This window comes from Petromyzon marinus, unplaced genomic scaffold (assembly GCF_048934315.1).
Source record: "Petromyzon marinus isolate PM22_M1 ecotype Great Lakes invasive population unplaced genomic scaffold, UKy_Petmar_22M1.pri1.0 PM_G_Scaffold_30, whole genome shotgun sequence".
NCBI lineage: Eukaryota > Metazoa > Chordata > Hyperoartia > Petromyzontiformes > Petromyzontidae > Petromyzon > Petromyzon marinus.
Window position 1 is genome coordinate 2,168,243 of NW_027422873.1, and position 72,089 is coordinate 2,240,331.

Genomic DNA, 72,089 nt, shown 5'->3' on the forward strand with positions numbered 1-72,089 from the left:
GCTCAACGACTGCGCGTGTTGGGGGAGGGGCGCACCTCTGGTTGGCTGTCCCGGTCACGTGACGCACTTTAACCAATCCGTGCAACGTACATATTTGGGGAGGGGCGCACCGTCTGGTTGGCTGTCCCGATCACGTGACGCACTTTAACCAATCCGTGCAACGTACATTTGTGGGGTGCGCACCTCTGGTTGGCTGTCCCGGTCACGTGACGCACGTTAACCAATCCGTGCAACTTACATTTTTTGTGAGGGGCGCACCCTCTGGTTGGCTGTCCCGGTCACGTGACGCGCTTTAACCAATCCGTGCAACGTACACGTTTGGTGAGGGGCGCACGCTCTGGGTTGGCTGCTTGGTCCCGGTCACGTGACGCACTTCAACCAATCCGTGCAGCGTTAGCAGCAGTAACGACAGAGCTGGGTGTTTGTATTATGGCTGTTACACATTTCACTTTTGTAGAGTGGCAATGTCGTTAGTGCAAGGCAGAGTTGGTAGTTAATTGTAGTGTAATTATTTTTTACAATTTTGTACAAGTAACATGATAAAGCGTTATCTTTCAGCTAACCAGAGTTTTGATGAGTGTTAAGAGATTCACATTTGTATGCAGCCTCTGGCAAAGAGGCATCTGTGGGGGGCTAATGCCCCCCTCCCCACTACGTGGGGGGGGCTGATCTCCCCCTCTCCCCTCCCCATTACTTGAGGGGGGGCTGATCTCCCCCTCCCCACTACGTGTGGGGGGGGGGGCTGATCTCCCCCCTCCCCACTACGAGGAGGGGGGGGGCTGATCTCCCCCTCCCCACTACGTGTGGGGGGGGGGCTGATCTCCCCCTCCCCGCGAGCGGGTGGGGTGTGACGTCAGTGCCCCCCACTCACGGCTGTTTAAGAGTTAATGATTTATACTAAGCCGTCGTGTCAACAAGGCTGTGCCACAACACGTATTGAGTACAATTCTTAAAGATTGTGTGTCTTGTGTGTGTGCGTTGTTCCTCAAGGCTGGGATTTAGAATGAAACCGTGCGAATTTTCACCGTGTTCATAGTGTCATCTTCATTGGAAGCTTCCTTCATTAACAGAACTTCCCAGCTTGTTGAGAGAAACATCAAATAGTCCACTCAACACAAATACAGTTGTGTAACTTTAATAACGCACGTTGATATTTAGCGCCTGCTAATGATGCCAGGGCTGGGCACACAGGAAGGAGTTTGTGCAACAGCGTTGTGTAACAGTCTGAATGTGTACATCATAGCCTGTCAAAGACTTGGTGGTGGTGATGGTGGTGAGGGTGGTGGTGGTGAGGGTGGTGAGGGTGGTGGTGGTGATGGTGGTGTAGGTGATGATGGTGGTGGTGATGATGATGGTGGTGAGGGTGGTGGTGGTGGTGAGGGTGGTGGTGATGGTGGTGAGGGTGGTGGTGGTGAGGGTGGTGGTGGTGAGGGTGGTGGTGGTGGTGATGGTGGTGAGGGTGATGGTGAGGGTGGTGGTGATGGTGGTGGTGATGGTGGTGAGGGTGGTGAGGGTGGTGGTGGTGAGGGTGGTGGTGGTGATGGTGGTGATGGTGGTGAGGGTGATGGTGGTGGTGATGGTGGTGGTGGTGAGGGTGGTGGTGATGGTGGTGAGGGTGGTGGTGATGGTGGTGGTGAGGGTGGTGGTGATGGTGGTGGTGATGGTGGTGGTGGTGAGGGTGGTGGTAGTGATGGTGGTGATGGTGGTGAGGGTGGTGGTGATGGTGATGGTGGTGATGGTGGTGGTGAGGGTGATGGTGAGGGTGATGGTGGTGATGGTGGTGGTGGTGATGGTGGTGGTGGTGATGGTGGTGGTGAGGGTGGTGGTGATGGTGGTGGTGGTGATGGTGGTGGTGAGGGTGGTAGTAGTGATGATGGTGGTGGTGGTGATGGTGGTGGTGATGGTGGTGGTGAGGGTGGTGGTGGTGATGGTGGTGAGGGTGGTGAGGATGGTGGTGATGGTGGTGGTGGTGAGGGTGGTGGTGATGGTGATGATGATGGTGGTGGTGGTGGTGAGGGTGGTGGTGATGGTGGTGATGGTGATGATGATGGTGGTGGTGGTGATGGTGGTGAGGGTGATGGTGGTGGTGATGATGGTGGTGGTGATGATGATGGTGATGGTGGTGATGATGATGGTGATGATGATGGTGGTGGTGGTGATGGTGGTGATGGTGGTGCTGGCAAGGGGGTTGACAGGCCTCATCAACATCTGGGTCTATGCAGGAGGACCATAAACCCCTCACGCAGACTCTGGGTCATCCTCGCCGCGGCTACAGTCAAAACCACCCAACACAAAGGTGATCACTGCATCATCATCATCATAATTACAACAATAATAATAACAATAATAATAACAATAATAGGGGTGGGGGGGTTCCCTTTTTTTTCTGGCAACAAAACTGAAACCTTTTTACAAGGATTCATGTCGCTACATTAACCACAATACCTGCAGTCAAAATGTAAACAAAACACAAACACTATGATAATATTTACGTGGCATTGTCCTTCAAACTGATTGGTCCACACCTGATGATGATTGCTTCTTGTGTTGCAGTCGAAACGTCGTGAGAATTTTATTGTTTTATATTTTTATTATTTTATTGTTTCCCTTCTACGTGGTGTACACAAACAGTGTGATTAACATGGTGTACACACACAGTGTGATTAACATGGTGTACACACACAGTGTGATTAACATAGGTGTACACACACAGTGTGATTAACATGGTGTACACACAGTGTGATTAACATAGGTGTACACACACACAGTGTGATTAACATAGGGGTACACACACAGTGTGATTAACATAGTGTATACACACAGTGTGATTAACATAGGTGTACACACACAGTGTTGTATACGGCCCTTTTTCCACAATTAATATCCATAAGAATATTTACGGATGCATACACCTAGATTTCTTTTTCCTTTCTTTCGTGACAAACAATATATATATTTTTTTAATGAATCAAACCAGTAAGCCAGAAACACGAAAAACCAGATGTCGGTCATAAACAGACCATTAAAGAATAAAGAAATAATAAAACTCTCAAGGCGAGGATGTAACAGCTATCGGCGAAAATCTCCAGATGAACAAGAGTTTGATGGGCCCCTTAGGAAAGGTCCCTCCGAGGTCAGAACACCAAGAGAGCAGACACCAGACGCCAACAGGGTAAATCGTATACATATTCTTTTCCTTATTTTCCAGTAAAACAACAAAAAAATTAAAAGGCAACAACAAGAATAAGATAAAATTAGCGATCCTAACGCTCACTCCAATTAAGAACAGGCCACCAGACACAACAGTGAATTATTATCCAATGATTAATTCGCTATCAAATGATTTTCACCTTTAATACTTTTACTGTTAAAACAAAGCTTGGAGCAAGAATACCGAGTCACATCAAAGGTTATCGAGAAGGAATGAGACAACGGGCAAACTTGCGAAAGAGTTTAAACAATATTCCAAGCAACCCCGACCACATTTGTCTCTCTCACAGCGGGGAGAAGCAGGAATTGCACCTTATCACAAGGGGCCATCTGGAAAAGCCAGCCGGGTTTGATGAGGAGACACACCCACCCCACACACGGCAACCAGGCAAAGAAAGTTTTAAAGAAAATTGCAAAATAATATTAATAATAACAACGTGTTAACCTTACACGATATTCCATTATAGAACCTTACAGAACCAAGGGATATGGATTCCAACAATCAAGAAACGGACCTCTTAAACTCAGGATGATAATTATTTTTCTTTTTAATAATTCCATCATAACAATTCGAACCTCGGTAAAACCGAGAGGTGTCGGGAGGACGCAGTTACAAACACGAGTCTTGGCGAACATGGGACCAAATGGTATTTGAGCAATATAAGTCAAAAGTATAAAGAGGTGCTCCCGGCCACCTTTGTCTTTCCCTGCAGAACGTGATAAAATGCATACGCTCGGAAGAGCATCTTCACTTGGAAATAAATCAAATACTATGAATCACAAGCAGGATCATAACTGTGTATGATAAGATACCAACTGTGATGTGAAATGTTAAACTTAAAAAAAATCTTAACCATTTCTTTGTGCGTCGGAACGCGTACGGAAAAGGGGGGGGGAACCCGCCCCTCTCTCTGGGTGGAGGGATCAGACAACCAGACGCCACCAAGATGAATCGAGGTGTCTGTTGTCTTGATGTTTATGGCTTGAGGAAAGACCCGAACAGGACCGTGTCATAAATGACACACACACAAACATACACACTGACACACGAACCCCCCCCACCACCGACACACGAACCCCCCCACCGACATACGATCAGATCAAAGATAGCTCCACCTCGTGAGGGGGAGCCGAGAAGGGGAGAGATTTTTGGCATAAAAAGGAGCCGTTTCAGCATTGAAACCAGCTCGTCAGCCCTCGGGGCCAACTCATCAGCCCTCGGGGGCAGCTCAACAGAAGAAGACTCATCTCAACTCAGCTCAACAGAAGAAGACTCATCTCAACTCAGCTCAACAGAAGAAGACTCATCTCAACTCAACTCAGCAGAAGAAAAACTTGACCTGTCGCTCGCGAGCGCAGCGTCAGCTACTACAGCAGCGGAAAGAGCGCGCGCCGGCGTAGCTCATCCAGCAGTGGAGGAAACTGCTGTCAGCGAATCAGCACGGGCGCGTTCGCGCATCTTCAAGGAGAAAGAGCGCGGCCAGCAACGCCAAGCAAGAGCGTGCAGCAGCTCAGCCAGCAGTGGAGAGAAACTGCTATCAGCGAACCAGCACGGGCGCGTTCGCGCGTCTTCAAGGAGAGGAAGCGCGCGCCACCAGCGTGCCATCAGCACCAGCCATCAGCACCAGCGCGCCGCTGCGGGCGTGCTTCTAACGCCGTCTACCAGACGGTCATCTCAGCTACAACAACGCATCTACTCGTTCACCAACGTCCGTCGAGTCCGAACCAACTACTGAAAGAAGAATCAACTGATACGTATGATACACTGCCCCCCACTACACACAAACCAGACGTCTGCTTGACGCAAAGAATCGATTCCGAACATTGGCCTACTCTTTCACCACTCACACCATTCAACACACACACACACGGGTCATTAACAAAGCCTAAAAACCTCAAGCCATTGAACCATCCGTGATTGTGGAAACATCGCAACGACCGAGTGAATAATCTATCGTTTTTAAGAGTGTTCATAATTTTCTCTGTAATGTTGTGCTGGGGCTGTACTTCTAACCGCATAAATTACCAACTGACCCATTAACAAGGATTCATTCTTGGTACCTCACCACGGAGCGCCGCTCGCGGGGTTGAAGAGCGGGTTCAACCGGTTCCCTGTCAGGGGTCTGGCCACAATCAATTAAAAGATTGGCCCGAGATAAGGATCTCAAAAGGAAACATCGCCACCCATTGAGTCGCGTTGAGAAGTTGATTAGGAATACTTGAGTCGTTCGTTAATATTTGTCTTTCTGCATAATCTTGCCGGTATCCACGAATGAAATAACGAATTCAGACGCATATTTGTGCCTCCAAGAATAATACTGGTTGGAGTGCCCTGTCAACGAGTAGCATTGCATAATAATCAGTCATCCTATTGTTAACAACGTGACAATAATTGCATTAAGGGCCGCGCATGATCAGTGACCGAATGCTGTTTTGTGTGACAATTCAAGTAACGAAGCATTGCGGCCATCGAGTGGTGTCGATAAGGCAATTAGAAGTATTCCAGTCGAACGCTTTAAATTCATAATCGTTATGAATCAATGAACGAACATCAACGTGGTACTGTGCTGACGATTTCAAGCATAATAACTTCGCATATCAGAATGTATTAAGGATTGGATACGAATCAAAGACCAAGTGCCGTGTTGTGTAACAATTCAAGCATACGAGTTTGCATATTATAAAGTTAAGGTTTGATAGAATAGTTCGCATGTTTTTAATCTCTCTCTCTCAACAACCGATCGATTGCGTTACGCGTCGGGAATTAACCACAGGTGCCGCTATCGAGGTGAAACAACGCAATCGTGATGGTATCGTGTTAACGCTGTGTTGAAATTCCAAAATCCCGAGATTGAGTTTTTCATATTATCCAAAAATTAAAGTTAGCTAGAAATAAAATTGATTAAAGCAGAAGGTTTGTGTGTGATTCTTCCTGAAATTCTGCATAATATTGTTCTGCGTATGAGATCTGAATCCTGGGGACCTATCATAAGCACACAATCACCACACATAATCCATAACACACATAATTCGTAATGTTCAATCGAGAGTAATCGTATCCTTATCGATAATACGGAATTAAAGAGCAGAGTCGAATCGACTCTCTCTCATTCACGCTCACAACGCCTGCGTCACTGCATACGATTAATTGCGTCATTCCAATTCATAACACAATCCTCGTCACCGAGGCTCGACCTGATAATCCATAACGACCGGCATTATCCTAACCACGCCCACTCGCATAAATTAATACGATTATCTCTCGAATCAGCATAATTTATGCGCATAATTACACCAATTAACATAATTTCGGATAAATTATGCAAATCTCAAATTTCATTTAATTTTCATTATTTTCATCAATTTTCATAACACCTATATATACAACATATTGGGGGCGTCGTCCGGGATCTCTCGCAGACAGTTTATGCTTGAATTAAGGAACAAATCACTGTTGTATTAACCAAGGTTTTATGATCTAACGTTGCCCTGTGACTGTAACGGGTGTAAAGCAAACAAAAAAACGCACTCTGAAGGGAAATTCCAGAGTAGCAGGGTATAACAAAGACAATTGAAGTAAGATTATTTGCTCGAGTCAAACTGACCATATCCTGTGATACAATTGTTTATACGTACTCTGAAGGGAATACCAGAGTCACAGGAGTCGAACTGATGCATTCTGGATACAACTGTTTTGATATGCACTCTGAAGTGAAATTCCAGAGATGCTCGTATTAAGAGTAATTTTTGAGTGGATTGCGGGATATTGGGAACTTGTACCAAAACGGTCAGGCCGATCTGCTACAGAGCAAACAAATCAGGGAGACACATGGAAGGGGAGCTGTATTGATGACATTGGGACACTGCTTATGAACTGGATAAAATGGGAGAAAAGCGAACACGATGTAAAAACATCAGGAATAGCTACGCTGAACTCAGACCCTCTCGCACAGACAGACAAACAGAGATTATGGGATGAGGAAAATTTCGGAAAAGAAACAGGTGGGACTGATAACCCCGAAGTCAGAGTGAGACAGAATATCAAAACTAAATCACCAGGAGATTATGTACTAATAACGCGAGAAAGGGCGGAGCCGAAGCTCCGAGGCAACTCTCCAGGAAAACGCACACCACGCACAGACGGCCGACACAAACATCGCGACAGGCACGACGCACCAGACAAATATAAATCAAACACCCCACAAAAACCACCTAAGTATGAGCCATGGGGAAAACAGGAGTCACCGAGCAAAGTTGACCCACGTTACAGGCGCAAAATACACTACAAAAATCATGTTAAGCAACGCCACCGTGATGTTAATGACTCATCCGAATCTGACTCGGATGACGATGATCAACTTTCCGAATACTCGTTCAGTAGTAACACTCTGAACTTGATGGACAAAGCTCTCGTCAGAATTCCCTATTTTGATCCACACAATAAGAACAGGGACATTCACACTCACATCGCAACGGTAGAAGCAGAAGCAATGATCAGGGGTCTGAGGAAAACGGATGAAAAAGCGAGTTTGCTGAAACGCAGCTTGCATGGACAGTCCATATCATGGGTAAAGTCGCTACCATACGAGGTTCGGAACGATTTTAAAAAGCTGAGCCTGGCAGTGATTCGGAAGTTTGGAGAATATTTAACACTGTCTGAGGGATTTAACTCTGCAAAATCTATGACCCAGTGTGCAGACGAGGATCCTCGGGATTACCTCATGCGATTTAAAAGAGCGTACTATGCGGGCGATGTGGATCAGTATCACGAAGGTGACAAAAGGTTCAAAATTATGTTTTTTGGATCTTTGAGTCCGGAGATTACAGAAATTGTGGGAATGGTCTTGAATCCAGAGACAGCCTCCTTAGACCACATAGTGGATCGGGCACACATGGCTTGGCTGTACCGGGCTAAAAACAATGATTTCACAGCACACAGTGAACGGGACAAGGCAACCAGCCTATCAGACGAAAATAAAAAACATGTGAGGCATTTGATGCACGCAGGCCCACAGTGCAGAAAACAAAAAGCACCCACGGATTACCAACATAATTACATACACGGGTGGTCAAATAACAATTACACGAGACAATGGCACGCAGACCAGGAGCGATCGCAGCATGCAGGGACGCGTATTTGCGAGAATCGCAACGTGTGGAGACCACGAGCAAAGTCAGACCAGTGCTCAATTCCACGGCACACAGACCGAGAGCGTTCGCAGCGTGCAGAGACGCGTATTTGCGACAATCGCCACGGGTGGAAGCAAAGAGCAGGACCATATCTTCACCCAATGCAGCGGCACACAGCCGGCCAAAATTACCCACACAGATGGCGAGATAACAATTACGGTCGACAGTGGCACATAGAGAATGGGCGGCCACGACACACAAAGACACATAATCGCGAGAATCACGGCGTGTATAGGCCAAGAGCAGAATCACGCCGATTCCCCATTCCACGATACACAAGGGGCACACATGGCTTGGCTGTAACAAAGAGGGTGACATGGGCACGTGACAAATCGCTCACACTGGTTGAGAGGAAAATGACAGGGAAAGAGGTGTCCGCTGATCTGAAAAAAAAATCACAGCCCTTGGAAAAAATCAAGCAGGCTGGAGGTTACAAACAGAACCAAGAGGGGAACCATGATTGTGGAAAACTAAATGCGCCATGCACACGCTTTGATGTGGTGGGGAACGCGAGAGTCGCTCCCGTGGTGAACACACCTATTGAACAAGGAAAATTAACCATGAAGCGTGATCTAACAGGAAATGATAACCAACAGGATCGGGAGGAGAAACATGCTTGTTTGGTAAATGGAAACGCGATCAATTGTGTCGCAAAATTGCGTGAGAATACTGTAAAAGTGCCAGGGAAACGCGTTACGGAGACAAAAATCCATGACGGATCGGGGAATGTGTGGAAATCCAGCACACGCAAAAACATGGAATCGAATCGAGGCATGGAATCGAATCGTGGTACGGAGTCAGCAAATCTGCACATGGCTGCGGAGAAGGCAAATGACCCCAACAGTCGAGCACGGAAACTCGTGTTGTGTACTAATCCTGGTGGCGCTCGACATGGCTTCACGCCACATAAACCCACAGGGAAGGCGAGGGATAAAAAAAATTACCGATACGAACCAAGGAACCGTGCTCATTTGGCTAAAGCCATACCGACGATGAACCAAAACGACGATGTGATGATGTTGCATGGAAAGGTCACAGGTTACTCGAAAATACCTGGTCATGAGAAAAATTATTCTGTACTTTTGACCAAACGTGGCAGTAAGGTTGCCAATAACTTGGTAAACATTAAACAAAGAGATGCCAGGAGGGAAACGGTGTACCACCGGGCTCGAAACCGCTATCCAGTGTTTCCCAGGAACTGAAACAAAAATCAAAGCAATAATTGATAAGACCCGATGTAACATGTTGCCTTAATTTTTCTCTTTTTCCTGTTCTTTTATTTTCTTATTTCAAATGTAATCATGCTAAGTTGTGACACGTACGCGCGCGTTGTAAGGAAAAATCACAAACTTGAAGACAATCGATAGTTCATGGTGGAAAAAGGCATTTTTCTTTAATATTAAAAATAACCGGTGGCAGACCACCGATCATTTTTAAAAGGGCGGAATGTTGTATACGGCCCTTTTTCCACAATTAATATCCATAAGAATATTTACGGATGCATACACCTAAATTTCTTTTTCCTTTCTTTCGTGACAAACAATATATATATTTTTTTAATGAATCAAACCAGTAAGCCAGAAACACGAAAAACCAGATGTCGGTCATAAACAGACCATTAAAGAATAAAGAAATAATAAAACTCTCAAGGCGAGGATGTAACAGCTATCGGCGAAAATCTCCAGATGAACAAGAGTTTGATGGGCCCCTTAGGAAAGGTCCCTCCGAGGTCAGAACACCAAGAGAGCAGACACCAGACGCCAACAGGGTAAATCGTATACATATTCTTTTCCTTATTTTCCAGTAAAACAACAAAAAAATTAAAAGGCAACAACAAGAATAAGATAAAATTAGCGATCCTAACGCTCACTCCAATTAAGAACAGGCCACCAGACACAACAGTGAATTATTATCCAATGATTAATTCGCTATCAAATGATTTTCACCTTTAATACTTTTACTGTTAAAACAAAGCTTGGAGCAAGAATACCGAGTCACATCAAAGGTTATCGAGAAGGAATGAGACAACGGGCAAACTTGCGAAAGAGTTTAAACAATATTCTAAGCAACCCCGACCACATTTGTCTCTCTCACAGCGGGGAGAAGCAGGAATTGCACCTTATCACAAGGGGCCATCTGGAAAAGCCAGCCGGGTTTGATGAGGAGACACACCCACCCCACACACGGCAACCAGGCAAAGAAAGTTTTAAAGAAAATTGCAAAATAATATTAATAATAACAACGTGTTAACCTTACACGATATTCCATTATAGAACCTTACAGAACCAAGGGATATGGATTCCAACAATCAAGAAACGGACCTCTTAAACTCAGGATGATAATTATTTTTCTTTTTAATAATTCCATCATAACAATTCGAACCTCGGTAAAACCGAGAGGTGTCGGGAGGACGCAGTTACAAACACGAGTCTTGGCGAACATGGGACCAAATGGTATTTGAGCAATATAAGTCAAAAGTATAAAGAGGTGCTCCCGGCCACCTTTGTCTTTCCCTGCAGAACGTGATAAAATGCATACGCTCGGAAGAGCATCTTCACTTGGAAATAAATCAAATACTATGAATCACAAGCAGGATCATAACTGTGTATGATAAGATACCAACTGTGATGTGAAATGTTAAACTTAAAAAAAATCTTAACCATTTCTTTGTGCGTCGGAACGCGTACGGAAAAGGGGGGGGGAACCCGCCCCTCTCTCTGGGTGGAGGGATCAGACAACCAGACGCCACCAAGATGAATCGAGGTGTCTGTTGTCTTGATGTTTATGGCTTGAGGAAAGACCCGAACAGGACCGTGTCATAAATGACACACACACAAACATACACACTGACACACGAACCCCCCCCACCACCGACACACGAACCCCCCCACCGACATACGATCAGATCAAAGATAGCTCCACCTCGTGAGGGGGAGCCGAGAAGGGGAGAGATTTTTGGCATAAAAAGGAGCCGTTTCAGCATTGAAACCAGCTCGTCAGCCCTCGGGGCCAACTCATCAGCCCTCGGGGGCAGCTCAACAGAAGAAGACTCATCTCAACTCAGCTCAACAGAAGAAGACTCATCTCAACTCAGCTCAACAGAAGAAGACTCATCTCAACTCAACTCAGCAGAAGAAAAACTTGACCTGTCGCTCGCGAGCGCAGCGTCAGCTACTACAGCAGCGGAAAGAGCGCGCGCCGGCGTAGCTCATCCAGCAGTGGAGGAAACTGCTGTCAGCGAATCAGCACGGGCGCGTTCGCGCATCTTCAAGGAGAAAGAGCGCGGCCAGCAACGCCAAGCAAGAGCGTGCAGCAGCTCAGCCAGCAGTGGAGAGAAACTGCTATCAGCGAACCAGCACGGGCGCGTTCGCGCGTCTTCAAGGAGAGGAAGCGCGCGCCACCAGCGTGCCATCAGCACCAGCCATCAGCACCAGCGCGCCGCTGCGGGCGTGCTTCTAACGCCGTCTACCAGACGGTCATCTCAGCTACAACAACGCATCTACTCGTTCACCAACGTCCGTCGAGTCCGAACCAACTACTGAAAGAAGAATCAACTGATACGTATGATACACTGCCCCCCACTACACACAAACCAGACGTCTGCTTGACGCAAAGAATCGATTCCGAACATTGGCCTACTCTTTCACCACTCACACCATTCAACACACACACACACGGGTCATTAACAAAGCCTAAAAACCTCAAGCCATTGAACCATCCGTGATTGTGGAAACATCGCAACGACCGAGTGAATAATCTATCGTTTTTAAGAGTGTTCATAATTTTCTCTGTAATGTTGTGCTGGGGCTGTACTTCTAACCGCATAAATTACCAACTGACCCATTAACAAGGATTCATTCTTGGTACCTCACCACGGAGCGCCGCTCGCGGGGTTGAAGAGCGGGTTCAACCGGTTCCCTGTCAGGGGTCTGGCCACAATCAATTAAAAGATTGGCCCGAGATAAGGATCTCAAAAGGAAACATCGCCACCCATTGAGTCGCGTTGAGAAGTTGATTAGGAATACTTGAGTCGTTCGTTAATATTTGTCTTTCTGCATAATCTTGCCGGTATCCACGAATGAAATAACGAATTCAGACGCATATTTGTGCCTCCAAGAATAATACTGGTTGGAGTGCCCTGTCAACGAGTAGCATTGCATAATAATCAGTCATCCTATTGTTAACAACGTGACAATAATTGCATTAAGGGCCGCGCATGATCAGTGACCGAATGCTGTTTTGTGTGACAATTCAAGTAACGAAGCATTGCGGCCATCGAGTGGTGTCGATAAGGCAATTAGAAGTATTCCAGTCGAACGCTTTAAATTCATAATCGTTATGAATCAATGAACGAACATCAACGTGGTACTGTGCTGACGATTTCAAGCATAATAACTTCGCATATCAGAATGTATTAAGGATTGGGTACGAATCAAAGACCAAGTGCCGTGTTGTGTAACAATTCAAGCATACGAGTTTGCATATTATAAAGTTAAGGTTTGATAGAATAGTTCGCATGTTTTTAATCTCTCTCTCTCAACAACCGATCGATTGCGTTACGCGTCGGGAATTAACCACAGGTGCCGCTATCGAGGTGAAACAACGCAATCGTGATGGTATCGTGTTAACGCTGTGTTGAAATTCCAAAATCCCGAGATTGAGTTTTTCATATTATCCAAAAATTAAAGTTAGCTAGAAATAAAATTGATTAAAGCAGAAGGTTTGTGTGTGATTCTTCCTGAAATTCTGCATAATATTGTTCTGCGTATGAGATCTGAATCCTGGGGACCTATCATAAGCACACAATCACCACACATAATCCATAACACACATAATTCGTAATGTTCAATCGAGAGTAATCGTATCCTTATCGATAATACGGAATTAAAGAGCAGAGTCGAATCGACTCTCTCTCATTCACGCTCACAACGCCTGCGTCACTGCATACGATTAATTGCGTCATTCCAATTCATAACACAATCCTCGTCACCGAGGCTCGACCTGATAATCCATAACGACCGGCATTATCCTAACCACGCCCACTCGCATAAATTAATACGATTATCTCTCGAATCAGCATAATTTATGCGCATAATTACACCAATTAACATAATTTCGGATAAATTATGCAAATCTCAAATTTCATTTAATTTTCATTATTTTCATCAATTTTCATAACACCTATATATACAACATATTGGGGGCGTCGTCCGGGATCTCTCGCAGACAGTTTATGCTTGAATTAAGGAACAAATCACTGTTGTATTAACCAAGGTTTTATGATCTAACGTTGCCCTGTGACTGTAACGGGTGTAAAGCAAACAAAAAAACGCACTCTGAAGGGAAATTCCAGAGTAGCAGGGTATAACAAAGACAATTGAAGTAAGATTATTTGCTCGAGTCAAACTGACCATATCCTGTGATACAATTGTTTATACGTACTCTGAAGGGAATACCAGAGTCACAGGAGTCGAACTGATGCATTCTGGATACAACTGTTTTGATATGCACTCTGAAGTGAAATTCCAGAGATGCTCGTATTAAGAGTAATTTTTGAGTGGATTGCGGGATATTGGGAACTTGTACCAAAACGGTCAGGCCGATCTGCTACAGAGCAAACAAATCAGGGAGACACATGGAAGGGGAGCTGTATTGATGACATTGGGACACTGCTTATGAACTGGATAAAATGGGAGAAAAGCGAACACGATGTAAAAACATCAGGAATAGCTACGCTGAACTCAGACCCTCTCGCACAGACAGACAAACAGAGATTATGGGATGAGGAAAATTTCGGAAAAGAAACAGGTGGGACTGATAACCCCGAAGTCAGAGTGAGACAGAATATCAAAACTAAATCACCAGGAGATTATGTACTAATAACGCGAGAAAGGGCGGAGCCGAAGCTCCGAGGCAACTCTCCAGGAAAACGCACACCACGCACAGACGGCCGACACAAACATCGCGACAGGCACGACGCACCAGACAAATATAAATCAAACACCCCACAAAAACCACCTAAGTATGAGCCATGGGGAAAACAGGAGTCACCGAGCAAAGTTGACCCACGTTACAGGCGCAAAATACACTACAAAAATCATGTTAAGCAACGCCACCGTGATGTTAATGACTCATCCGAATCTGACTCGGATGACGATGATCAACTTTCCGAATACTCGTTCAGTAGTAACACTCTGAACTTGATGGACAAAGCTCTCGTCAGAATTCCCTATTTTGATCCACACAATAAGAACAGGGACATTCACACTCACATCGCAACGGTAGAAGCAGAAGCAATGATCAGGGGTCTGAGGAAAACGGATGAAAAAGCGAGTTTGCTGAAACGCAGCTTGCATGGACAGTCCATATCATGGGTAAAGTCGCTACCATACGAGGTTCGGAACGATTTTAAAAAGCTGAGCCTGGCAGTGATTCGGAAGTTTGGAGAATATTTAACACTGTCTGAGGGATTTAACTCTGCAAAATCTATGACCCAGTGTGCAGACGAGGATCCTCGGGATTACCTCATGCGATTTAAAAGAGCGTACTATGCGGGCGATGTGGATCAGTATCACGAAGGTGACAAAAGGTTCAAAATTATGTTTTTTGGATCTTTGAGTCCGGAGATTACAGAAATTGTGGGAATGGTCTTGAATCCAGAGACAGCCTCCTTAGACCACATAGTGGATCGGGCACACATGGCTTGGCTGTACCGGGCTAAAAACAATGATTTCACAGCACACAGTGAACGGGACAAGGCAACCAGCCTATCAGACGAAAATAAAAAACATGTGAGGCATTTGATGCACGCAGGCCCACAGTGCAGAAAACAAAAAGCACCCACGGATTACCAACATAATTACATACACGGGTGGTCAAATAACAATTACACGAGACAATGGCACGCAGACCAGGAGCGATCGCAGCATGCAGGGACGCGTATTTGCGAGAATTGCAACGTGTGGAGACCACGAGCAAAGTCAGACCAGTGCTCAATTCCACGGCACACAGACCGAGAGCGTTCGCAGCGTGCAGAGACGCGTATTTGCGACAATCGCCACGGGTGGAAGCAAAGAGCAGGACCATATCTTCACCCAATGCAGCGGCACACAGCCGGCCAAAATTACCCACACAGATGGCGAGATAACAATTACGGTCGACAGTGGCACATAGAGAATGGGCGGCCACGACACACAAAGACACATAATCGCGAGAATCACGGCGTGTATAGGCCAAGAGCAGAATCACGCCGATTCCCCATTCCACGATACACAAGGGGCACACATGGCTTGGCTGTAACAAAGAGGGTGACATGGGCACGTGACAAATCGCTCACACTGGTTGAGAGGAAAATGACAGGGAAAGAGGTGTCCGCTGATCTGAAAAAAAAATCACAGCCCTTGGAAAAAATCAAGCAGGCTGGAGGTTACAAACAGAACCAAGAGGGGAACCATGATTGTGGAAAACTAAATGCGCCATGCACACGCTTTGATGTGGTGGGGAACGCGAGAGTCGCTCCCGTGGTGAACACACCTATTGAACAAGGAAAATTAACCATGAAGCGTGATCTAACAGGAAATGATAACCAACAGGATCGGGAGGAGAAACATGCTTGTTTGGTAAATGGAAACGCGATCAATTGTGTCGCAAAATTGCGTGAGAATACTGTAAAAGTGCCAGGGAAACGCGTTACGGAGACAAAAATCCATGACGGATCGGGGAATGTGTGGAAATCCAGCACACGCAAAAACATGGAATCGAATCGAGGCATGGAATCGAATCGTGGTACGGAGTCAGCAAATCTGCACATGGCTGCGGAGAAGGCAAATGACCCCAACAGTCGAGCACGGAAACTCGTGTTGTGTACTAATCCTGGTGGCGCTCGACATGGCTTCACGCCACATAAACCCACAGGGAAGGCGAGGGATAAAAAAAATTACCGATACGAACCAAGGAACCGTGCTCATTTGGCTAAAGCCATACCGACGATGAACCAAAACGACGATGTGATGATGTTGCATGGAAAGGTCACAGGTTACTCGAAAATACCTGGTCATGAGAAAAATTATTCTGTACTTTTGACCAAACGTGGCAGTAAGGTTGCCAATAACTTGGTAAACATTAAACAAAGAGATGCCAGGAGGGAAACGGTGTACCACCGGGCTCGAAACCGCTATCCAGTGTTTCCCAGGAACTGAAACAAAAATCAAAGCAATAATTGATAAGACCCGATGTAACATGTTGCCTTAATTTTTCTCTTTTTCCTGTTCTTTTATTTTCTTATTTCAAATGTAATCATGCTAAGTTGTGACACGTACGCGCGCGTTGTAAGGAAAAATCACAAACTTGAAGACAATCGATAGTTCATGGTGGAAAAAGGCATTTTTCTTTAATATTAAAAATAACCGGTGGCAGACCACCGATCATTTTTAAAAGGGCGGAATGTTGTATACGGCCCTTTTTCCACAATTAATATCCATAAGAATATTTACGGATGCATACACCTAAATTTCTTTTTCCTTTCTTTCGTGACAAACAATATATATATTTTTTTAATGAATCAAACCAGTAAGCCAGAAACACGAAAAACCAGATGTCGGTCATAAACAGACCATTAAAGAATAAAGAAATAATAAAACTCTCAAGGCGAGGATGTAACAGCTATCGGCGAAAATCTCCAGATGAACAAGAGTTTGATGGGCCCCTTAGGAAAGGTCCCTCCGAGGTCAGAACACCAAGAGAGCAGACACCAGACGCCAACAGGGTAAATCGTATACATATTCTTTTCCTTATTTTCCAGTAAAACAACAAAAAAATTAAAAGGCAACAACAAGAATAAGATAAAATTAGCGATCCTAACGCTCACTCCAATTAAGAACAGGCCACCAGACACAACAGTGAATTATTATCCAATGATTAATTCGCTATCAAATGATTTTCACCTTTAATACTTTTACTGTTAAAACAAAGCTTGGAGCAAGAATACCGAGTCACATCAAAGGTTATCGAGAAGGAATGAGACAACGGGCAAACTTGCGAAAGAGTTTAAACAATATTCCAAGCAACCCCGACCACATTTGTCTCTCTCACAGCGGGGAGAAGCAGGAATTGCACCTTATCACAAGGGGCCATCTGGAAAAGCCAGCCGGGTTTGATGAGGAGACACACCCACCCCACACACGGCAACCAGGCAAAGAAAGTTTTAAAGAAAATTGCAAAATAATATTAATAATAACAACGTGTTAACCTTACACGATATTCCATTATAGAACCTTACAGAACCAAGGGATATGGATTCCAACAATCAAGAAACGGACCTCTTAAACTCAGGATGATAATTATTTTTCTTTTTAATAATTCCATCATAACAATTCGAACCTCGGTAAAACCGAGAGGTGTCGGGAGGACGCAGTTACAAACACGAGTCTTGGCGAACATGGGACCAAATGGTATTTGAGCAATATAAGTCAAAAGTATAAAGAGGTGCTCCCGGCCACCTTTGTCTTTCCCTGCAGAACGTGATAAAATGCATACGCTCGGAAGAGCATCTTCACTTGGAAATAAATCAAATACTATGAATCACAAGCAGGATCATAACTGTGTATGATAAGATACCAACTGTGATGTGAAATGTTAAACTTAAAAAAAATCTTAACCATTTCTTTGTGCGTCGGAACGCGTACGGAAAAGGGGGGGGGAACCCGCCCCTCTCTCTGGGTGGAGGGATCAGACAACCAGACGCCACCAAGATGAATCGAGGTGTCTGTTGTCTTGATGTTTATGGCTTGAGGAAAGACCCGAACAGGACCGTGTCATAAATGACACACACACAAACATACACACTGACACACGAACCCCCCCCACCACCGACACACGAACCCCCCCACCGACATACGATCAGATCAAAGATAGCTCCACCTCGTGAGGGGTAGCCGAGAAGGGGAGAGATTTTTGGCATAAAAAGGAGCCGTTTCAGCATTGAAACCAGCTCGTCAGCCCTCGGGGCCAACTCATCAGCCCTCGGGGGCAGCTCAACAGAAGAAGACTCATCTCAACTCAGCTCAACAGAAGAAGACTCATCTCAACTCAGCTCAACAGAAGAAGACTCATCTCAACTCAACTCAGCAGAAGAAAAACTTGACCTGTCGCTCGCGAGCGCAGCGTCAGCTACTACAGCAGTGGAAAGAGCGCGCGCCGGCGTAGCTCATCCAGCAGTGGAGGAAACTGCTGTCAGCGAATCAGCACGGGCGCGTTCGCGCATCTTCAAGGAGAAAGAGCGCGGCCAGCAACGCCAAGCAAGAGCGTGCAGCAGCTCAGCCAGCAGTGGAGAGAAACTGCTATCAGCGAACCAGCACGGGCGCGTTCGCGCGTCTTCAAGGAGAGGAAGCGCGCGCCACCAGCGTGCCATCAGCACCAGCCATCAGCACCAGCGCGCCGCTGCGGGCGTGCTTCTAACGCCGTCTACCAGACGGTCATCTCAGCTACAACAACGCATCTACTCGTTCACCAACGTCCATCGAGTCCGAACCAACTACTGAAAGAAGAATCAACTGATACGTATGATACACTGCCCCCCACTACACACAAACCAGACGTCTGCTTGACGCAAAGAATCGATTCCGAACATTGGCCTACTCTTTCACCACTCACACCATTCAACACACACACACGGGTCATTAACAAAGCCTAAAAACCTCAAGCCATTGAACCATCCGTGATTGTGGAAACATCGCAACGACCGAGTGAATAATCTATCGTTTTTAAGAGTGTTCATAATTTTCTCTGTAATGTTGTGCTGGGGCTGTACTTCTAACCGCATAAATTACCAACTGACCCATTAACAAGGATTCATTCTTGGTACCTCACCACGGAGCGCCGCTCGCGGGGTTGAAGAGCGGGTTCAACCGGTTCCCTGTCAGGGGTCTGGCCACAATCAATTAAAAGATTGGCCCGAGATAAGGATCTCAAAAGGAAACATCGCCACCCATTGAGTCGCGTTGAGAAGTTGATTAGGAATACTTGAGTCGTTCGTTAATATTTGTCTTTCTGCATAATCTTGCCGGTATCCACGAATGAAATAACGAATTCAGACGCATATTTGTGCCTCCAAGAATAATACTGGTTGGAGTGCCCTGTCAACGAGTAGCATTGCATAATAATCAGTCATCCTATTGTTAACAACGTGACAATAATTGCATTAAGGGCCGCGCATGATCAGTGACCGAATGCTGTTTTGTGTGACAATTCAAGTAACGAAGCATTGCGGCCATCGAGTGGTGTCGATAAGGCAATTAGAAGTATTCCAGTCGAACGCTTTAAATTCATAATCGTTATGAATCAATGAACGAACATCAACGTGGTACTGTGCTGACGATTTCAAGCATAATAACTTCGCATATCAGAATGTATTAAGGATTGGATACGAATCAAAGACCAAGTGCCGTGTTGTGTAACAATTCAAGCATACGAGTTTGCATATTATAAAGTTAAGGTTTGATAGAATAGTTCGCATGTTTTTAATCTCTCTCTCTCAACAACCGATCGATTGCGTTACGCGTCGGGAATTAACCACAGGTGCCGCTATCGAGGTGAAACAACGCAATCGTGATGGTATCGTGTTAACGCTGTGTTGAAATTCCAAAATCCCGAGATTGAGTTTTTCATATTATCCAAAAATTAAAGTTAGCTAGAAATAAAATTGATTAAAGCAGAAGGTTTGTGTGTGATTCTTCCTGAAATTCTGCATAATATTGTTCTGCGTATGAGATCTGAATCCTGGGGACCTATCATAAGCACACAATCACCACACATAATCCATAACACACATAATTCGTAATGTTCAATCGAGAGTAATCGTATCCTTATCGATAATACGGAATTAAAGAGCAGAGTCGAATCGACTCTCTCTCATTCACGCTCACAACGCCTGCGTCACTGCATACGATTAATTGCGTCATTCCAATTCATAACACAATCCTCGTCACCGAGGCTCGACCTGATAATCCATAACGACCGGCATTATCCTAACCACGCCCACTCGCATAAATTAATACGATTATCTCTCGAATCAGCATAATTTATGCGCATAATTACACCAATTAACATAATTTCGGATAAATTATGCAAATCTCAAATTTCATTTAATTTTCATTATTTTCATCAATTTTCATAACACCTATATATACAACAACAGTGTGATTAACATAGGTGTACACAGACACACAGTGTTACTATTATGATAGGCTCATCTTGCCTTAGCAGTAGCGTGACATCAGACGCTGAGTTTGTATTGTGTTTTTCTCAAGCAGCTTTGATTTAGCCCAGCTAATTGACCCCGCGGTGTGAAAGTGGTAACTCTACATGTGTGGCTTGCCAGAGGCAGTCTTCACTGCAGTGAGCATTGGTGATGATACCACACTGATGAGTCTGATCAATGACTAAATGGGCCTAGAGTTACCCATCTCTGTATTGGTGATGATACCACACTGATGAGTCTGATCAATGACTACATGGGCCTAGTTACCCATCTCTGTATTGGTGATGATACCACACTGATGAGTCTGATCAATCACTAAATGGGCTTAGAGTTAACCATCTCTGTATTGGTGATAATACCACACTGATGAGTCTGATCAATGACTACATGGGCCTAGAGTTACCCATCTCTGTATTGGTGATGATACCACACTGATGAGTCTGATCAATGACTAAATGGGCCTAGAGTTACCCATCTCTGTATTGGTGATGATACCACACTGATGAGTCTGATCAATGACTACATGGGCCTAGTTACCCATCTCTGTATTGGTGATGATACCACACTGATGAGTCTGATCAATCACTAAATGGGCTTAGAGTTAACCATCTCTGTATTGGTGATAATACCACACTGATGAGTCTGATCAATGACTACATGGGCCTAGAGTTACCCATCTCTGTATTGGTGATGATACCACACTGATGAGTCTGATCAATGACTAAATGGGCCTAGAGTTACCCATCTCTGTATTGGTGATGATACCACACTGATGAGTCTGATCAATGACTAAATGGACCTAGAGTTACCCATCTCTGTATTGGTGATGATACCACACTGATGAGTCTGATCAATGACTACATGGGCCTAGAGTTACCCATCTCTGTATTGGTGATGATACCACACTGATGAGTCTGATCAATGACTAAATGGGCCTAGTTACCCATCTCTGTATTGGTGATGATACCACACTGATGAGTCTGATCAATCACTAAATGGGCTTAGAGTTACCCATCTCTGTATTGGTGATAATACCACACTGATGAGTCTGATCAATGACTACATGGGCCTAGAGTTACCCATCTCTGTATTGGTGATGATACCACACTGATGAATCTGATCAATCACTAAATGGGCTTAGAGTTACCCATCTCTGTATTGGTGATGATACCATACTGATGAGTCTGATCAATGACTACATGGGCCTAGAGTTACCCATCTCTGTATTGGTGATGATACCACACTGATGAGTCTGATCAATGACTACATGGGCCTAGTTACCCATCTCTGTATTGGTGATGATACCACACTGATGAGTCTGATCAATCACTAAATGGGCTTAGAGTTAACCATCTCTGTATTGGTGATAATACCACACTGATGAGTCTGATCAATGACTACATGGGCCTAGAGTTACCCATCTCTGTATTGGTGATGATACCACACTGATGAGTCTGATCAATGACTAAATGGGCCTAGAGTTACCCATCTCTGTATTGGTGATGATACCACACTGATGAGTCTGATCAATGACTACATGGGCCTAGAGTTACCCATCTCTGTATTGGTGATGATACCACACTGATGAGTCTGATCAATGACTACATGGGCCTAGTTACCCATCTCTGTATTGGTGATGATACCACACTGATGAGTCTGATCAATCACTTAATGGGCTTAGAGTTACCCATCTCTGTATTGGTGATAATACCACACTGATGAGTCTGATCAATGACTACATGGGCCTAGAGTTACCCATCTCTGTATTGGTGATGATACCACACTGATGAGTCTGATCAATGACTAAATGGGCCTAGAGTTACCCATCTCTGTATTGGTGCTACCTGACAGTCGGTCAGATTTGCTCAGATTTATTTTGACAGTGACCAAAGGTAAGAGAACCACAATGCACTGCTTAAGAAGAAACCGTTGGTGTTTATTCGCAAGTAAAACATGATTTTACAACCTGCGCTGTTATGATCGGATTTTTTCGTCAATTGCAGGTTTAACTAGTCTTTGATGGTGATATTAAAGGAATTACCAACACTGGATCAGGACCACAAATACGAATATCATGCCATGATCGTTTGAGCAGGAAGACAGTTTTATCAGTAACACAATTTTCTCTAGATTAATAGTCTAAAACAATGAATGATTCCCTTGTCTCACATGCAAGAGATAATTCTGAATCTAAATGCTGTCACCCAGTCACACACAGGATTAAATGTGCCCATTTAAAGTGTACATAATTATCCACAATGAAATTACAGCATTACACCTGTCCGTAGCAGCATCTTTCACATGTCGATGTAGAAAACTGCGAACCTGACTTTGCCATCCCTACAATTTCACGTAATTTCATTAATACACATTCTTTCTGAGAGATGCATAAGTGACAAGGTCGCAATATATAAAAACAAGTAGCAGAGAGTTCGCACTGTTTAATGGAAGTGTCTGGGTGGCTTTGGGCTAACACTATGCCCCGCAACAGAGACATGAGATTGGTACAAATTCCACGCATGGTTATTTTTTTCTCCTCAATTCTTTTAACGGCTAAACAGATGGCACATTATGTTCAGTGTATTTGGTAATGTTGTTCAGTGTAGCGCAGTGATAAAAGTGTCCAACCTATAACCAGATAGTCGCCAGTTCAATTCGCACACAGAGGTGGATTCTACAATTATTCCAGTTTAACACGTAGGCTTTCGCGACCAATTATTCCTCCGGGATTGACGCAGTAAGTACCGCTTTGTGGAACGGCAACGATCGCTTCACAGACATGTCCTTAAAAAATACCTTCATTGGCTGAGAAACTCCCGTGAAAATAAGCATCAACCAATGCTCACTTAGGCTTGAAGACAATTCTTACTATGTCTCTTTGGCCATTTGAATTCATGGCCAAACATAAAATGGCCAGAGCGGAGCCGGGCCCCAACAGCGTGGCTTTTAACTGCAGGCCGACCCACTATTTGTCGGCGTTCGGCTGGCCTCTTGACCAGCGGAAGTCGGTTTGCGATATTCGTGGGATTGCGTGCAGCACGACACCTCATTAATTGAAATTTGCAACCGTCACGAAGATTCTGCGACGCTTTCGTTGCCGGTAATCTACAGCCCCCTTGAACACCCCCCACCCCCCCAGCTTGCCGACCAAAGCTCTGACGAGCTGAGCTTTGACCGACAACTCGCTCCGCGTTCTGCATTCCTGAAATCAGTGCCCTGCCGAAAACGCAACATCAAGCGCCGCACAGCCCGCCGATATATCTGTTGTGCGGCTCGATGGCCAGGTTCCTGCTGACACGCGGCTTGCGCGGCCAAATCGTGGTCATCCCAAATGTTGCCAAGGGTCTCTTTGCTGAACGGCGGCGGCAGCGGCGGCGACGACGACTCCATCTCCTGACCCACCTCCACAGGTGGCGTCTGCACCGACTTGGGCACCAGATGCTTGGCCGGCACGAGGCAGCGTGGGGGGGGGGGGGCACGGCGTGGGGGGCACGGCGTGGGGGGCATGGCGTGGGCACTCAGTGCTTCTGCTCCTCCTGCTGCTGCTGTGGCTGCTGCTGCTGCATCATTTGTTGCTGCTGTTGCTGCTGCTGTGACTGCTGCTGCTGCTGCTGTGGCTGCTGCTGCTATTGCTGTTGTTGCTGTTGCTGTTGTTGCTGTTGCTGTTGTTGCTGTTGTTGCTACTGTTGCTGCTGCTGCTGTTGCTGCTGTTGCTGCTGTTGCTGCTGCTGTGGCTGCTGCTGTTGCTGCTGCTGTTGCTGCTGTTGCTGTGGCTGCTGTAGTGGCTGTGGGTGCTGCTGCTGCTGTTGAGTTGACTGGTGACGAGGCACACGTGGTATGGCTGAGGCTGAGTGGGAGGGCTGCTCAGAGTGGACAGCAGGATTTTCCTGAAGCTCCATGACCTGCTTCCTGTTGAAGTTGTATTTACTGAAGAGTTCGAACACAGGGGGAGGACGTAGAGTTAGAACAGACACACAGGTCCATGCCTGTGGGTCTCATCATGTTAGGTTCAAGCCCATCTTGACACACACAGGTCCATGCCTGTGTGTCTAATCATGTTAGGTTCAAGCCCATCTTGACACACACAGGTCCATGCCTGTGTGTCTAATCATGTTAGGTTTAAGCCCATCTTGACACACACAGGTCCATGCCTGTGGGTCTAATCATGTTAGGTTCAAGCCCATCTTGACACACACAGGTCCATGCCTGTGGGTCTAATCATGTTAGGTTCAAGCCCATCTTGACACACACAGGTCCATGCCTGTGTGTCTAATCATGTTAGGTTCAAGCCCATCTTGACACACACAGGTCCATGCCTGTGGGTCTAATCATGTTAGGTTCAAGCCCATCTTGACACACACAGGTCCATGCCTGTGTGTCTAATCATGTTAGGTTCAAGCCCATCTTGACACACACAGGTCCATGCCTGTGGGTCTAATCATGTTAGGTTCAAGCCCATCTTGACACACACAGGTCCATGCCTGTGTGTCTAATCATGTTAGGTTCAAGCCCATCTTGACACACACAGGTCCATGCCTGTGTGTCTAATCATGTTAGGTTCAAGCCCATCTTGACGCACACAGGTCCATGCCTGTGGGTCTAATCATGTTAGGTTCAAGCCCATCTTGACACACACAGGTCCATGCCTGTGTGTCTAATCATATTAGGTTCAAGCCCATCTTGACACACACAGGTCCATGCCTGTGTGTCTAATCATGTTAGGTTCAAGCCATCTTGTAATCCTTGAACCCAATATCACACCGTACCCTTGACAGCAATATAATAATTTGACATCAATAAAAACACATGGGATGTACTGCAGTAATTAACACCACTGCATAGTACTGTCGTTTGTAGTAGTTTGTCCTCAATATAGCATAAGTGGAAAAAACCCTGGGGCAAAATCTGAAAAGCATACTTCCCAATCTCTAAAAATTAAGAGTGTGCAACTTAATGTTGTTAAGTTTAAATAACGGTTGCTAAGCACAGGCCCAAAATGCTAAGAAGCCAGCAACAGCACCGTAAGAATGTCTACTCGTTTAGCGTTCATCTGCTTATTTAATTCAGCAAGGTGATGAGAAACCTCAACCATAAGGGCCCATCTACCAATGAGTCACAAGGCACCATGGGTAATGCTGGGGCCCCTCACCGAGTCTCAGGGCATCCGTGATGGACTAGGACGTGAAATTCGCACGCACAGGAATCCACATATCAGCTTCATTTAGTCGTCATGGATATTGTTTAAAATATTTGCCATCTGTTGCACAATGGCATACTCGTTGGTTTTTTTAGTAGTCTCTCGTCATGCCAACTTGACAACAGTATTTGTCCTCTGGAGATACTGGCCTCCACCGTGTGAATGTTGAATCGACATGACTACCTTGGTCCCACCGACATTGCTCAGTTGATCTGGGAGACACTTTCACCTTCCTGTGACTAACAGTTAATCTTAAAGCAGTGATGGTTTGGGCAGCAGTGATGGTTTGGGCAGCGATGCATAACCTGTATTCAATTTCCCTTGGGTAAATTCGGCTTTAACGGGTAACCGGTATGGTTTGTAAACATAAATTGTGGAGAGAAAAGAGCACGTTGCTGCCTCGTGAGCCACAACTCAGCCTTAATAGGTCTCTTAAACGGTCACTTAGGAGAGCTTTGTGTTGTTTGTCGTGCAAATCACCAAATCAGCTGCTCCGCGCATGGCAGGATCATCTCCCAGGCAAGGCCAGTGAAGTGTTGCATGTACAGAGTCCACGCAGAGGGCAGCTTCACTTCTATACGGGCCAATGCTATGCTTGCAGCCGCCACCACGGATGGACGGAAACTCAGGAATACGTGGTCTGCATACACACAAACAAAGACAATAACCCTCCGTTTAGCCTTAACAGACTGTTGGGGGCAAGTGCTGCTAGCGAGTAGCAGCACCTATGAAGGTCGGCACGACACACGAGGGGGTGGGCGGTCAGCACCACGCCCGGCCGCCTTTGTCTCCCCAGTGCTGGTGATGTTTACACACCGCATTGAGTTACTCATTTGAGGCCGAGTCGACCTAGGGGAGGCCCAGGACCGGTTCAGATAATCGTCACCGGTGATAGCCGTGAGCGGGCGTTGGACCAGGGTGTCCAGGGTCGTAGCTGCAGCGTAGCGCTAACCGCTACGCCACCTCTACCCTGCACACAGGAATGACAGGCAGGCACACAGACGCTTAAACGCACAAGCACCCAGTGAATGAGGAACGTTGGGCCAACGGCACCCTGAACATTTGAACAAACATTCCGACGTTGGACAAAAATATATATATATTCGGTGACGTTTCAGGCACTGCCCCTTCTGTCGCCGGTCACCTTAGCGCTGCAAGGCCGGTGCCTACGAAGCGCTCCTCTACAGCTCTGCGAGCACCTTGCAGGGCGAGCTGAAGGAAGTGGGCCGTGTACTTGATGGTGTACGCGTGCCGGTAGGACGAGCCTCCAGCCGGGGCGTCCTCACGCCGCGACAGCCACAGGAAGTGGTCCACGAAGTGCGCCGCTGTGGGCGTGCACAGGTTCCAGTCGAGTGTACGCAGCAGCAGGAACTGTGCAGGGGGGAGGCAGATGGGAGAGTGGGCTGGCACGGCACAGCTGCCACCACTCCGTGAAGCATTCAGTCCGCCACGCTGCTGCGTGTTGCCTGGAGGGTTTATTTGGTGCATGGCTCGCAAAACAGTTCAAATGTCTGGTCAAGGAGTCAACTCGGCCCTTCGTCTGCACGGGTAAATGCAATGACCATCATATTAAATTTCGATTTGAAGCTTTCGTGACTTGCAAGGATTCATCTTCTTTGGTTCTTTTGGTAAAGTCACGTAGAATGAGAATAAAATAATAAATTGATAAAATAACACAATAATATTCTCATTATTGTGTTATTTTATTTTATCAAGTTATTATTTTATTCTCATTCTACGTGACTTTACCGAAAGAACCAAAGAAGACCATCATATTCTTTTGGGTCTGTCGGTAAAGCCACGTAGATTTGAAAAATTAATAAAAAATATCACGACGTTTCCATCGCATCGCAAGCAAATCGTCACGGGGTGATTGTTTTATGGAGAGACTGAGCCCCACCATAGGATGGGAGAATTTCCTGCACTTGTTCCAGTGCCATACAAATAAATGAGCACCACTCCACGTTCATTCGTCAGGTCTGCTGTGGTAATGTTATTCTGCAGCTTTTGCCTTCCTGTTATCTAGTAAAAAGACACGCTTCTATATTCAAATTCGGGCTGTACATTCAAATTGTCTACAGAATAATTAGTTGGCATGAAACAGAGATGATGTGTTCATATTCTTTGGGTCTTTGACGTTTCGATCACAACAAAAGCAATCACCTGAGGACGACTGCTTGTGTTGCCATCGAAACGTCGAGATTTTTAAAATTATTTTTCTATCTACGTTACTTTACCGACAGACCCAAAGAGTAAGATTGTAAAGTAACAAGACAAAACAATTGGTTTCTTGAATCAAATCGCGACCTTGAATCATGACAATGCACGGAACGGTTCTGGGGTGAAACATTGCATGCCAAATTAATATGGGCATGCAGCTACCTCCGTCTGCTGCAATTCCTCCTTGGACAGACTCAGCCCTTGCTTGGTCATCACCTCCAGCCGGTTCACCCAGTCCAGTCGCGGCACCTGCTCACCCATCTCCTCGAACTTGGCTGCGCAGGGTGTCAGGGACACGCATGCCGACGGTGAACAAGCGACCAAGCGTGCGAGCGAGAGATGAGCGAGTGATCGGGTGGGTGGGTGGGTCACGTGAGCGATTGACCGACCTGCTATAATGAGGTAGCAGATTGAGCAGGTGTAGAGGCAGCGGACGGTGATGTTGTGGCGGTCCATGAACACGTCTAACATCGGGATGGCCAGGTGGTGCGTGGCCACACCCAGCTGCAGCTGCTCGCTCAGAGTTGCCAGGAGGTCGACGAAGTGGCGACGGAGGTGCAGCTGGGGCGAGCGTGCGCAAAACCGAGGCAGTGACAGCTCCTGCGAGGGGGAAAAAACAGAGGACACGGGGTTGGGAGAGCAGTTGGGACGCTGTAGAGTTGGGTCAAGAGGTCAAGAGGTGTTTTTAAACGATAATAGATTATTCTGGGGGTCTAAGGAGGCGACGTGCCCGGTTACGGTGGGCCACAGCAGTTAATTTTCGCCGTCACGCAAACCAAGAGTGACAAAAGCCACGGGCCAAATTGTCTCCCTGTTCAAGCGAGTGAAAGATGGCGAAGAACTCATTCGGTAGTCCTCAGCCTATGATGAAAAAAAACCATAAGGTGTGGAGATCCGTACCTCCAAAGCACAGCCACTTTTATTCTTCCACAAGGTACCATATCGCTCGTGTTATAGTCCCCGGAGAGATAGGGGGCCGGGTCGACCCGCTGGCCAGGATTAAACTTGCAACTTTCCCACTGCGAGTCGAGCACTCAAACGTACGTGCCGTGTAAATCAGTTCGTGGGATTTGCGTCTGCGTGTAGGAGGCCTATTAATGAGAGAGGCGGATACCTTCTCTCGAAGGACGCGGTAGACGTCGTCTGCCAACTCGCCTTGCCACCACTCGCTTCTGTCCATGTCTTGGTTAGTCGCTCGCGCCTCGTGCTCAGGAGTTTATTACTTGGGCAGGCACGTGCTGGGTACACACAAGTGTTCACGTGTGGAGTTTATTACTTGGACAGGCACGTGCTGGGTACACACAAGTGGAGTTTATTACTCGGACAGGCACGTGCTGGGTACACACAAGTGTTCACGAGTGGAGTGTATTACTTGGACAGGCACGTGCTGGGTACACACAAGTGGAGTTTATTACTCGGACAGGCACGTGCTGGGTACACACAAGTGTTCACGAGTGGAGTTTATTACTCGGACAGGCACGTGCTGGGTACACACAAGTGTTCACGAGTGGAGTTTATTACTCAGACAGGCACGTGCTGGGTTCACACAAGTGTTCACGAGTGGAGTTTATTACTCGGACAGGCACGTGCTGGGTACACACAAGTGTTAACGAGTGGAGTTTATTACTCGGACAGGCACGTGCTGGGTTCACACAAGTGTTCACGAGTGGAGTTTATTACTTGGACAGGCACGTGCTGGGCGCACACAAGTGTTAACGAGTGGAGTTTATTACTTGGACAGGCACGTGCTGGGTACACACAAGTGTTAACGAGTGGAGTTTATTACTTGGACAGGCACGTGCTGGGTACACACACAAGTGTTAACGAGTGGAGTTTATTACTCGGACAGGCACGTGCTGGGTTCACACAAGTGTTCACGAGTGGAGTTTATTACTCGGACAGGCACGTGCTGGGTTCACACAAGTGTTCACGAGTGGAGTTTATTACTCGGACAGGCACGTGCTGGGTACACACAAGTGGAGTTTATTACTTGGGCAGGCACGTGCTGGGTACACACAAGTGTTCACAAGTGGAGTTTATTACTCGGACAGGCACGTGCTGGGTGCACACAAGTGGTCACGTGACAGATTTGACGTCACAGCTCACTTGCCGTGCAAAAAATAAATACATTATTGAGCCCCCCCCCCTAAAAAAATATACAAAAGTGTATTTTCATAATTTGTGCATGGTGTACAGTCTGGAAAGTACCCACATGGCAAATTTCCAGTTTGTTGCATGTGGAGAAGTACAGACAACACACACAATCACAACTTTGCCTTTCATATATATGGAGATTACCACAGGTTACGCCACGGGCACTTCGTGCTCAACAGAGCATTAAGAATAAAGGCAGAATTTTCACAACACTTGGAAAAGAAACTACATTTGCAATTTTCTGCAAAAAAAAATGAACACATTTTCCCATGTGTAAAAAATAAATGCAATTTGTTATTGACACGTGTGCAAACTTCATAATGCATTTGCTTGAGCAACACCGATTACATTATTGACGAAATCTTAAAAGTGCTCATGCTAAACCGGCTTCCAAACGTCTCAAGCTCACACCCTACCCCCCGCTATGCATGTGGAATAATGTAAAAAATGTGTCCCGTTATGATGAAAAATAAAACAAAGTCTTACCAAACACTGTCCATTATTACACGGCGGGAAGGGAAATCGTTCAAGTAACAAACCGTGATTGTTTAAACGCCTCAATATGTCACGATATAGTCTAAATACAGCAAGTCTCAAGTCTTTCACGGTAACTACGGACGGAGCGGGCAGCACGCAGCCACGTGGGAGTCGTCACGTGACGCAGCCGCCGACTCCCAGGACTCTCCACGCCCCCGGAAGTGCTGCTGAGCGCCGGAAGCCGGAGGTGACGCGTCATCCGTGAGCCAGAGACTCCTGATTGGATGAGGTGTGGGCGTGGCCGCACCCGAGGGGGAGGCGACGGCCAGGGGATAAAGGGGGGGAGGGAAAGACCCACACAGACCCATAGAGACCCACAGAGACCCATACTCACAGAGACCCATACTCATAGAGACCCACACAGACCCATAGAGACTCATAGAGACCCACAGAGACCCACAGAGACCCACACAGACTCATAGAGACCCATACTCACAGAGACCCACAGAGACTCATAGAGACCCATACTCATAGAGACCCATACTCATAGAGACCCACACAGACTCACAGAGACCCACACAGACCAACAGAGACACCCACAGAGACTCATAGAGACCCACAGAGACACCCACAGAGACTCATAGAGACCCACAGAGACACCCACAGAGACTCATAGAGACGCACAGACACCCAAAGAGACTCATAGAGACCCACATAGACTCACAGAGACCCACAGACACCCACACTCACATAGACCCACAGACCCATACTCATAGAGACCCACACAGACCCACAGAGACACCCACAGAGACCCATACTCATAGAGACCCACACAGACACCCACAGAGACCCATACTCATAGAGACCCACATAGACCCACAGAGACCCATAGAGACCCACACACACTCACAGAGACCCATACTCATAGAGACCCACACAGACTCACAGAGACCCACATAGACTCACAGAGACCCACACTCATAGAGACCCACACAGGCCCACAGAGACCCATACTCATAGAGACCCACACAGACCCACAGAGACCCATACCCACAGAGACCCACAGAGACCCATACTCATAGAGACCCACAGAGACCCATAGAGACCCACACAGATACCCACAGAGACCCACACTAACAGAGACCCTAAGTAAAACTAAACTAAGTGTATTGCCACCAGGGTGTAAGGGGGCCCCCCACTGAGCTGCTGTGCCAATCTTGGTCCACGCGAGCGGCCTGCCCTGCACCAAGTGAAAGCAGCTCCGTCAGGTCGCTCGTAACGTGGGAACGGCGTTAGAGCGGCCAGGAGAATAATCCTCGCACTCTTAAGACGCACCGCTCGGATCGCTAGGGATGGGTTAGCGCGTCTCCCACGTGCGTGTGAATATTCACAGAGGGTGGACGTGGATGTAAGATAATTTTGTCGTGACGGTGGTCGCAGCTGCTGCGAGCTGCTAAGAGACACTTGCCCCTACAGTCTGTTAGATGCCACACGGGGGGCCTTCACTGGAGGGGTTTGCTTTGCCGCACCAACGCTCCCCACACACACGCACACACGGTGAACTCGTAAAGTGATAACAGGAAACGATGAGGTTAAATGTGCAAAAGTTTAATATATTAAACGGCAATAAACGCATTCAAGAGTGTGAGTGAGGTAAAAGAATAGAATTTCTACATTGAGGTAAACAATTTTTTTATATTGTGAGGTAAAAACAAATCTTTTTTACATTCTGAGGTAAAAAAAATAACAGTATTTTTTATAAATATTCTGAGGTAAACAAAAAATATTTTGAACCTTGAGGAACATTTTTTTTACATTCTGAGGTAAAGATATGAACATTAAATTGTCCTTAATGAGACATACATTAACAAACGCTCTCTGTGTATCTATCTGTCTCTCTGTGTCTCTGTGTGTCTCTCTCTGTCTGTATCTGTCTCTCTGTGTGTGTATCTGTGTCTGTGTGTGTCTGTGTGTGTCTGTGTGTATCTGTGTCTGTGTGTATCTGTCTGTGTGTCTCTGTGTGTGTATATCATCTCAGTCAGTCGACCCGTGGCACCTGGGTCTGCCCCGTGACCTCCTGCCAGCGGTCGGTCAACACTTCACGTGGCCTCAAGGTGCACATAGCCTGGCACAAGCGTCGTGGTGACATTACTGCCACTGAGTGGTGAATGGCGGTTGTTGTTGTTATTGTTGTGCGTGTCTGTGTGTCTGTGTGTGTGTGTCTGTGTGTGTGTCTGTGTCTGTTTACTATTACCATCATTAGGGGAAAAAACGGTGATCCAATCTCCGACCCCCAGGAACAGGTTTGCAGATTTGCTGAGCATTTCTGTGAGGTCCTGGGGGAGGGAAAATCCCTCAGCCAGGAAAACATCGTGGCACAAAGTGAGGATGACCCTGCTGTGGCTGCGGTGCCTCAAATATTGGAAGAAGTCACCCCCTGTGAGTGGCTGGCTGAGGTGCCATCTGTTGAGGAAGTACTGAAGGCGATCCGGAGTCTGAGACCAGGAAAGGCAGCGGGCAGAGATGATCTCCCAAGCGAAATGCTGAGGGTGGCGTTTGTGCACAGACTGCCCTATATGACATCATAACGGTCTGGACCACTGGACGGGTTCCGCAGGATTGGAAGGATGCCCTGGTGGTCCCCCTTTTTAAGAAGGGGGACCGCACAGACTGTAACAACTACAGGGGCATCTCACTCCTCAGTGTGCCGGGAAAGGTCCTGGCAAGGATTATTCAGCATCACGGCAATATCTTTTCATCGGTTGCGTAACACTGTGTGGAAGCTACCTGGTCTGTCGCTCCGCACTAAGCTTCAGGTCTTCTCGGCCACGGTCATTCCCTCCCTTCTCTACGCTTGCGAAACGTGGACCCCCCCTAATGGAACATCTTCGCCGGTTAGAAACATTTAGGCTGGCCTGCCTACAATCCATCCTGGGTTTAACCAGACTGGATTGTGTGAGGAGCTCACAAATCCTTGAAAGATCTGGGCAAGGTCCCGTCGGTGAGCTCCTCCGGCGGGCAAGGCTGCGATGGCTGGGTCATGTAGCCCGCATGCCCAGCCACCGCATGCCGAAACAGCTTTTGTTCGGCCGGATCGAGGGGGCTAAGCGGGCGCGGCACGGGCTAGAGAAGAGATGGAGTGATGTGGTACAGGAGGACGTGGAGCTGAGTGGACTTGCCGATGACTGGTAACAGCGGTGTCAAGATCGGCTTCTGTGGAGGCTCGTGAAGGATGCTACTGGGCAGTTGGAGGTAGTTGCCCTCCAACAACAACGGAGGGCGGAGGAGCGACGCTCAGAACAACGAGCGGAGCGCCGGGTGGCTAAAGCACAGCAGGTTGGCACAGTAGGGGGCACAGGTGGTGCATCAGCCAGTGATCTCAGTCAGTCGACCCCTGGCACCTGGGTCTGCCCCGTGACCTCCTGCCAGCGGGCGTTCGACACTTCACGTGGCCTCAGGGTGCACATAGCTTGGCACAAGCGTCGTGGTGACGTCACCGCCACTTAGTGGCGAATGGCGGTTGTTGTTGTTGTGTGTCTGTCTGTGTGTGTGTGTCGTGTCAGGACAGGAACGTGTGCACCACAGAGTGGATCTCCCTGCGGCAGAGTGGGCAGGCCATGCCACGCTGCTGCAGCTCCAAGGCGCAGCGGCGGCACGTGGCAAGGTGGCCGCTGTCGCCGTGAACTAACGTGCAGCTATGCGGCTCACTCCGGCACACCACGCACTCACCTACGACAACACCATCAGCACCACCCACACCACCCACACCAACACCACCATCACCCACACCACCAGCACCACCACCCACACCAACACCACCAACCACACCACCACCACCCACACCACCAGCACCACCCACACCAACACCACCACCACCCACACCAACACCACCACCTACACCACCACTATCACCACCACCACCCACACCACCACCTACACCACCACCATCACAACCACCACCAGCCACACCACCACCCACACCAACACCACCACCCACACCACCACCATCACCACCACCACCACCACCACCCACACCACCACCACCACCCACACCAACACCACCGGCTGGAGCGCAAGATGGAGAGGAAGTGGTGGAGGTGGTGGTGACGTTGACACCGGCTGAAGGGGAAGAAAAAGAAGAGATTATGTGAGTGAGTGAATGTGTGAGTGTGTGTGAGTGTGTGAGTGTGTGTGTGTGTGAGTGTGTGAGTGAATGAATGTGTGAGTGTGTGTGAGTGTGTGAGTGTGTGTGAGTGTGTGAGTGAGTGTGTGTGTGAGTGAGTGTGTGAGTGTGTGTGAGTGTGTGTGAGTGTGTGAGTGAGTGAATATGTGAGTGTGAGTGAGTGAATGTGTGAGTGTGTGTATGTGAGTGAATGTGTGAGTGTGTGTGAGTGTGTGAGTGAGTGTATGACTGTATATGGGTAGCGGTATTGTAGTTAGCGCTACATCGCGCTATGAACCCGGGGAGGGAGTGAGAAGGAGGGAGTGAGGAGGAGGAGGGAGGGGAACTTCACCTCGCCTGCTGTCGGCCGTCACTATGGAGAATGACTTCACGAACAGCGCTACCACCGAGTGTCTGGAAGAGAGAGACAGGGAGATCCAGGCTGGGTTTGGATGCAGGCTCTATCTACCGCCCCTCTCTCTCTCTCTCCACCCCTCTCTCTCGTTTGTTTCTTTTTATTTCACTTTTTAAATTATAATTTTTCTATCTACGTGACTTTAGTGAAAGAACCAAAGAATATTCACCCACTCAATCACTCACCCACTCACTAAACAGCTCACCCACCCACTCAATAATTCACTCCCCCACTCGCCCTCCCTCCCACTCACTCACTAAATAACTCATCCGCTCACCCACACTCACTCACCCACCCACCAAATCTCTCTCCACCCTCTTTCTATCTCCCTCACCTGGGATCTCTGAGTGAGAATCCCTCCACACCAAACACCTCCCCCAGGGGGTCCCCGCCACACCTCACCAGGTACGGCCTCTCTACATCGTAAAGTTGTCTCCGCTTGATGTATTGTCCCACGTAGTGGTACGCCTACGTGGGACGTACACACACACATGCACACACACACGCATGCATGCACACACACGAGTGGGTGACTGAGTGGGTGAGTAGGTGGGTGGGTGAGTGAGTGGGTGAGTGAGTGGATGAGTTAGTGAGTGGGTGGTTGAGTGATTGAGTGGGTGAGTGGGTGGGTAGGTGAGTGAGTGGGTGGTTGAGTGATTGAGTGGGTGAGTGGGTGGGTAGGTGAGTGAGTAGGTGAGTGAGTGGGTGTGTGGATCAGTGAGAGAATCAGTGAGTGAGTGGGTGGATCAGTGATTTAGTGGCATGGGCGGAAGAGATGGACTAGTCAGTGAGTGGATGGGTTAGAGGGTGAGTGGATGGGTTAGAGGGTGAGTAGAGTGAGTGGTTGGGTGAGTGAGTGGATGAGTGAGTGGTTGGATGAGTGAGTGTTAGTGTGTGGGTAAATGGAGTGGGTGAGTGGTTGGGTGAGTGGGTGGCTGAGTAGGTCAATGAATGAGTGGGTGGACGAGTGGTTGGGTGAGTGGGTGGGTGAGTGTAACGTCTGTACTATGTTGAACTTCTTTCGCACCGCACGTAGCCATCTGTGATAATCCTGCAAATCCAAATTATACAGCAGGTGTCTGGGTCGCGATAGAATCCACGACCTCCTGTACACCAGACGAGGTAGTCAACATCTCCTAGCCACCCTGATAATGATGATGGTGGGTCCCACGACCTCCTGTACACCAGGCGAGGTAGTCAACATCTCCTAGCCACGCAGATGATGATGGTGTTGGTGGCCGTGATGGGACCCACCTGCTCCCACGTGAATGTGTCGCCCTCGACACCGACCGACTGCAGCAGACGAAGCATTGCAGGCACCGGCTTCAGCTGCGTCCCAGCGGACAGAGGCATCACGGAGCCACATGTCATCACTCACACAGACACAAAGGTCCCCCGTGTAGCCTCGGCAGGCTATAGGGGCAAGTGCTGTTAGCGAAGAGAAGCACCTATCAAGGCTGCCGGCACTGTGGCACATGAGGGGGTGGGTGGCCAGCACCACGCCGAACCGCCTTTGTCTCCCCAGTGGCTTTGTTTACTACGACACACCGCTACACCAGCTACTCTTTTGAGTCAACCTAGGGGAGGCCCAGGACCGATTGTAGTGTATAGTAGTGTATATTACATTGTAGTGTATAGTAGTGCATTGTGTATAGTAGCGTATAGTACTGTAGTTTATAGTAGTGTAGGGTATAGTGTAGTGTATAGTAATGTAGTGCATAGTAGTGTAGTGTATAGTAATTGTAGTGTATAGTTGTGTATAGTGTACAGTGTATAGTTGTGTAGTGTATAGTAATGTAGTGTATAGTTGTGTATAGTGTACAGTGTATAGTTGTGAAGTGTATAGTAATGTAGTGTATAGTTGTGTATAGTATAGTGTACAGTGTATAGTGTACAGTGTATAGTAGTGTATAGTATAGCGTACAGTGTATAGTATAGTGTACAGTGTATAGTATAGTGTACAGTGTATAGTGTGCAGTGTATAGTGTACAGTGTATTCATAATAAAGGTTTTTGGGTTAGATCGCATTTATTTATAAATGTGTCGTAACCCTCCACCACCCGACACGGCCAATCAGCAAAAAAAGTGTCACGTTGACAAAAGACAAATAATTCACTACTTCAGCCCACCGGTGTGTTGAAGAGTTAATCCACATTTACAGTTTGAGTACGACGTTTCGCTGGTAAATACATCCAGCATCATCAAGCAATTCGCCAGAATGGTAAAGCCCTCGCTTGCTCCCGGTTTTTATATAGAGCAGCAGGGTGACGTCATCACTTAACTCATATCAGGTGCAGCGATTAGAGGCGGAGGGGGGGGTATTGTAATTATATAATCGATTAGTAATCAGTCATTGTTTATGATTAGTAATGAGTTGTAGATTAGTAATTATTTAAATGTAATGTGTATTATTTAATAATACGCTTCCAGGCCACACTATATAAAAAACCGGGAGCAAGCGAGGGCTTTACCATTCTGGCGAATTGCTTGATGATGCTGGATGTATTTACCAGCGAAACGTCGTACTCAAACTGTAAATATGGATTAACTCTTCAACACACCGGTGGGCTGAAGTAGTGAATTATTTGTCTTTTGTCAACGTGACACTTTTTTTGCTGATTGGCCGTGTCGGGTGGTGGAGGGTTACGACAAATTTATAAATAAACGTGATCTAACCCAAAAAACTTTATTATGAATAATATTGGTCGCGAAAGCCTACGTGTTAAACTGTACAGTGTATAGTATAGCGTACAGTGTATAGTAGTGTACAGTGTATAGTAGTACACAGAGCACCGGTGAGCCCCCCTAAAAGCGACTCACCAGAATGTTCCTGTGAGCTCCAGCAGCGGCCAGAGACAACCTGGAGTCACCGGCACTCATCACGGCAGCGGCCAGAGACAACCTGGAGTCACCGGCACTCATCACGGCAGCTGTGAGACAGCAGGAAGACAGCGACACTCGTCACGGCAGCTGTGGAGACAGCAGGAAAACAGCGACACTCGTCACGGCAGCTGTGGAGACAGCAGGAAGACAGCGACACTCGTCACGGCAGCTGTAGAGACAGCAGGAAGACAGCGACACTCGTCACGGCAGCTGTGAGACAGCAGGAAGACAGCGACACTCGTCACGGCAGCTGTGAGACGGCAGGAAGACTGCGACACTCGTCACGGCAGCTGCGGAAACAGCAGGAAGACAGCGACACTCGTCACGGCAGCTGTAGAGACAGCAGGAAGACAGCGACACTCGTCACGGCAGCTGTGGAGACAGCAGGAAGACAGCGACACTCGTCACCGCAGCTGTAGAGACAGCAGGAAGGCAGCGACACTCGTCACGGCAGCTGTAGAGACAGCATGAAGACAGCGACACTCGTCACGGCAGCTGTGAGACAGCAGGAAGACAGTGACACTCGTCACGGTAGCTGTGGAGACAGCAGGAAGACAGCGACACTCGTCACCGCAGCTGTGAGACAGCAGGAAGACAGCGACACTCGTCACGGCAGCTGTGAGACAGCAGAAAGACAGCGACACTCGTCACGGCAGCTGTGAGACAGCAGGAAGACAGCGACACTCGTCACGGCAGCTGTGGAGACAGCAGGAAGACAGCGACACTCGTCACTGTGTGTGTACACTACGTGTGTACATTGTGTGTGTAAACTGTGTGTACACTGTGTGTGTCTACACTGTGTATGTGTACACTGTGTGTGTGTACATTGTGTGTGTACACTGTATACACTGTGTGTGTGTAGTGTGTGAACACTGTGTATGTACAGTGTGTACACTGTGTGTGTGTACACTGTGTGTACACTGTATGTGTACATTGTGTGTGTACACTGTGTGTGTACACTGTATGTGTAAACTGTGTGTGTGTACATTGTGTGTGTGTGTGTACACTGTGTATACACTGTGTGTGTGTGTGTGTAGTGTGTTAACACTGTGTATGTACACTGTGTGTGTGTACACTGTGTGTGTGTACACTGTTTGTGTCCGCATTAAACCGAACCCCCGGCAAGGCCATCTACTTAATGACGAGAGAAAATTCACACGAAATGTCCTTTTCAATGAAGTCTTCCAGATGTAAATTGATACAAGCTTTTAATGAAGAAATAAAATCATCTAACTCAAAACACAACACAATTCAAAGATGTTTCATTTTAAAACTTCAAAACGGAGCATGGGGTACTTGCGTGAATGCGTCCTTCGTGTGCAAATGTTGTGACTTTCCTGGCCTGAAGGCCGTCAATGTGTTGGGCCATTATTGGTGCACAGCGTCTCAACAGCAGCAGTGGGGTTTGCTTCAACCGATGGTTACGAACATCCAGACGTGAATCAGCAAGGAGCATTTCTAGTCCTAGTTAGACAAAATCTACGTCAACACGTAAGACAAAACTACAATTCGTGTTGTAGAGAATGTATCTCCTCCTATACGTTTAACTTTCAAGTGGTATGCCTTGTAACTGATGAATGATCCGAGTGTGCTCCCTATTTCAAAGACAATGAGTTGCTCCAGAGGCAGACGCTTCGTGAAACACAAAAGTACCCTTTGACCTGTATCACAAGAACAACGGGTCTCACCTGAGTTCTCTGTACAGGTTACTTCCAAAACACACACACACTTTGTCCTAACATCACTTAATCAATGTGTGACCCTCAGACAAAATGTTACATGTACGCGCACAATCAGACAAGTATTCATTCTAAATTATTGACGGGCATATTAACATTGATTACTGCAGCGATATTGACTGCATCACGTTACATCGTATTAACAAGAAGTTATTTTACAAATACGCACCGTCTGCTTAACAGTGTATGTACAACGTACTATTGTTGCATCATTCAAAACGAGTAGGCCGTTGCATGCTGGGGTCTGGGTCAAAATGTAGCAAATTCTAAACATTACGCTACAAATAATAGATCACGGCACTTCGATGGCAACACAAGCAATCGTCATCAGGTGGGACAAGCACAGCAGCAAGAAGAAGAAACTGCTGGAGTAGGCGCCTACTACTTCAGCAATTTCTCTTGCTGTGGTTGTCCCACCTGATGACGATTGCTTGTGTTGTGATCTAAACGCCGTGATCTGTTATGTTTCTACCCACGTGGTGACTTTACCGAAATAACTCAAGAGTGTGGATTCCTGCAGTCACGAAAGCTTCGAAATCAAGATTGCCTACAAACTACACAACTGAGATGACGCATCAATCATCGCCCCCTACTGACAGTCTCTTGCCCACATGCAGGCCGGTGCAGGGCCACCACTCCGTGCCACACAGGGGCAGCTGCTACTTGGGGATGCTCTTCGAGCGTCTCAGACGAGATACAAAACTCCGAGTTGCCGAGGCGATTAAGCGAGCAAAGCGTAAACGCAATTATCATGAGAACATCGTGAATGCTTGGGAGCTTATTGTCTCTCGCTCCTGGTGAGAGATTGACCCAACCCACAGGTCCACAAAGACTGGCCGCTCTTACTCTGCAGGTTGAACCTAGGAAATGAGTGTTCAACTTCATATTCTTGTCATTAAAGGCCTGTGACAAAGGTGCATCTATTGTAGCGACATCGTCTCTGGCTTACACATCTACCGGGTCTCCACTTGACTTTGTATTGTCTCGGAGGAAGTCCACCCACACCTCCACTTCCACAAACTGCTGGGAGTTGCCTCGCTCTGCCTCACAGTCAGAATTCTCCTCTTGCTTCACGTTACCTCCATCAATGTGAAGGTCCCATTTTGGAGTTGAATCTTCATCTTCACATTTCACCATCACTTCTTCCCTCTTCACCATCACTTCTTCCCTCTTCACCATTACCTCTTCATATTTCACCTCGATAACTTTAAAAGTGTCCAAGCTGGGATTTTCTTCCGGTTCATGTTTCATGAGGGATGGGCTCATGGTGGCACTTTGACTTTCACAAGCCGATTTCAGACTCCACTCCTTGTGGATCTTCTGATGCTTCTGTGTTCTCTGGTGTACTTGAAGATGTGGTTGCTGTGCAAACGTTATCCCGCACGGAGTGCACCTGAAGGGTTTCTCTCCCGTGTGTGTTCTCTGGTGTACTTGAAGATTTGATGAATCTGCAAATGCCTTCCCACTGTTGTATATATAGGTGTTATGAAAATTGATGAAAATAATGAAAATTAAATGAAATTTGAGATTTGCATAATTTATCCGAAATTATGTTAATTAGTGTAATTATGTGCATAAATTATGCTGATTCGAGAGATAATCGTATTAATTTATGCGAGTGGGCGTGGTTATGATAATGCAGGTCGTTATGGATTATCAGGTCGAGCCTCGGTGACGAGGATTGTGTTATGAATTGGAATAACGCAATTAATCGTATGCAGTGACGCAGGCGTTGTGAGCGTGAATGAGAGAGAGACGATTCGACTCTGCTCTTCAATTCCGTATTATCGATAAGGATACGATTACTCTCGATTGAACATTACGGATTATGTGTGTTATGGATCATGTGGTGATAGTGTGCTTATGATAGGTCCCCAGGATTCAGATCTCATACGCAGAACAATATTATGCAGAATTTCAGGAAGAATCACACACAAACCTTCTGCTTTAATCAATTTTATTTCTAGCTAACTTATATATGAAAAACTCAATCTCGGGATTTGGAATTTCAACACAGCGTTAACACGATACCATCACGATTGCGTTGTTTCACCTCGATAGCGGCACCTGTGGTTAATTCCCGACGCGTAACGCAATCGATCGGTTGTTGAGAGAGAGATTAAAAACATGCGAACTATTCTATCAAACCTTAACTTTATAATATGCAAACTCGTATGCTTGAATTGTTACACAACACGGCACTTGGTCTTTGATTCGTATCCAATCCTTAATACATTCTGATATGCGAAGTTATTATGCTTGAAATCGTCAGCACAGTACCACGTTGATGTTCGTTCATTGATTCATAACGATTATGAATTTAAAGCGTTCGACTGTAATACTTCTAATTGCCTTATCAACACCACTCGATGGCCACAATGCTTCGTTACTTGAATTGTCACACAAAACAGCATTCGGTCACTGATCATGCGCGGCCCTTAATGCAATTATTGTCACGTTGTTAACAATAGGATGACTGATTATTATGCAACGCTACTCGTTGACAGGGCACTCCAACCAGTATTATTCTTGGAGGCACAAATATGCGTTTGAATTCGTTATTTCATTCGTGGATACCGGCAAGATTATGCAGACAGACAAATATTAACGAACGACTCAAGTATTCCTAATCAACTTCTCAACGCGACTCAATGGGTGGCGATGTTTCCTTTTGAGATCCTTATCTCGGGCCAATCTTTTAATTGATTGTGGCCAGACCCCTGACAGGGAACCGGTTGAACCCGCTCTTCAACCCCGCGAGCGGCGCTCCGTGGTGAGGAGCCAAGAATTAATCCTTGTTAATGGGTCAGTTGGTAATTTATGCGGTTAGAAGTACAGCCCCAGCACAATATTACAGAGAAAAATTATGAACACTCTTAAAAACGATGGATTATTCACTCGGTCGTTGCGATGTTTCCACAATCACGGATGGTTCAATGGCTTGAGGTTTTTAGGCTTTGTTAATGACCCGTGTGTGTGTGTGTTGAATGGTGTGAGTGGTGAAAGAGTAGGCCAATGTTCGGAATCGATTCTTTGCGTCAAGCAGACGTCTGGTTTGTGTGTAGTGGGGGGCAGTGTATCATACGTATCAGTTGATTCTTCTTTCAGTAGTTGGTTCGGACTCGACGGACGTTGGTGAACGAGTAGATGCGTTGTTGTAGCTGAGATGACCGTCTGGTAGACGGCGTTAGAAGCACGCCCGCAGCGGCGCGCTGGTGCTGATGGCTGGTGCTGATGGCACGCTGGTGGCGCGCGCTTCCTCTCCTTGAAGACGCGCGAACGCGCCCGTGCTGGTTCGCTGATAGCAGTTTCTCTCCACTGCTGGCTGAGCTGCTGCACGCTCTTGCTTGGCGTTGCTGGCCGCGCTCTTTCTCCTTGAAGATGCGCGAACGCGCCCGTGCTGATTCGCTGACAGCAGTTTCCTCCACTGCTGGATGAGCTACGCCGGCGCGCGCTCTTTCCGCTGCTGTAGTAGCTGACGCTGCGCTCGCGAGCGACAGGTCAAGTTTTTCTTCTGCTGAGTTGAGTTGAGATGAGTCTTCTTCTGTTGAGCTGAGTTGAGATGAGTCTTCTTCTGTTGAGCTGAGTTGAGATGAGTCTTCTTCTGTTGAGCTGCCCCCGAGGGCTGATGAGTTGGCCCCGAGGGCTGATGAGCTGGTTTCAATGCTGAAACGGCTCCTTTTTATGCCAAAAATCTCTCCCCTTCTCGGCTCCCCCTCACGAGGTGGAGCTATCTTTGATCTGATCGTATGTCGGTGGGGGGGGTTCGTGTGTCGGTGGTGGGGGGGGTTCGTGTGTCAGTGTGTATGTTTGTGTGTGTGTCATTTATGACACGGTCCTGTTCGGGTCTTTCCTCAAGCCATAAACATCAAGACAACAGACACCTCGATTCATCTCGGTGGCGTCTGGTTGTCTGATCCCTCCACCCAGAGAGAGGGGCGGGTTCCCCCCCCCCTTTTCCGTTCACGTTCCGACGCACAAAGAAATGGTTAAGATTTTTTTTAAGTTTAACATTTCACATCACAGTTGGTATCTTATCATACACAGTTATGATCCTGCTTGTGATTGATAGTATTTGATTTATTTCCAAGTGAAGATGCTCTTCCGAGCGTATGCATTTTATCACGTGCTGCAGGGAAAGACAAAGGTGGCCGGGATCTTCCCATCTCTCTATACTTTGCAAATATCATTTCGACTCCATGTTCGCCACGACTCGTGTTTGTAACTACGTCCTCCCGACACCTCTCGGTTTACCGAGGTTCGAATTGTTATGATGGAATTATTAAAAAGAAAAATAATTTTCATCCTGAGTTTAAGAGGTCTGTTTCCAGATTGTTGGAATCCATATCCCTTGGTTCTGTAAGGTTCTATAATGGAATATCGTTTAAGGTTAACACATTATTATTAATGTTATTTTGCAATTTCTTTAAAACTTGTTTGTCTGGTTGCCGTGTGTGGGGTGGGGTGTGTCTCCTCATCAAACCCGGCTGGCTTTTCCAGATGGCCCCTTGTGATAAGGTGTAATTCCTGCTTCTCCGCGCTGTGAGAGAGACAAAGATGGTCGGGGTTGCTTGGGATATTGTTTAAACTCTTTCGTAAGTTTGCCCGTTCGCCTCATTCCTTCTCGATAACCTTTGATGTGACTCGGTATTTTGTCTCCAAGCTTTGCTTTAACAGTAAAAGTATTAAAGGTGAAAATCATTTGATAGCGAATTAATTATTGGATAATAATTCACTGATGTGTCTGGTGGCCTGTTCTTAATTGGAGTGAGCGTTAGGCTCGCTACTTTTATCTTATTCTTGTTGTTGCCTTTTAATTTTTTTTGTTGTTGTTTTACTGGAAAATAAGGAAAAGAATATGTATACGATTTACCCTGTTGGCGTCTGGTGTCTGCTCTCTTGGTGTTCTGACCTCGGAGGGACCTTTCCTAAGGGGCCCATCAAACTCTTGTTCATCTGGAGATTTTCGCCGATAGCTGTTACATCCTCGCCTTGAGAGTTTTATTATTTCTTTATTCTTTAATGGTCTGTTTATGACCGACATCTGGTTTTTCGTGTTTCTGGCTTACTGGTTTGATTCATTAAAAAAAATATATATATTGTTTGTCACGAAAGAAAGGAAAAAGAAATCTAGGTGTATGCATCCGTAAATATTCTTATGGATATTAATTGTGGAAAAAGGGCCGTATACAACACCACACACACTGCACTTGAAGGGTTTCTCTCCTGTGTGAGTTCTCTGGTGTTCTACAAGATTAGACTGTGCAAACGCCGTCCCACACACAGTGCACTTGAAGGGTTTGTCTCCCGTGTGTGTTCTCTGGTGTATTACAAGAGCAGATGAATGTGCAAACGCCTTCCCACACACACTGCACTTGAAGGGTTTCTCTCCCGTGTGTGTTCTCTGGTGTATTACAAGAGTAGATGAATGTGCAAACGGATACCCACACACACTGCACTTGAAGGGTTTCTCTCCCGTGTGTGTTCTCTGGTGTTCTACAAGATTAGATGACTGTGCAAACGCCTTCCCACACACACTGCACTTGAAGGGTTTCTCTCCCGTGTGTGTTCTCTGGTGTATTACAAGAGCAGATGAACGTGGAAACGCCTTCCCACACAGACTGCACCTGAAGGGTTTCTCTCCCGTGTGTTCTCTGGTGTTCTACTAGAGTAGATGAATGTGCAAACGCCATCCCACACACACTGCACTTGAAGGGTTTCTCTCCTGTGTGAGTTCTCTTGTGCCGTGTGAAATTTCCAGTACGATCCGTGCTGTATGCACACCGGTCGCATTGTTGCCTTGTCCTACCGAGCTGCGCTGAGTGCATTTGCTCCATCAGACCAATTCTGCAGAGGAAGCGTCAGAAGAAGCGTCAGCTGCAGACAGAAAAAAATAATATCCACACCATCTACACGTCAGTATCGAGGCACAGAGGAAAGCATATATACACAGTAACACGTGACTTACACGTCTATACTTATTCATATAATCATGATATAGTGGAAAAGTGTCCCAAATTCATCACACGGGCTGTTATGGCACACAATGAGAGGGCAAATGGTTATAAACATGCCTGGAAGCCCTCGTATCTTCAAAATGAATGTTCACCAAAAACTCCGAGCACACAATTTCAGCTGTCTGGCAACAAAAGGAATATTTATGAAAGCTAAATTCAGCTGACATAGCAAAGGGTGTTTAAATAATACTGTTTGTGTTATGAAGAAATGCATAAATTAATGTTCAATCGCAACTTAGAGGTGTGAAGCCAGGCACAGATGTCCTTGAATGCTGGGATGAACAGATCCGACTTCAGCTGCACGTGTGTGCTGTGTTAACTTCCTGACTCCATTCTTATAAAGAGTTGCAGAGGAAAACAAAAAGAAACTATTGTTTTGATATAACCTCCGTGCTCAATAGAGTTAATAGACTTTACTGCAAACACAAACTTGACACTGTCACACACTCAGAGGCGGAGCCAGGATTTTCAGGTAAGGGGGGAAACCCCTCCAGCAATGAAAAATGATAGGAGTTGTTAGTAAGTAAGGAGTTGTTGGTAAGGAGTTGTTAGTAAGTAAGGAGTTGTTAGTAAGGAGTTGTTAGTGAGGAGTTGTTAGTAAGGAGTTGTCAGTAAGGAGTTGTTAGTAAGGAGTTGTTAGTAAGTAAGGAGTTGTTAGTAAGGAGTTGTTAGTAAGTAATGACTTGTCCCTTACTTTTTATTCGACGCGTGTGATCGGCATTGCACTCGCTGAAGGTGTTTGCCTTCAGGGAAGTCGTGTACTGTATACGCAACTGCGCAAAATTCTGTGAGCCACTTATAACTGCTTTGCCGTTACTTATTGCCAATTATGGACTCGGACTGTTGTACTCTCATAGAGTCCCTGGCACGTAATAATATGCCACACGGTGGCAGTGGGGGTCGCAAAATGCTGATTTATCTATATATATGAAAGGGAAATGTGTGGATACATGTGTCTGTTCGAAATGTTTAGCATACTTCCCAACGTGCCACACACTTGAAATTTGGCATGTGGGTATGTTCCATACTGTACACAATGTAAAAAATGTAAAAAGTATTTTGTATTTTTTTTTTGGGGGGGGGGGGGAAATGACCATGAAGTGTCTGCCGTCAACCCGCAACACCTCTGAGTCAAGCGCTCTGCAATGCTTAGAGCTGTTAACAGCGTGCCGGGAGATTTTAGTTGGCGCTTCGCTCCTGGCCGATGAAGCCATTGGCTTCTCGGAGTTCAACACACATCCTCCGTGCGAAGAACGGGTAGAACTGCTATCTAAAATATGAAGCAGAACATTCCATCTGTTTGTTTGTGCGAAGCAGCAAAAACCTCTCCAACGCTGAGCTCTGGCGTCGTGAAAATTTGCACGGCTGACGCTGTCTGTAATTTCTAAGTGAACGTGACTATTTTCAGCTCGCCACGTCATTATTCCCTTCCCCGAGTGGCCAAAATCGACCTTACGTAGAAGTGCGTTAGGGTTGAATTTCCTTGAGTGAAAACATCCGATTTAGGTAAATTTATTTGTTTCGGCTTTTTTCTTTCTTGCAAGCATCAATTTTTTCCAGGGTTTTTCAGTGAAATAGAAGGGAATGTGAAGTTAATCCAAGACAAGAATCCAAGTCCCGGGCGAAGCTGGGTAGTGAAGCTCGTTACTAATAAACCTCAATGATCCTATCAAAATGAGGGATTTCTATCGGATCGTTGGGGAAGCACGTGCCACCCTACCCCCCACTGGCTCCACCACTGTCACACACTGGCATGGTTCACAGGTGGTGGTGTGTCCAGACCCACGCCTGGCCACCTTCACCTGCTCAGTAGTAATGCTTCCTCACTCCACCAAGTAGTTGAGGATCAATCAACACAGCCGAGGCTGCGTGTCTCTCTCCCCGTGGTCGTGTGGATTTCCTTCCCGATCCCCCGGTTTCCCCTCTACATGTAGAGAATGAACACCGCCAAGCGTCTAGAGTGAACACCGCCACGCGTCTAGAGTGAACACCGCCACGCGTCTAGAGTGAACACCACCAAACGTCTAGAGTGAACACCACCAAGTGTCTAGAGTGAACACCACCAAGCGTCTAGAGCAGTGGTTCTTAACCTGGGTTCGATCGAACCCCAGGGGTTCGGTGAGTCGATCTCAGGGGTTCGGCAGAGCCCCCGCCACGGAGGTCCGGACACACTTGAATTATTGTGTAAATTTGTGATGACACACACGGCCCGCTTGGCCATCACTGGCTGCAGATGATCATGCTACACTGCTTGGCCAATCAGCGCTGCGGGGAATTTAGTGCGTACTCAGTAGTCAACGTGTGACTGTTGTTGTCGTACGTCGTGTGATTTCTTTAATATTTTATCCATACTATGTTGGGCAAAAGAAGAAAGTGGTCGGACGAATATGTACAACATGGATTCTCATGTATCACGGAACGTGATGGGAGTGAGCGTCCTATCTGCATGATTTGCAACGCCAAGTTGAGCAACTCTAGTCTTGCACCGGCAAAACTAAAGGAACACTTCTTGAAGCTGCATGGAGACGGGGAATACAAGAACACAACACTTGCTGAATTCAGGGTGAAGAGAGCCAGATTCGATGAAAGGGCCACTCTGCCTGCTCTTGGATTTGTACCTGTTAACAAACCGATCCTGACAGCATCGTACGAAGTTGCTTACCTGATCGCAAAGCAGGGCAAGCCACACACCATTGGTGAAACACTTGTGAAACCAGCTGCATTAAAGATGGCGAATCTGATACTCGGAACAGCGGCCGAAGGTAAATTATCCCAAATTCCCCTTTCAAATGACACCGTCAGTGACAGAATAGAAGACATGAGTAAAGACATCTTGGCTCAAGTAGTCGCGGATCTGATTTCAAGCCCGGAAAAATTCAGCCTTCAACTCGACGAAACCACAGACGTTTCTGATCTAAGCCAGCTTGCTGTTTTTGTACGCTATGTGAAAGACGACATGATAAAAGAAGAGTTTTTATTTTGTAAGCCTCTTACAACAACAACAACGAAGGCAGCCGATGTGAAGAAGCTTGTGGATGACTTCTTCAGAGACAACAATCTTTCATGGGATATGGTTTCTGCAGTTTGTACGGACGGAGCTCCAGTCATGCTGGGAAGAAAGTCTGGTTTTGGTGCGCTAGTAAAGGCCGATGCACCACACATCATTGTGACGCATTGTATTCTGCACAGGCATGCGTTGGCAACAAAAACCTTACCTCCAAAAATGGCAGAAGTATTAAAAACTGTGGTGGAATGTGTGAACTATGTGCGAAAAAGTGCTCTGAGGCACCGCATCTTCAGTGAGCTGTGTAAAGAAATGGGCTCTGAATTTGAGGTACTTCTGCTCCATTCTAATATTCGGTGGTTATCCCGGGGACAGGTGCTGAATCGTGTTTTTGCCATGCGTGTGGAATTAGCCCTGTTTTTGCAAGAGCACCAACACTGCCATGCAGATTGCTTCAAAAATCCTGAGTTCATTCTCATTTTAGCGTACATGGCTGATATATTCGCAGCTCTCAATCATCTCAATCAGCAGATGCAGGGTGGTGGAGTCAATATCATGGAAGCGGAAGAACACCTGAAGGCTTTTTAAAAAAAGCTACCGTTATGGAAACGACGAACAGAGAACAATAACTTCGCAAACTTCCCGCTTCTGGACGACTGTGCAAGTAAGATCGAAGATGTGTCTGGAATCGGAGATATTTCTGTATCCACGGAACTGAAGCAAACAATTGCCACGCACTTAGATGAGCTTGCAAAGTCTCTCGACGGATATTTCCCTACAAGAGAGTCATATCCAGCATGGGTGAGACAGCCGTTCACGTTTGCTGTTGAAACAGCAGATGTCAATGATGAATTCCTCGACGAAATCATTGAAATTCAGCAGAGCCAGGTTCAACAGCAACTCTTCAGAACAACAACGCTCTCAACGTTTTGGTGTCGACAAATGAACAAGTATCCAGTTATTGCTAAGAAAGCCCTGGATTTTTTTACACCATTTGTTACAACATATCTTTGTGAGCAATCCTTTTCGAGGATGCTGGACATAAAAACGAAGAAAAGGAACAGACTTTGCTGTGAAAATGACATGAGAGTGGCACTTGCCAAGGTGAAGCCACGCATATCTGAACTGATCTCTCAAAGGCAACAGCAGAAGTCACATTGATTTCCAGGTATGTAATTTGTTGTGAGTTTATGCATTGTGTTGGTTTTATTCTTTGAACAAGGTAATGTTCATGCACGGCTCATTTTGTGTACCAGTAAAAAACATATCTACGTCTTGAATTTGAAAAAAATCACATTTTATTTTTCACTAAAGAGGGGTTCGGTGAATGCGCATATGAAACTGGTGGGGTTCGGTACCTCCAACAAGGTTAAGAACCACTGGTCTAGAGTGAACACCACCACGTGTCTAGAGTGAACACCACTAAGCGTCTAGAGTGAACACCACTACGTGTCTAGAGTGAACACCACCACGTGTCTAGAGTGAACACCGCCACGCATCTAGAGAATGAACACCGCCACGCGTCTAGAGTGAACACCGCCACGCGTCTAGAGTGAACACCACTACGCGTCTAGAGTGAACACCGCCACGCATCTAGAGTGAACACCGCCACGTGTCTAGAGTGAACACCACCACGTGTCTAGAGTGAACACCGCCACGTGTCTAGAGTGAACACCACCACGCTGTTGACAAGCCCCACCTTGTTGATATTGTTGTTGTTGTGGGCAGGTTGCTTCTGTAAACAAGGGCGGTACAGCAGCTCAACGTGGGCGTGGCCTGGTACAAAATAAAAAAAAACTGTGAATATTTAAAACAAAACAAAGTTACAAAGTAGCGAGCCAGGTGAAGAGAAATGAAAACTTAAGATGCTCTTTGGTTCTTTCGGTAAAGTCACGTAGGGAAATTTAATTAATTAATAGTTTCAGTTTCATTTATTTGGTATAGACCTGTGAGCCATTCGGCTCTTGAATTGGGTGCAACCACAACAAACAAAAAACATGAACAAGAAAACATCTTGAAGTGACTATGTGTGACTGTGCAAACATAAAATCCAGGGAAAAACAGCAAAATATTCCACAAAAAGCACCGTACACCAACGCTGTGTGCACATAGCATGCGACGTTTCAATTGCAACACAAGCAATCATCATCAGGTACAAATGCAAGAGAAAACAAACCTAGTAAACTTAGAAATGTAATGCAATACAACACAGAGTCGGCCAACATAACAGTCAACACCCCACCTGGTTGATAACGTTCTTCCAAAGGTTGCTCAATTTGAAAGAGAGACAAAAGACAGACACGGAGACACACAGAGAGAGATATAACACAGAGAAACACAGAGAGATACACACATACAGTGAGGGAAAAAAGTATTTGATCCCCTGCTGATTTTGTACGTTTGCCCACTGACAAAGAAATGATCAGTCTAATTTTAATGGTAGGTTTATTTGAACAGTGAGAGACAGAATAACAAAAAAAATCCAGATAAACGCATGTCAAAAACGTTATAAATTGATTTGCATTTTAATGAGGGAAAAAAGTATTTGACCCCTCTGCAAAACATGATTTAGTACTTGGTGGCAAAACCCTTGTTGGCAATAACAGAGGTCAGACGTTTCTTGTAGTTGGCCACCAGGTTTGCACACATCGCAGGAGGGATTTTGTCCCACTCCTCTGTGCAGATCTTCTCCAAGTCATTAAGGTTTCGAGGCTGACGTTTGGAAACTCGAACCTTCAGCTCCCTCCACAGATTTTCTATGGGATTAAGGTCTGGAGACTGGCTAGGCCACTCCAGGACCTTAATGTACTTCTTCTCGAGCCACTCCTTTGTTGCCTTGGCCCTGTGTTTTGGGTCATTGTCATGCTGGAATACCCATCCACGACCCATTTTCAATGCCCTGGCTGAGGGAAGGAGTTTCTCACCCAAAATTTGACGGTACATGGCCCCGTCCATCGTCCCTTTGATGCGGTGAAGTTGTCCTGTCCCCTCAGCAGAAAAACACCCTCAAAGCATAATGTTTCCACCTCCATGTTTGACGGTGGGGATGGTGTTCTTGGGGTCATAGGCAGCATTCCTCCTCCTCCAAACACAGCGAGTTGAGTTGATGCCAAAGAGCTCCATTTTGGTCTCATCCGACCAAAACACTTTCACCCAGTTGTCCTCTGAATCATTCAGATGTTCATTGGCAAACTTCAGACGGGCATGTATATGTGCTTTCTTGAGCAGGGGGACCTTGCGGGTGCTGCAGGATTTCAGTCCTTCACGGTGAAGCGTGTTATCAATTGTTTTCTTGGTGACTATGGTCCCAGCTGCCTTGAGATCTTTGACAAGATCCTCCCGTGTAGTTCTGGGCTGATTCTTCACCGTTCTCATGATCATTGCAACTTCACGAGGTGAGATCTTGCATGGAACCCCAGGCCGAAGGAGATTGACAGTTTTTTTGTGTTTCTTCCATTTGCGAATGATCGCACCAACTGTTGTCACCTTCTCACCAAGCTGCTTGGCAATGGTCTTGTAGCCCATTCCAGCCTTGTGTCGGTCTACAATCTTGTCCCTGACATCCTTGGAGAGCTCTTTGGTCTTGGCCATGGTGGAGAGTTTGGAATCTGATTGATTGCTTCTGTGGACAGGTGTCTTTTAGACAGGTAACAAGCTGAGATTAGGAGCACTCCCTTTAAGAGTGTGCTCCTAATCTCAGCTCGTTACCTGTATAAAAGACACCTGGGAGCCAGAAATCTTTCTGATTGAGAGGGGGTCAAATACTTATTTCCCTCATTAAAATGCGAATCAATTTATAACATTTTTGACATGCGTTTTTCTGGATTTTCTTGTTGTTATTCTGTCTCTCACTGTTCAAATAAACCTAACATTAAAATTATAGACTGATCATTTCCTTGTCAGTGGGCAAACGTACAAAATCAGCAGGGGATCAAATACTTTTTTCCCTCACTGTACGCACAGAGAAACAACGCCTCTGTGTTGAGGCCTTAAATAGAGAGAGAGAGGCAGAGAGAGAGAGGGGAGGGGTGTAGAGAAATCCGCGAGTCAATGCAAGGCCGTAGCCATGGAGTCAACATTGGGGGGGAACAAATCTACCAGGGGGTCTGGGGTCCCCCCCCCCCAGAAAAAAATCTAAATTTGAAAACTAATTTCCTGACATTTCCTAAAATATTGAAAAATTTCACTAACACATGGGATGGAATGTTTTTGTTATTTGATACAATCATGTATAATATTGTATTGTATTACATTGCTCTGTTTTTACTTTTTAACTTTTCTTGTTTCATAGTATATAATGGCAGAGATTAGGGATTCATAAAGTACAACACAATCATATAAACACAAATCTACGCATTGTTATATGAAGACAAGTCCACATTTTGTGGCCAAGGTTTAGCAAATTGTTTTTATTAACATAGCATAGCAATTATTATTTAAAAAATATATATTTTTATAGCAATATATTGGGGGGGCATTTTGACCATATTTGATTATTGTGGGGGGATATGTCCCCCACCAATATATATTATAATTATTATAACATATTATAATTATTATAATATATTATAATTACGGCCTTGTGTCAATAAGAGATTTGGAACTTTGGTGACTGCAGTAAATAATAATAACACGAGGACACGCAGAGAGAGAGAAAGCACACTTATATTCTTGATTATTTCGGTAAAGTCACCACCATGTAGAAGGGAAACAATAAAATAAAAAATATATAAAACAATACAATTATCACGACATTTCGACTGCAACACAATCATCATCAGGTGTGAAAACCACAGCAAGAAAAACCACAGCAAGAACATTTTCTTGCAGTCGAAACGTCGTGACAATTTTATTGTTTCATATTTTTATTATTTTATATTTTTATTATTTTATTGTTTCCCTTCTACGTGGTGACTTTACCGAAAGAACCAAGAATATGAATCCCTGCAGTCACGAAAGCTTTAAATCAAAAGCACACTTAATCAAACAAACTGAGTAAAACTTGGAAATGTAATGCAATGCAACACAGAGAGTCGGTCAACACACAATAAACGCATAGCCTGGTAGATTACTTTCTTACAAAGATTGCTCAACTAAGCGAGATAATTGAAGCAAACGCGATCAGGCGAGGGCAGGAGGCAAGGCCCCGCGTGGCTAGGCCCCGCGTTGTAAAGTTCCAACCTGGACATCGATTCCCATGCTCGCTGCTACTCAACTGACATCCCTACGAGAGAGAGCGAGGCTCTACCTTGGTAAACAACAACCACCACCACAACCACCACGACCACCACCACAACCGCGATGAGAATTTCTCACCTCGGATTTCAGTTCATGCGCGGAGCGGCAGATTTCTGTTACCTCGTGACGTCACGCAGCAGCAGGAGGTGACGTCACTTGCGTGGTACAAGAACACTCCCCTCCCGCAATGAGCGGGTCTTAATTTAAATAAATTATGTTAATGAGCCGGCCCATACGTGGAGGGATGTGGCGTGGGTGCTGAACCCGTCGCAATAAACTCGCGACGGTCGACACGAACACATTATGTTAATGAGCCGCCAGTCACCGGGCGTAGCTTTGCCCAAATAAGGATTGTACTTGAACAGATAACGGAAGTGACCCAGGCAGAGGTGACGTCACGCTCAAGGGCGCGGTAGACGGGGTGGGGTGAATACCTTGGTGACATGACGTCACTAGCGAGGGACACCTCCCCCTGGCGTTTCACGCCGATGAGGTGATGCTGAGTAGTGACGTCACAGAGCGGGATTGGAGTTTAAGTTGATTTAGATTAATTTTCCATTGCTCCCTCCCTTGAACTCAGCAACAACAACAACGTGGACATTGCATCCCACTGGGATTTTTAGCACACAGCGTTGGTGTACGGTGCTTTTGTCAGGAATATTTTGCTGTTTTTTCATGGATTTTCTGTTTGCAGAGTCACACAAAGTAGTCACTTTAAGATGTTTCTTGTTCGTGTTTGTTGTGGTTGGACTTGATTCAAGAGCCGAATGGCTCACAGGGGTATACCAAAATATATAAACTGAAATTATTGTGTACACACTGTGTGTACGTACACTGTGTGTGTGTACACTGTATGTGTGTATACTGTGTGTGTGTACACTGTGTGTACACTGTGGGGGGCACAGTCATCTCAGTCGACCAATGGGCATCTTTTCATCAATTTATTATTTTCCAATTTTCTTGTTTTTGTTATTTTCTATTTACGTGACTTTATCGAAAGAACCAAGAATGTGGTAGCACATTCTCTATTTATTGCAGACGTTCAAGGTTAAAATCCGACAGGCACACCTGGCTACCCCAGTAACATTCACCACAATATGCGCAGTCTGCTAAACGGCAGATGTAAAACATAACGTTGCATCATTCACAACGCACAGGTCATTGCATGTTGGTGTCACGGTCAAAATTGTGGCAATTCCAAACATTATCCAGAAACTCCACAAGGGAGACACGCACCCCCTGTTACCAACGACGGAGGCGCAGGGTCAGACGTTCGATTACGTTGGAATCGATCTGCAGACGGTCAGCCGCTCCGTGTCGCCTTGTCTCGATCCGGCGATCCCAACCAGGTGAAAGTCCGCATCGAACCGAACCCCCGGCAAGGCCATCGTCTACTTAATGACGAGAGAAATTTCACACGAAATATCGTTTTCAATGAATAAGCTTTTAATGAAGAAATACAATTATACAATTCAAGACATAATACAATTAAAAGTTGTTTCATTTTCAGACTTCAAGACGGAGCATCGGGAGCTTGCGTGGAGGCGTTGTTCGTGTGCAATTTTTTTCATGACTTTCCTGGCCCAAGGCCGCAAATGGTTGTGAGGGGCGGGGCAGGCGGTCAGGCTTGCTTCAACCATTGGTTGTGAACATCCAGACGTGAATCAGCAAGGAGCATTTCTAGTCCTAGTTCGACAAAATCTACGTCAACACGTAAAACAAAATTATAATTCGTGTTGTAGAGAATGTACCTCCTCCTATACGTGTAACTTTTAAGCGGTATGCCTTGTAACTGATGAATGATCCGAGTGTGCTTCCTATGTCAAAGACAATGAGTTGCTCCAGATGCTTCATGACCTGTATCACAAGAACGGGTCTCACCTGAGTTCTCTGTACAGGTTACTTCCAAAACACACACACACACTTTGTCCTAACGTAACTTATTCAATGTTTGACCCTTATAAATGAAATGATGCATGTACACACAAAATAAGACAAGCGTTCATTCTGAATAATTGACAGGCATTTTAACAAAATTTAATTACTGCAGTGAAATGTCCTGCATCAGATAACATCTGATTAAGAAGCTATTTAAACAAAAAATATGCAGCGTCTGCTTAACAGTGGATGTAAAACATACTGTTGTGTCATTCAAAACGAGTAGGCCATTGCATGCTGGCGAATTCTAAACATTAGCAACAAATTACATAACTGAGATGAAACATCAATCATCGCCCCCTACTGACAGCCTCTTGTTCACATACTCTTTGGTTCTTTCAGTAAAGTCACATAGGTAGACAAAATAATAATAGATCAGAACGTTTCGATCGTAACACAAGCGGTCGTCCTCAGGCGGAAAAAAATAATAAATGCAGGCCGGTGCAGGGCCCCACCCTGTGCCACACAGGGGCAGCTGCTACTTGGGGATGCTCTTCGAGTGTTTCAGACGAGATACAAAACTCCGAGTTGCCGAGGCGATTAAGCAAGCACCGTGTAAAAGCAATTATTATAACATAGTGAATGCTTTGGAGCTTATTGGCTCTCGCTCCTGGTCAGAGATCTCCCCAACCCACAGGTCCACAAAGACTATCCGCTCGCTCTTACTCTGCAGGATGAACCTAGGACCTGAGTGTTCAACGTCGCATTCTTTTCGTTAAAGGCCTGTGACAAAGGTGCATCTATTGTAACGACATCGTCTCTGGCTTACACATCTACCGGGTCTCCATTTAACTTTGTATTGTCTAGGAAGTCCACCCACACCTCCACAAACTGCTGGGAGTTGCCTCGCTCTGTCTCAGTCAGAATTCTCCTCCTGCTTCACGTTGCCTCCATCGATGTGAAGGTCTCATTTTGGTGAATCTTCATCTTCACATTTTACCTTCACTTCTTCGCTCTTCACCATCACCTCTTCACCATCACCTCTTCACATTTCACCTCGATACCTTTAAGTGTCAAAGCTGGGATTTTCCTCCGGTTCTTGTTTCATGAGGGATGGGCTCATTGCGGCACTTTGACTTTCACAAGCTGATTTAAGACTCCACTCCTTGTGGATCTTCTGATGCTTCTGTGTTCTCTGGTGTACTTGAAGGTTTGATGAATGTGCAAACATTTGCCTGCACAGAGTACACTTGAAGGGTTTCTCTCCCGTGTGTGTTCTCTGGTGTACTATAAGAGCAGCTGACTGTGCAAATGCCTTCCCACACACACTGCACTTGAAGGGTTTCTCTCCCATGTGAGTTCTCTGGTGTGCTACAAGAGCAGATGACTGCGCAAATGCCTTCCCACACACACTGCACTTGAAGGGTTTCTCTCCCGTGTGTGTTCTCTGGTGTACTATAAGAGCAGCTGACTGTGCAAATGCCATCCCACACACACTGCACTTGAAGGGTTTCTCTCCCGTGTGAGTTCTCTGGTGTGCTACAAGAGCAGATGACTGCACAAATGCCTTCCCACACACACTGCACTTGAAGGGTTTCTCTCCCGTGTGAGTTCTCTGGTGTGCTACAAGAGCAGATGACTGCACAAATGCCTTCCCACACACACTGCACTTGAAGGGTTTCTCTCCCGTGTGAGTTCTCTGGTGTGCTACAAGAGCAGATGACTGCACAAATGCCTTCCCACACACACTGCACTTGAAGGGTTTCTATCCCGTGTGTGTTCTCTGGTGTATTTTAAGAACAGATGACTGTGCAAATGCCTTGTCACACACACTGCACTTGAAGGGTTTCTCTTCTGTGCGAGTTCTCTGGTGCTGTGTCAAATTTCCAGTCCGATCCGTGCTGTATGCACGCTGGTCGCATTGTTGACTTGTCATACCGAGCTGCGCTGAGTGCATTTGCTCCATCAGACCAATTCTGCGGAGGAAGCGTCAGAGGAAGCGTCAGCTGCAGACAGAAAAAAATAATATCCACACCATCTACACGTCAGTATCGAGGCACAGAGGAATGCATATATAGTCACATGTGACTTACACGTCTATACTTATTCATATATTCATGATGCAGTGAAAAAGTTTCCCGAATTCATCACAGGGCTGTTATGTCCCACAATGAGAGGGCAAATGGTCATAAACATGCCTGGAAGCCCTCGTATCTTCAAAATGAATGTTCACCCAAAACTCCGAGCACACAATTTCGGCTGTCTGGCTACAAAAGGAATATTTATGAGAGCTAAATTCAGCTGACATAGCAAAGGGTGTTGAAAACAATACCATTTGTGTTATGCATAAATTAATGTTCAATCGCAACTTAGAGGTGTGAATCCAGGCTCAGATGTCCTTAAATGCTGGGATGAACAATTCCGACTTCAGCTGAATGTGTGTGCTGTGTTCACCTCCAGTTTCCATTCTTATAAAGAGTTCCAGAGGAAAACAAAAGTAAAATATTGTTGTGCTATAACGTCCGTGTTCAACAGAGTTAATAGACGTTACTGCAAACACAAACTGTACACTGTCACTGGGTAAACAGGCGGCGGCGTGTCTAGAATCATGCCTGGCCACCTTCATCTGCTTGGCATGAATGCTTCCTCACTCCACCAAGTAATTAATTGAGGATCAACGAACACAGCCGAGGCTAACTGGAGTTTGCGTGTCTCTCTCCGTGGTGAGATGTTAACTACCTCACCTGGTATACAGGAAGTCGTGGGTTCGATCCCGACCCTGACGCCTGCTGTATATTTGGAGTTTGCGCGTCACTCCGTTTAGCGTCTTTGACCGATAGACATTGACACACGTATTCTTGTTTCTTTCGGTAAAGTTACGTAGATAGAAAATAACAATAACAGATAATACAATTACATTAAATAAAGACCACTTGTGTTGCGATCAAAACGACGTGTTTTTTTTGCTTTATTTACAATTTATTTTTGTTATTTTAATTTTATTTTCTATCTACGTGACTTTACCGAAAGAACCAAGAATATTAATTCCTACAGTCACCAAAGTTTTATGTCAAAACATTCACACACGTTGACAAAGCCTCACCTTGTGTTGTTGTGGGCAGGTCGCTTCTGATAACAAGAGCGGTATAGCAGCTCAAGCGGGCTTGGCCTGCTAACAAAAGAAAATAAAAACTGCGTGAATATTTACAATAAAACAAAGTTACAAAGTGGCGAGCCGGGTGAAGACAAATTAAACTTAAGCGAGATAATTAAAGTGAATGCAATCAGGCGAGGGCAGGAGGCAAGGCCCCGCGTGGCTAGGCCCCGCGTTGTAAAGTTCCAACCTGGACATCGATTCCCATGCTCGCTGGTACTCAACTGACATCCCTACGAGAGAGAGGCTCTACCTTGGTAAACAACAACAACCACGACCACCTTGAGAATTTCTCACCTCGGACTTCAGTGCAAGCGTGGATCGGCAGCCTCCTGTTACTTTGCGACGTCACGCGGGTAAGCAGGTAACATGACGTCACTTCTGGGGTAAGAAACACGCCCCTCCCACAATGAGCAGCTCTGTAACTGAATAAATTATATTCTTAGTTTTTTCGGTAAAGTCACGTTGAAGAGAAACAACAAAATAACAAAATATATATTATTGTTTTATATATATTTTATATATATTTTGTTATTTTGTTGTTTCTCTTCAACGTGACTTTACCGAAAAAACTAAGAATATGAATTACTGCAGTCACGAAAGCTTTAAATCAAAAATTGAATAAATTATGTTAATGAGTCCGGGCCATATGTCGAGGGATGGGGGCGTGGCTGCTGAACCCGTCGCAATAAACACTCGACGGCTTCAACAAATACATTATGTTAATGAACCGCCAGTTACTGGGCGTACCTTTGCCCAAATAAGGATTGCCACTGGATTGATATCGGAAGTGACCCAAGCGGAGGTGACGTCACGCTCAAGAGCGCGGTGGACGGGGTTGGGGGAGTGTGAATACCTTGTGTGTGTGTACACACTGTGTGTGTGTACACAGTGTATGTGTATGTACGTACACACAGTGTACGTACATACACACACACAGTGTGTAGTGGAGCGCAAAGGCGGTGCATTGGCCAGTCATCTGAGTCAGTCGACCCATGGCATCTTTTAATTATTATTTTTAAATTTATTTTTTTATTTGTTATTTGTATTACATTTTATCATTTTTAAATCTTTTATTTTATTTATTTTTTGTTTTCTATCTACGTGACTTTACCGAAAGAACCAGGAATATGGTAGCGCATTCTCTATTTGTTGCAGAGATTCAAAGTTCAAATCCGACAGGCACACCTGGCCACCCCAGTAACATTCACTACAATATGCGCTGTTCTTCTTCACGGCGGATGTCAAACAGAGTATTGTGTCACTCACAACGCACAGGTCATTGCATGTTGGTGTCACGGTCAAAATTGTGGTAATTCCAAAACATTATCCGGAAACTCCACAACGTAGATGACGCGTCAATGATCGCTCCCTACCGAGAGAATTATACCAGGTGCTGGCCGGTGGAGGGCCACCTTGTGCCACACAGGGGCAGCTGCCACTTAGGGGCGCCCTTCGATTGTTTGAGATGAGATTCGATACGAAACACCGAGTTGCTGAGGCAATTAGGCAAGCGACTTATGAGTGAAAATGTTGTTTATAACGTAGTGAATGCTTGGGAGTTTAATTATCTCTCGCTCCTGCTCACAGATTTACCCAGCCCACAGATCTTACATATGAAAAGCTAATGGTCAGTGAGGTCAGCAGCACTGTAGGTTCTGGTGTCAAGGACATGGGCGTGCATTCGCTGGTCCACTGCTATATAGTCCAGCGGATGTTCTTGCTTGGACCCGGCGTGAATCCATGATGTTGTCTGGATGCACAGATGCCAGAACAGCGTGTTGGCAATGACAAGCCCACAGGCTGCACAGAAGTCTAACAGCCTCCTATCGTTGTTATTGAGTTGTTCCAATCGCTCCAGACCAGGTGCCAGCATCATGACCAACTCGGGCATTGAAGTCACCCAACAGGATGACTCTATCCCGAGGGGCCACTTTTAGCTAACACCTGTGACAGGAGGTCATAGAAGGAATCTGAATCCACGGGCATGCCTGCATTCCTCCACTGATGTTCATCTTCGGTGGGGGCGTAAGCAGCCACCACCACCACCATTCTCTGCCTCCTGTTGATGGGGAGGCGAGCCCAAAGTAGCCTGGGGCTTACAGCTTCCCACACCTCGCCGCCAGCTTCCCACGCCGCCTTCATTCTTATTTCAGAATAAGAGCCACTCCTTGTTGTTTGGCAGTCTCCTGCCCCGAGTGGAGGACTCTGCACCCCTCATGATGATTGGAGCTAGAGCCAGTCCACTGGATCTCCTGCATGCCACAGAGATCCAGGCGGTACCGGTCCAGCTCTGTACAGAGTAGCAGCCTCTCCTCCACGTGGCCACTTTCAGTGGCTTTTTGCCATTTCTAGAGGAACCCCAAGGGTAAGGATTCAGGCATTGCTCCTCGCAATGTTATCGTCTGGCATCACAACCACCAACAACACACCTGTATTTGAATTGCAAGTAACTTTAATGAACACAACGCAACCCAAACAACCATTCGTTTGAACATATCCTAAAGAATCGTCACTGGGTGTTGGCTGTGAGCGGGAATCAAACTCGGGTCGTCATGTTTGTAGAGCAGCGCACTAACCGCTAGACTACACACACACACGGTACACACACACAGTGTACACACACACGGTACACACACACACAATACACACACATGCACAGTACACACACACAGTACACACGCACACAAAGACAAAGATCCCCCATATAGCCTTGACAGACTGTAGGGGCAAGTGCTGTTAGCGAGAAGGCCGGAACGGTACACGAGGGGATGGGTGGCCAGCAACCACGCCCGACCGCATTTGTCTCCCCAGTGGCAATGTTTTTATCCACCGCACCAGGTACTCATTTGAGGCTGAGTCGACCTAGGGAAGGCCTGGGACCGGTTCAGATAATCGTCACTGGTGTTGGCCGTGAGCGGGAATCGAACCCGGTTCGCCAGGTTCATAGCGCAGCGCGCTAACCGCTACACTACCGCTCCCCCACACACACACGCACGGTACACACACACACACACACGGTACACACACGGTACACACACAGGCACAGTACACACGTGCAGTACACACACACACGCACAGTACACACACACGGTACACACACACGCACGGCACGCCCACACTCCTTCAGTCACGTGACTAAGGTTGCCAAGCCGCCCCGTCTCCCGAGGTGACCTCTTGGCTCTCTCGTCTCTCCTCGACACGTAGATTCATTTCTTACCTAGAAACGTCATTGTCTGTCTGTCTCTGTGGACGCAACTTGCGAGGAATTGTACTCACACACTGTGGGGTTTACGTTTCAAATAAAGTGCCCAGATACCACGCGATAAGCCCCGTGGTGAGACAGTGCTATTCCTATTTCCAATCCGTCAACATGAAAGTAATTAAATTAACAATTTATTACTAATCTGCATATACATCAAAGGCAAAGTTGTGAATGTGTGTGTCTGTTCAAAATGTTTAGCGTACTTCCCGACACGCACCAAGCTTGAAATTTGCCCTTGGGGTAATTTCCAGACTGTACACCATGCAAACATTATAAAAATAGACTTTTGTATATTTTTTTGGGGGGGCGCGCAATAATGGATAAGCATGAAAACACCACGATACATAGGACTTACTTTGATTAGAATCTTCGAATCGATTGTGTACATGTTGCAATTGTTAAATGAGCATTTTGAGCACACTGCTGTTTTAATAAATGTTCATGATTCTGAGAATATAAGTGTAATTCTGAGCATCATAATGACCACATTGGAATTGTCATCATGAATGGGGGGTACAATTATTTTTTATAACAATAGGAATGCGGTTTTGAGCATGACTATTGATTGATATTTCGGACTCATTTATGACAATAGATTCATGATTAAATTGCGATTTTGTTTTGCTCATCAATCAGGACACTGTTAATGATGCGCATGCCCATAAATTGTTGAAATGACTAGAAATGCAAGTTGTGTATACTCTCCAACCCCATTCCTCTACCTACCCATTCCCTTGACGGGCTCCGTGCCCACTTAAACCCATGACGATGGCGGTGATGATTCCACCTCTCGCTGTAACAATCAAAGCACCTCCAACTTCTAAATGCAAAGGTGCTGGTTGGTGCGACGCCAAAACACATCGTCAACGCCGCTCCCAAGCCCGCCCTACGTCAGTTACATCGTGAGAATCAACAAAATAAAAAGTTCCACAGAGGAAACTAAAATGACATTACGCAATCCCCAAAGTCGCACGCGGTAGGCTACACGACTCGGAGAACGTCAGACTTCAAGACTTGCATCGCCACCATCATCATAATTCTTCCTCTCCACAAGTCATCGCACGTCAATATTCAACAAGCTGCACACACGTGCAAGTAACCTCTCGACCCCCGCCACCTGCACAGTTAACGCGATCAGACCCGGGGGTCAAATTAAAATTGTGTCTTTGGTGACATATTGCAATCGGTGTAATTTTAATGATGTACGTACAGCAACTGCTGTACGTACGTACAGCAACTGCTGTACGTACATCAAATTATATCAGTGACAACGGGGTCCGCTTTTGCGGTATCTGCGTGCGGTCTTTTAATTATATAGATACGTAGTCAGTTCATTAGTAGGGGGTTCCTCTATAAGGAATTGTAATTGTAAAATGTATTACTTAATAATACGCTTCCAGGCCGCACTTAGCTTGTAGCAATCAGAGCAGTTAAAATGACTGTACATGTGTAGGTATGAAATAAAATAAATGTAATTAAAATAAAATAAATTTTAGTTATTAAAACATTTAATTTAACGTAGGTATAAAATAAAATTAATTTAAATAAAGTAATGTAATATATTTTAAAAATTAAATTAAACGTACGTATTAAATAAAATGTAATTTAAATAAAATATATTTAATTTATTAAAAATTTCAATTTAATTTAACGTAGGTATGAAATAAAATAAATTTAAATAAAATTGTATTTATTACAATTTAAATTAAATTTAACGTAGGTATAAAATAAATTTAAATTAAATTATAAAAACTCATTCATTTATTTAAAAAAATACGTAGGTATAAAATAGATTTTAATTAAATTAATTAAAATTTGAAATTAAATTTAACGTAGGTATAAAATAAAATGCATTAAATTCAATAATAAATAAATTTTATTTTCTACCTCCGTGACTTCACCGAAAGACGCAAAGAGTGTGGACCCACGTGACATCAAGGCTGTCCTAGTCTAGGCAAGGCCTCAGGGTGTACCGGGCCTTTCACAACAGCAGCAGCAACAACGGTTCTCTTGAGAAAATGCTTTTTAAAAAAGTCAACGTAGCTTACCTTGACAGTCGCGAACTTTAAAGATTAAAATAATTAAAACAAAACTAAACACCCACACGCACATGGCGCGCGGCGTTCAGCGTGTAGGGCATTAAAAATGGTAGCGTCCTCCCGCGATCTGATTGGTCGCCACGTGCCAAAGTAGGAAGGGGGGGGAGGGCCAGCGATCCGATTGGTCGAGAGGCAAACCTGGCCGCGTCTCCGGCGATGGTGCGCAGTGATTGGTCAACGGTTGTCCTATGCTAATTTTGGTATGCTAATTAATTGTAATATGTATGCTAATGCAGTACATTTATCCATACTCATTAAGCTTAATGTTTATCCTAAATTAGTTAAAAATTTATGCTCGTTTAGTTAACATTCTATGATAGTATCGTTATATTTTTTTATGCTATAACAGCAGTACATACTGGCTGTGGTGGTACCTGCTATGATTACAGCAGTACATATTGTGGTGGTTACCTACTTTCACTACAGCAGTGCATACTGCTGTGGTGGTACCTGCTATGATTACAGCAGGTATACTGACTAGTGGTACCTGCTATGATTACATCAGTGCATACTGTGGTGGTACCTGCTTTCACTACAGCAGTGCATACTGACTGTGGTGGGTACCTGCTAAGGTGACAGCAGTGCATACTGCTTATATGCTTTATCACGTGTCGTAAATGTGATAGTTTCATCCCAGAAATGGTGTCCTTGATCGGCCCAGAGCAGACATTTCACTTTGCCTTAGAACCTGAGGTGGCACAGCATTAGCAATTCCAAGTTCTTTGTGACCAATAGCGACGAATTATGAGGCAAAACATTTGAAATGAGTGGGTTATGACGTACTGTACTTCACTCTTAGCGACCATTAACATAAGTCTGTGTTACTGGCGTTGTGCTGCCTTGGCTGGTACCAACTTCTTCTTTGACCACATGGACCACGCGGATGAACGGTCTACGCGAGTCGAGCGACCGATGGAGAAGACCTATGGGGGCACGCGGCGGGAGACTCTCAGGCGAAATCGTGGAAGTCGTGTGACAGAAACCACACGTGGAGGATAGACGCATGCTGGCGAGACGTTGTCTTCAGTTTAATTTAAGTTTCACGTGTCAGGTGTAGAGCCCTGTGAGCCGTGCGGCTCTTGACTCGGGTGCAACTGCAACAAACAAAAACGTGAACATATTCATGTTGTGGGTCACTGTTGATGATGTGGGTCCCTACTGACGAGGTGAGTGAACATATTCATGTTGTGGGTCACTGTTGACGATGTAGGTCCCTACTGACGAGGTGAGTGTCCATATTCATGTTGTGGGTCGCTGTTGACGATGTGGGTCCCGATTGAAGATATGGGTCCGGATTAAAGAGGTGAGCGTCCCTTTTGATGTGAGTCTCTATTGACGCGGCGAGCATCCCTGTTGACGATGTGGGTCCCTGATGACGATCTGGGTCCGTGTTAACGATGTTAGTACTGAATTGGTCCTCGTCTAATAGCCTATATGTTCTACCATATGTAAACCCATACGACAATAAATGTTACAATACATAGCATGTATAAGAATTCAAATTCATGTCAACCACCACTCACCCTCCCCTCGACTCACTCCCACGCTCAGCCCTCCACTAGGGTACCCCCCCCCCGCCCACACCGGTGGCAGAGGGCCTTGTTTGACCCAAGACACCTCTCCTTCTTTCCACAGAGCTACAAGACAATCAGAGTCTAGTCGTCCTACACATCGTCAGCAAGACGGATGAGGTGAGCTACGTCTGGCTGTGTGTGGCGCCGAGCGTGAAGATTTTCTTCTCTTCCGCAGTGTGCGTCCACGTCAACTTTCACCATCAAGCGCGCCCAGACTCCTCCACGGCTCCGCTGCCTCTCCTGCCCTCGTCCTCCTGCTTCCGCTCCGTCCGATCGCCCCCCTCTCCTCCCGCCCCTTGCCGTCTCTCTTCACACGCGCACTCCGACCTCCCTCGCCTTCCACGTCAGGAGGTACGCCCGAGATCATTCGTCCTGCCCGCACCAACGGCTCACGCATCGTCTGACCGCGTCTCCGTTCAGGCAGGTAAGGGCACCATCACGGCGTAGCGGTTAGCGGCGCTGCGCCATTCTCGCTCACGGCCAATGCCAGCGACAATTAGGGGCCGTCCGTGAATGACGTCACGCACCTAGAGGGGGGGGGGCGGGGTCAGACGTTTGTGACGATGTGTGACAAGGGGTGGGGGGTTTGAGAAAAGTGACGTCACATCAAATTGCGCAACTTTAAATCGACAACACGTTCTACTTATATTCTTAGTTCTTTCGGTAAAGTCACGTTGAAGGGAAACAACAAAATAATAAAATATATAAAACAATAAAAATTCTCACGACGTTTCGACCATAACACAAACGGTCGTCTTCAGGTGTGTCGGTTTGCATAATTAGACATTTTAATAAATGTTTTCTCCTACAACATCAGAGTGCAGCGCCACATTAACTACGCACTACAATGACAACAATAGTTTAAAGCGATTTGAAGCATGTTTTATATATTTTTTTGGGGGGGGGGGGGGCAGAGCTTTGTGGCGTCATATTTGAGGGGGAGGGGTCTGACTTTTTGTGACGTTGTGTGACGATTGGAGGGGGTCAAAAATCCTCTAAAATCACGTGACGTCATTTAAGGTCGGCCCCTTACCTGAAGCAGTCCTGAGCGTCACTTAGGTGGACTCAGCCATAATTAAGGAGGTGGTGATGTGGGTGGGGGTGCTAACATCAGAATTGGAGAGATGAGCGGCCAGCCGTGGTTCTGTCCACACCAGCCCCTGGTGGTGTTCCATTGCGACCCTCACCGGTGCTCGCTAACAGCGCACGCCCAGTGGGAGTCGATGAGTCCGTGGGTTTCTGTGCGAGTCCGTGGGTCCACGTGTGGGTCTGTGGATGCGTCAGTCTACATTGGGGAGCCTTTGTCTTTGCAGTTTGGGGACTAGTGCAGCACTAGTGTGTAGTAGTGTATAGTGTAGTGTATAGTAGTGTAGTGTATAGTAGTGTAGTGTATAGTAGTGTATAGTGTAGTGTATAGTAGTGTATAGTGTAGTGTGTAGTAGTGTATAGTGTAGTGTATAGTGTAGTGTATAGTAGTGTATGGTGTAGTGTATAGTAGTGTATAGTGTAGTGTATAGTGTAGTGTATAGTAGTGTATAGTGTAGTGTATAGTGTAGTGTATAGTAGTGTATAGTAGTGTAGTGTATAGTATAGTGTATAGTGTAGTGTATAGTAGTGTATGGTGTAGTGTATAGCTTAGTGTATAGTGTAGTGTATAGTGTAGTGTATAGTAGTGTGTAGTGTATAGTGTAGTGTAAAGAAGTGCATATTGTAGTGTATATTGTTGTGTATAAGTGTATAGTGTAGTGTATAATAGTGTATTGTATAGTAGTGTAGTGTATAATAGTGTATAGTGTAGTGTATAGTGTAGTGTATAATAGTGTATATTGTAGTGTATAGTGTAGTGTATAGTAGTGTATATTGTAGTGTATAAGTGTATAGTGTAGTGTATAATAGTGTATTCTATAGTAGTGTATAGTGTAGTGTATAATAGTGTTTAGTATAGTGTAGTGTATAGTAGTGTATAGTGTAGTGTATAGTTTAGTATACTAGTTATCACGTGACTAGTGTAGCTAGTCAGGTGGTGACCACACTCGTGCGTGCATCTCCACTCGTCCGTGTTTGCAAGTAAGCGCTCGTGTGTGTATGTGCACCCGCGTGTTTGTTCGTGTCTGTATGTACGCACTGTTGCACATGGTTCGCTCGTGTGGGTGTGTAGTGGAACGCACTGCTCATGAAAACGTTGCCTCGTTACGCGGTAAATGATGCGGCACAACAGGAGGGAACTGCAGGGATGAGGCTCTCCGCTCTTGGTGCTGTGAATTAAAACAGCGCCAGGGTGGAGAATCCTGATCCCTACAGCTCGTAGCTGTGACGGAGCGAGAGTGATCAGCGGACAGCCACCATGGTTGCCAGGTAAGGGGAGACCTCACCTGGAACTCTCCTCCACACGTGTTCCCCTTGAACATTGTCGCAATAAACGTACGATCAGGAATCTTTAAAATATCAGACCTTTGTTGTTCCGCAAGAATATTAACGCTCAAACTCGTATCGAACTCTTCGTGAATTCACTTGGTCAAACAGTTCACGTACTCGGCAAAGCATTTCACCACCCGGTATGCAACAGTTAAACAATCTACTCCAAATCAACACCTAAATGTCAAATCATCATCAACCATTGACTTCCACATCGATGGAAGCCATTTGCCATGACGTCCAAGCCATTAAACACCAGAACAACGAACGTGCCATTCAAGTACATCTTGAAACCCATTATCTGAAGTACTTTGTATTAAACAATAACTAAATAATAGAAACACGTTTACAATATTGAGCGAAGTTATAGTCACGGACTTTTTCCAACTTTAGCTCAACAGGACCACAAAAGCTCAGATATTGGTTAATAATAAATTAATCAATCTGATTGAAATCATCAACTGGCTAAACACTTTTCGATTTCAACATCACCTTATAAAAGAATAACATTTTAAATATAAGCGCACAACTTTATCTGTGATGAGCGCTGCACTTTCCGTTGTTTTCATGCTGGGGGCGATGCACACCTACGCACCCCCTGCATGGACGACGGAGGCGCAGGGACAGACGTTCGATTACGTTGGAATCGATCTGCAGACGGCGGTCTTCTCGCACAGCCAGCTCCGTGTCGCCTTATCTCGATCCTGCAATCCCAAACAGGTGAAAGTCCGCATCGAACCGAACCCCCGGCAAGACCGTCTACTTAATGACGAGAGAAAATTCACACGAAATGTCCTTTTCAATGAAGTCTTCCAGATGTAAATTGATACAAGCTTTTAATGAAGAAATAAAATCATCTAATTCAAACACAACACAATTCAAAGATGTTTCATTTTAAAACTTCAAAAACGGAGCATGGGGCAATTGCGTGAATGCGTCCTTCGTGTGCAAATGTTGTGACTTTCCTGGCCTGAAGGCCGTCAATGTGTTGGACCCTTATTGGTGCACAGCGTCTCAACAACAGCAGTGGGGTTTGCTTCAACCGATAGGTACGAACATCCAGACGTGAATCAGCAAGGAGCATTTCTAGTCCCAGTTAGACAAAATCTACATCAACAGATAAGACAAAACTACAATTCGTGTTGTAGAGAATGAATGATCCGAGCGTGCTCCCTATTTCAAAGACGATGAGTTGCTTCAGAGGCAGACGCTTCGTGAAACACAAAAGTACCCTTTGACCTGTATCACAAGAACAACGGGTCTCACCTGAGTTCTCTGTACAGGTTACTTCCAAACACACACACACACTTTGTCCTAACATCACTTATTCAATGTGTGACCCTCAGATAAAATGTTACATGTACGCGCACAATCAGACAAGTATTAATTCTAAATTATTGACGGGCATATTGACGGGCATATTAACAACATTGAATTACTGCAGCGAAATTGACTGCATCACGTTACATCGTATTAACAAGAAGTTATTTTACAAATACGCACCGTCTACTTAACAGTGTATGTACAACGTACTATTGTTGCGTCATTCAAAACGAGTAGGCCGTTGCATGCTGGCGTCTGGGTCAAAATGTAGCAAATTTAAACCATTACGCTACAAATAGATCACGGCGTTTCTATGGCAACACAAGCAATCGTCATCAGGTGGGACAAGCACAGCAGCAATAAGAGGAAACTGCTGGAGTAGGCGCCTACTACTTCAGCAGTTCCTCTTGCTGTGGTTGTCCCACCTGATGACGATTGCTTGTGTTGTGATCTAAACGCCGTGACCTGTTATGTTTCTACCCACGTGGTGACTTTACCGAAAGAACTCAAGAGTGTGGATTCCTGCAGTCACGAAAGCTTCGAATCAAGATTGCCTACAAACTACACAATTGAGATGACGCATCAATCATGGCCCCCTACTGACAGGCTCTTGTCCACATGCAGGCCGGTGCAGGGCCACCACCCTGTGCCACACAGGGGCAGCTGCTACTTGGGGATGCTCTTCGAGTGTTTCAAGCGAGATACGACACGAAACTCCGAGTTGCTGAGGCGGTTAAGCAAGCACCGTGTAAATGCAATTATTATAACATAGTGAATGCTTGGGGGCTTATTGTCTCTCACTCCTGGTTAAAGATCTACTCAACCCACGGGCCCACAAAGACTGGCCGCCCTTACTCTGCAGGTTGAACCTAGGAATTGAGTGTCCAACTTCACATTCTTGTCATTAAAGGCCTGTGACAAAGGTGCATCTATTGTAGCGACATCGTCTCAAGCTTACACATCTACCGGGTCTCCACTTGACTTTGTATTCTCTCGGAGGAAGTCCACCCACACCTCCACTTCCACAAACTGCTGGGAGTTGCCTCGCTCTGCCTCACAGTCAGAATTCTCCTCCTGCTTCACGTTGTCTCCATCAATGTGAAGGTCCCATTTTGGAGTTGAATCTTCATCTTCACATTTCACCTTCACTTCTTTGTTCTTCACCATCACTTCTTCCCTCTTTACCATCACCTCTTCACATTTCACCTCGATACCTTTAAAAGTGTCCAAGCTGGGATTTTCTTCCAGTTCGTGTTTCATGAGGGATGGGCTTATTGCGGCACTTTGACTTTCACAAGCTGATTTCAGACTCCACTCCTTGTGGATCTTCTGATGCTTTTGTGTTCTCTGGTGTACTTGAAGATGTTGTTGCTGTGAAAACGCCTTACCGCACGGAGTGCACCTGAAGGGTTTCTCTCCCGTGTGTGTTCTCTGGTGTACTTGAAGATTTGATGAATTTGCAAATGCCTTCCCGCACACACTGCACTTGAAGGGTTTCTCTCCCATGTGTGTTCTCTGGTGTGTTTTAAGAGCAGATGACTTTGAAAATGCCTTCCCACACACACTGCACTTGAAGGGTTTCTCTCCCGTGTGTGTTCTCTGGTGTTTTTTAAGAGCAGATGACCGTGAAAATGCCTTCCCACACACAGTGCACTTGAAGGGTTTCTCTCCCGTGTGTGTTCTCTGGTGTGTTTTAAGAGCAGATGACTGTGAAAATGCCTTCCCACACACACTGCACTTGAAGGGTTTCTCTCCCGTATGTGTTCTCTGGTGTTTTTTAAGAGCAGATGACTGTGAAAATGCCTTCCTACAAACACTGCACTTGAAGGGTTTCTCTCCCGTGTGTGTTCTCTGGTGTCTTTGAAGATTGAATGAATCTGGAAATGCCTTCCCACACACAGTGCACTTGAAGGGTTTGTCTCTAGTGTGTGTTCTCTGGTGTTGTTTAAGAGCAGATGAATCTGAAAACGTCTTCCCACACACACTGCACCTGAAGGGTTTCTCTCCCGTGTGTGTTCTCTGGTGTGTTTTAAGACGAGATGACCGTGAAAATTCATTCCCACACACACTGCACTTGAAGGGTTTCTCTCCCGTGTGTGTTCTCTGGTGTTTTTTAAGAGCAGATGACCGTGAAAATGCCTTCCCACACACAGTGCACTTGAAGGGTTTCTCTCCCGTCTGTGTTCTCTGGTGTGTTTTAAGAGCAAATGAACCTGAAA

At 46.0% G+C, this 72,089-nt stretch overlaps 2 protein-coding genes across 2 annotated transcripts; both read right to left on the minus strand.

The window, feature by feature from the left end:
- Positions 1–24,332: 24,332 nt before the first annotated feature.
- Positions 24,333–29,014, minus strand: LOC142915381 (cyclin-J-like). Its single transcript, XM_076061214.1, has 6 exons — positions 28,985–29,014; positions 28,463–28,673; positions 28,236–28,348; positions 27,053–27,224; positions 26,334–26,493; positions 24,333–24,583 (listed from the first exon to the last, which is right to left on the minus strand). Exons 1-6 carry the CDS (start codon positions 29,012–29,014, stop codon positions 24,337–24,339), a joined length of 933 nt encoding a protein of 310 aa, XP_075917329.1. The 3' UTR covers positions 24,333–24,336.
- A 6,597-nt stretch (positions 29,015–35,611) lies between these two features.
- LOC142915383 (E3 ubiquitin-protein ligase Mdm2-like) lies at positions 35,612–54,297 on the minus strand. The gene is made up of 6 exons (XM_076061215.1): positions 54,241–54,297; positions 50,624–50,700; positions 45,688–45,750; positions 38,102–38,211; positions 36,536–36,610; positions 35,612–35,749 (listed from the first exon to the last, which is right to left on the minus strand). The coding sequence occupies exons 4-6, from the start codon at positions 38,201–38,203 to the stop codon at positions 35,612–35,614; spliced, it is 315 nt and encodes a 104-aa protein (XP_075917330.1). The 5' UTR covers positions 38,204–38,211; positions 45,688–45,750; positions 50,624–50,700; positions 54,241–54,297.
- Positions 54,298–72,089: the final 17,792 nt, after the last annotated feature.

Coding starts and splice junctions, on each gene's coding strand:
- LOC142915381 (XM_076061214.1), bottom strand. CDS start 29,014: ATGGTACCTTGTGGAAGAATAAAAGTGGCT. Junction 27,225..28,235: donor AGGAATTGCAGCAGACGGAG/GTAGCTGCATGC, acceptor CCCCCTGCACAG/TTCCTGCTGCTGCGTACACT. Junction 24,584..26,333: donor TGCGCGGAGCAGCTGATTTG/GTGATTTGCACG, acceptor CGAACTCTTCAG/TAAATACAACTTCAACAGGA.
- LOC142915383 (XM_076061215.1), bottom strand. CDS start 38,203: ATGAGTGCCGGTGACTCCAGGTTGTCTCTGGCCGCTGCCGTGATGAGT. Junction 36,611..38,101: donor GAGCTCACAGGAACATTCTG/GTGAGTCGCTTT, acceptor GCTGGGACGCAG/CTGAAGCCGGTGCCTGCAAT. Junction 35,750..36,535: donor ACACATTCACGTGGGAGCAG/GTGGGTCCCATC, acceptor CGTCCCACGTAG/GCGTACCACTACGTGGGACA.